The 72,089-nt window shown below is 26.7% G+C and overlaps 1 protein-coding gene and 4 long non-coding RNA genes across 5 annotated transcripts; 3 read left to right on the top strand and 2 right to left on the bottom strand.

Moving 5' to 3' along the window:
- Positions 1 to 15,753: 15,753 nt before the first annotated feature.
- On the top strand, positions 15,754 to 46,340 carry LOC135923839 (NADH-ubiquinone oxidoreductase subunit 9-like). Its single transcript, XM_065458812.1, has 6 exons — positions 15,754 to 15,803; positions 15,846 to 16,034; positions 16,075 to 16,214; positions 25,475 to 25,600; positions 26,923 to 27,042; positions 46,051 to 46,340. Exons 1-6 carry the CDS (start codon positions 15,779 to 15,781, stop codon positions 46,222 to 46,224), a joined length of 774 nt encoding a protein of 257 aa, XP_065314884.1. The 5' UTR covers positions 15,754 to 15,778; the 3' UTR covers positions 46,225 to 46,340.
- Positions 46,341 to 58,844: 12,504 nt separating this feature from the next.
- On the top strand, positions 58,845 to 59,403 carry LOC135924845 (uncharacterized). Its single transcript, XR_010571425.1, has 3 exons — positions 58,845 to 58,991; positions 59,044 to 59,093; positions 59,137 to 59,403. It is a non-coding gene; the product is annotated as an uncharacterized LOC135924845 (long non-coding RNA).
- Positions 59,404 to 63,225: 3,822 nt separating this feature from the next.
- On the top strand, positions 63,226 to 63,622 carry LOC135925136 (uncharacterized). The gene is made up of 4 exons (XR_010571550.1): positions 63,226 to 63,275; positions 63,317 to 63,360; positions 63,402 to 63,474; positions 63,552 to 63,622. It is a non-coding gene; the product is annotated as an uncharacterized LOC135925136 (long non-coding RNA).
- A 267-nt stretch (positions 63,623 to 63,889) lies between these two features.
- On the bottom strand, positions 63,890 to 64,465 carry LOC135924873 (uncharacterized). Its single transcript, XR_010571430.1, has 3 exons — positions 64,269 to 64,465; positions 64,171 to 64,223; positions 63,890 to 64,098 (listed from the first exon to the last, which is right to left on the bottom strand). It is a non-coding gene; the product is annotated as an uncharacterized LOC135924873 (long non-coding RNA).
- Positions 64,466 to 66,695: 2,230 nt separating this feature from the next.
- Positions 66,696 to 69,414, bottom strand: LOC135923581 (uncharacterized). The gene is made up of 4 exons (XR_010571248.1): positions 69,295 to 69,414; positions 67,135 to 67,172; positions 67,014 to 67,068; positions 66,696 to 66,957 (listed from the first exon to the last, which is right to left on the bottom strand). It is a non-coding gene; the product is annotated as an uncharacterized LOC135923581 (long non-coding RNA).
- Between the last annotated feature and the right edge of the window lie 2,675 nt (positions 69,415 to 72,089).

Here is a 72,089-nt window from a genome sequence, read left to right as displayed (position 1 = left end):
TTTTCAACCTCCATTACATTTTTTTTTTATCTCTTTATATTTTTTTTAAACAATAATAAAAAAAATAACTAATACAAATTAATGTATAAATAAAAATGTAAATATAAAATTTTCACCGATTAAATGTAAATATAAATTGATATAATATAAAATAAATCAATTGCCAAAATAAATAATAAAATAACATCGATCAACATATTCAACATTCCACCCTCCAAAGAAATTCGGCTTATGATTTCCTTGGATAAGTTGAGTGGTAACGTCATTAACATTCATGATCACCACGCAATACGCCAACCATGTTCATGGTGCAGTCTTCTTTTCAAACCGAAAGATGGGTAAAGTAAAGACAACCCCTAGCTAATTTCCAAACTGGATCGCTTGTGCATGGCATCGGACATAGATTCCTTTCGAGCAAGGTTTATTTTGTCGTGCTTCAGCCAGCAATCCAATTTCTGAGTCGTTGCATCGATCTTGACACACGGAATTCTCCTTGAAAGTATGATCTTAGGCACAGTATCGGGCTTCAAGTGAACTTTCTCTTGTCTGGCCATTTTGGGTTTGTAGGAGTAAGTTGATTCGAGGTCTTTTTGTGTTGTCAAGATTATCTTCTCGAGATCATTCTCTACATTACCCACTAAGAACGTTTTTAAAATGTTGAAGGTGTGGAGCCACATACGTCCTAGCAGGGGGATCTTATTACAATCCACTACAATGGCCTCCATTGTATGTGAGTTTCCTTCATATTTAACATTCACATTGGCAAAACCTAATATCTTGATAGCGCTGCCGTCATAACCAGTGAGTCTCATGTCTGTCTTACGTATCGCGGTTATGCCTACAGTCTTAGCTGTCAGCTTCGGAAGTATACTGTACTTGGTACCGGTGTCAACTTGCATCAAAGTGGGTATGTCGTTGATGCTCACTGTCACGTTGTACGCGTCATATGTGGTATCCTTGACCCCCACATTGTACACTTCCAAATTCTGCAGATTATATTCTTTAAGGTCTGTGTTTGAGTCGTCGTCATCATCTATTACTTCGATGTTCCTAGCATGGTTCGTATTCAATTGCACGATCTTTGTAATCAGAAGATCTATTGTAAGTATTATTGTCATTTTTGTACTATTTGGGCCTCGACGAATATTTCGAAAAACCATTAATATTTTGAAGGTTGTGTCTGTGCTGACCACGACGGGGATAGTTGGTTCGGTTATCATCTCTATAGCAGTCATCCCGTCGATCAGGGCTTTGATGATGGTCACAATGATAGTCGTGGCGATAGCTATGGACGTTGTACCCGCTATTGTTGTATCGATCGTCGTAGTAGTTATCGTTGCGATTATCGAAACGGTTGCGGTTATAGTGACAATTATCGTAGCTTTGATCAAAACGTTTGTCTTGGAAGGTGCCGTCCGTTGAATCGTTTGTCGCGGTCGTTGTCTTAGCGTATATCGTTACGTTCATCAAATCGTTTGTCATGGCAATAGTCGTAGCGTAAATCGTAACGTTCATCGAAATGCTGTGCGGGGCGATTGTCATGATGAACTGGGGTTGCTTGATAAGAGATTTACCATGTGCGTGAGAGTTCTGAATGGGTTTTGTTGTTACGTAACTATTTTTGAGTCTGCCCAAACCTCTTGTACACCAGGTGATTCATTCAAATGTAACAATTTCATCTCGCCCTTGATGCCACTTCGGTCCGCGGTGTCTTCCTCTAGACCTAGATTGTAAATGTCTTCTATGATCATATAGCTCTTAACCGCTTTCCTGACATCTTTGGAATACGAAGATACTCTCACTTTCTCAATAATTCTCTGAATGCCATTGAAATTACATTCTTTATTGAGTCGTGCTACGTGCGTGACCCAAGCCGAGAATGTCTCATCCTTGCCTTGAGTTGCAGCATAAAATAATGATAGTTTAGCGTTCTCGGTCTTAGATGGATGTTGTAACTTGAATTTGCCAAGCAGGGCGATTGGGTCCTGGATTTCTGCCTCAGTGCAAATTGCCCCAATATTATTAAATTTGTTATCAGGAACTTTGGAGAAATAAATCGGCCTTTTCTCCGTTGGAGATCTTGCTGGTATTGAAGAAATTCTGCAATTTCCCTATGTAGGCGATGTCATCGCTACTAAATTTTGGGAAATCCAGCTTGACAAATTCAGTCATATATGTGGAATTGTTCAAAGCATCCATCGTAAGAGAATTTTAATGGATAAGGGCGTGAAATAGAATAAATATACATTGTAAAATCAAGTTCAAATTTTGAGATAATACTTACGCATAGTTCGGACGTAGATTGGCCTCCATGTTAGAATTGTATCAATATCCACATTTATTATTATCATTTTATTTTTAAATCATAATTTAAATTTCATTATATGTTATAATACATTTTTATTTTTCAACCTCCATTACATTTTTTTTCTTCTCTTTATATATCTTTTTTTTAAACAATAATAAAAAAATAACTAATACAAATTGATGTATAAATAAAAATGTTAATATAAAATTTTCACCGATTAAATTTAAATATAAATTGATATAATATAAAATAAATCAATTGCCAAAATAAATAATAAAATAACATCGATCAACATATTCAACAGGATAGAATTAGTTTATTGAATATATGATATTACTGTAAAGTATTTATTGTATTTTGGCCATGGTAAGTTAATTCATCTGATTCTAGTTTTCAGAATCAAATGATTAAATAACAACATAAAAATATAACGTATTCACCTTCAAAGTTAGTAAAAAGTAAAAGGAAATCCGTTCATAATTTTTTTCAAAAAAAAGGAACTTCTTTCACAAATGTTCAAAACCATTATTTAAAATAAAACATGCCTTGTTATTGGGAAAAAAATATAATCGGAAAATATTTTACAATACATTCAAAACCGTTTAATTTCATATTGCTAGTGCAATCAAACACTTTCAAATGCGAAAAAACCCGAAATTTTGATAAAAATCATGGCATGATATTAAATAAACTTTTCAGGTCCCAATTTTAATCGGATAAATGAAAAAATAAATAATTTTATCGAAAAAATTATTCGTTATTTTTTTTACATCAACTGCACCTTTAGCTTTTTTAAATACAAAAATGGTAATTTTATTATATATTATAATCATATTAAAATTATTCCTAAAATAAAACATCATTCCAAGCTTTAACCCTCAAGCAAAGAGGGGGGGATCATTGAAAATTGAGCACTACTTTAAAAATACAATTAATGATGTAATGTTTAATAAAGCAAGTATATGCCCACAATTTTTAAGGAATAAACCCCCTGCAACTAAAAAAGTTAGAATGAGTTGTAACTAGACAGAAGCAGCTTTATTGGTTTAAGTTTATCAAAATGCGAAGAAAAATTGCAGTCTAAATGGGCCAGTGCTGTTAGAAAATAATTTTTTAGCCAAACATTCAATAAAGGTAAATTTACGTTTTAATAACATGTATAATTATAAATTATAGAGATTTCTACTAGCAGCTGGTTGCAGAGATTATGGGAAAAACATATTATAAATTTTCATAATGTTTGCAATGAAATAGGGAGTGCAGATTATAGATCTGCAAAAGCAGGTGGGCCTATTATTTAAGAAAAAAATTGGGTTCAGGCTGGGTCGGGCCTTGATTTTTTTTTAAATTATATCTAAATTTATCAAATTTATGTTGAATTTTTTATGTAAAGTAAGAATATTTGATTTTATTTATAGAAACTATACGCCATATAATATAACTTTTATTTTGAATAATTATAAAAAATTAATTTCTATATTTAAACAAATTCGGGTTGGGCCGTAAATTTTTTTAGAAAAAGTTCGGGCCGGTCTGGTAAAACTTTTCAAAAAAATTTCTGCCCGGGCTTAAAAAATAGCCCCGATGAAGATTACTAGTGTATATGTCGTAATTTTTAAAGGGATCAGAACTATCTGGGGTCATCACGGGTTTTAAAAGGATCCCTTTAAGAATTCAATTTTTTAAAGGATAAAGAACTATACGGTATTATTACGTTTGAACCATGATATAGAAGAATCTTAATTTAAAACGCGTTTTACGCGCGTTTTGCTTAAAATTAATTGTTATTTATTTATTTCAATGTTGTATTTTTGGCCTTATGAAATAAGATATGTCTATTATAGGGCATCAATCGATAGCTAATCAAAAGATCTATTCAACTAGAGGTCAATCTCTCCCCCTTAATGGGCGAGTCTAGGTCTAGAGGGTCAGGAATATTTTTATCAAAATAAAATATCGATATGGGTATCAAATAATAGCTAATTTTAATATCTTTTGACTGAAAGTCTTCATTCTTGGTCTTGATGGGTATGACTTGGTCTGGGGGGTGGATGGAGGGGGGGGGGTGTAAAGAATAATTTTTTTTGATATGGGTATCAAATAAAAGGTAATTAAAAAATATTTTTTTATTGTTATAATAATTACTCATAGAGGGCGGGTCTAGGTCTTGGAGAGGGGGGGGTCAGGAATATTTTTATCAACACAAAATATCGATATGGGTATAAAATAAAAGTTAATTTAAATATATTTAGATTGGAAGTATTCATTTTTTGTCTTGATGGGAATGGCTTGGTTTGGGTAGTGGATGGAGGGGGGGGGGTTGTAAAAAATAATTTTTTTTGATATGGGTATCAAATAAAATATAATTAAAATATTTTTTTATTTTAATAATAATTATTCATAGAGGGCAGGCGGGTGTATGTCTTGAGGGGGTCAGGAATATTTTTTTCAACACAAAATATCGATATGGGTATCAAATAAAACTAATTTAAATATCTTTAGATTGAAAGTGTTTATTTTTTGTCTTGATGGGTATGACTTGGTCTGGAGGGTGGATAAAGGGGGGGATGGGTGTAAAAAATAATTTTTTTGATATGGATATCAAATAAAAGGTATTAAAGTATTTATTTTTATTGTAATAATAATAATACCTCATACCGGGCGGGTTTAGGTCTTGGGCGGGAATATTTTTATCAACACAAAATATTGATAAGGGTATCAACTAAAAGCTAGTTTAAATATCTCTTGATTGTAATAATTACTCTATAAGTAGGCGAGAGATCTTAGGTGGTCAGGAATATTTATATAAACACAAAATATTGATATAGGAATCAAATAAAAGGCATTTAAATATCTTTTGCAGGGTAAATAAAATTTTTTATAATATGGGCATCAAATAATAGGTAACTAAAATATTTTTTATTGTAATAGTAATTAAACTCTAAATGGGCTCTAGGTCTTGGAAGGCCAGGAAATTTGTATTTAACTTTTATTTAATACCCATGTTTATGTTTTGCGTTAATAATAATATTTATTGCATCTTAAGATGCCCGCTTAGCCTGATATAATTAATATAATCAAAAGATTTTTTTAGTAACTATTTATTTGATACCCATATAAATTTTTATTTTTACCCTCCCTCCCCCTACCCCATTACCAGATAAAGTTCAACCCTTTAAGATAACCTTCATCACTTAACATCTCACCCCACAACCTCCACCCACCCTCCAGATAAAGTCATACCCATCAAGACAAAAAAATGAATACTTTCAATCTAAAGATATTTTAAATAGCTTTTATTTGCCATATCTATATTTTGTGTTGATAAAAATATTCCTGACCCCCCAAGACCTAAACCCGCTCTCTATGAGTGATTATTATTATTACAATAAAAAATATTTTAATTACCTTTTATTTGATACCAATATAAAAAAAATTATTTTTTACACCCCCCCCCCCCCCCCCCATTCACCTTCCAGACCAAGTCATACCCATCAAGAAAAAAAATGAATACCTTCAATCTAAAGATATTTAAATTAGCATATTAAGGGGGAGAGATTGACCTCCAGTTGAATAGATCTTTATCTTTTGATTAGCTATCGATTGATACCCTATATTAGACATATCTTATTTCATAAGGCCAAAAAAAACAACATTGAAAATTAATAAATAACAATAAAATTAAAAAGAAATAAAACGAAATGAAACGCGCGTAAAACGCTTTTTAAAATAAGATTCCTCTTTTTCACGATTAAAAAGTGATAAAACCTTATTATCATTCCTTAACAACCATAAGTTTTTAGTTATCCCTTTAAAACCCGTGATGATCCTAGATAATTCTGATCCTTAAAAAATTACGACATATATATTATTAATGCAAATGAATGGAGCAAAAAAAACACTCCCAAGCCTGATTAAAGATTATCAAGAGTAATATTTACAATTGTGATGAAACTGATGAAACAGAACTATACTATTGAGCATTACCAAAGGGTACAACTGAATTTAAAGGAAAAGTTTTAGTTCTATTTATCATAAATAGGGAGATCTTATATAAAGTTATATGTTGTAAGGAAATTTAAAAACATTAAAAATAAAAAATTACCAGTGAAAGACTATTCTAATAAATGCAGTTGGGTGACAACTTCAACTTTTCAATATATCCTAAGAGAAAGGGATTCCTCTATAATAAGGAAAATTTTATTGTTTTGTGACTATGCATCTTGTCCCAAACAAAATTAATATTTAATAATATAAAATTGCCATTTCCAGACAGAACGTATTTTCAAAGCGGTTTTTGGGTAATGTTACCTGCAATTTTTTTATTATTCCAAATAAAAATGATAAATTCTAGAATTAATTTTTTTTATATAATATATTATTTTAAAAAAAACAATCCACATTTCAAAACTCCATTTAATCGTTATTAAAATCAAACCAGTTTGTTTTCTATTTACGATTGAAAAAATGGTGATCTAGATTGTTTTAAAAAAATTAGTGTTGATTAAAATTCGGTTCACCCGACTCTGACTCAGAGTCTGAGTCTTTAGTCGAATTAGTCAACTCACTGAAGTCGTGAATTCGAGTCGAGAACTCAAGTCGACTCGAGTCGTGAACTCCAGTTAACTCGAGTCATAAACTCAAGTCGACTTGAGTCGAGAACATGAGTTTTCCACTTGAGTCGTGGACTTAAGGCGACTAGAGGACGAATATTTCAAATAGGTATTGTATAATATTATTTTTGTTACAATTAATTTGTGGTTTTCATGCAAAAATTTTAAGCAAAATTTGAATTGATAAGAATTTAAAATCTTCTTTTAAATTAATTTTTTTGTGAATTATTAATCTTTAAGTTGAAATCTTTTATGGGTTTATTTTTATCATTTTTGTAAAATTATCTATTTTTTTTAGTATATTAAAAGAACTAGTTTAAATAATTTATAAATAGTTATATTAAATTTTTATGTTATTTTACATGATTGCCTTATAATATTTTAATGTGACAATTGTCATGATATTTTTAACATTTTTGAAATTTTTGGTACAAAAGGGTAAAAATATAATTTATATTATAAATATGTTAAATTTTAAATTCAATGATGATGTTCCTTTGTAAAAATGACAAATATATTACAATCCACATTCTGAGTTATTATCTTATTCTACTTTTTCATTAGACTCCTCACCTGCTCATACGATATCATCGTCCGTTACATTTAATTCTGCTATTAAACCTTTGAATTCACAGGCAAATGAACACAATTCGTTACGTTATTTAACATCCAATATATTTGTTGTGTCACTTTTTCCAAGGCCTTTTCAGAAATACCTTTACTATTATTTTTATCAAAATGCCTAGGATAATATTGTACATTCAAAATAAACTCTCTTTTTGCAGAAAACCGTTCTGATGTTTATAATTTGATCAATTATAGGACGAAATACTTCGACCCTATAATTTCAAATCAAATCCAACAAGTTTTTTTTATCTCATTAATTTTTCCGACGATAACATCCACAACAGTTATCGATAATCTGGTATTTAAAAAAAAGTTATGAAGAATATATTTTTTAATGTTTACCTAATAAATTTTAAATAACAAATAAAAGTTGTTTATTAGCCTGCCCATTGTTAAAATTTTTCAAAGGTCCGTTTGCACTTTTTAAATTATTTAGCCAGTCAGCCCAATTTGATAGAAGGGCGTGGGCTAAAAACCAGATCATTTGGGGAAAAAAATTCAAAAATATTTTAAATAACGATTAACTGAAATTTTAATTTAACATGTTTACAATATATATTTACAATATATATTTACAAGTTTGCTTTAAAAATTTTCAAAAAGGTTCACAAATAATGATTATGACAATTGACACTTTTTTATGGTCATCTTCATTGAAATTTTAATATAACATGTTTATAATATATATTTTTTCTTATTTTCTTTGAAAAAGTTCAAAAAAGTTCCAAATAACGATTATGACAATTGTCACCTTCTATGGTACATCTTCACTGAAATTTTAATTTAACATATTTACAATATATATTTTTACCTATTTACTTTAAAAAAATTCAAAAAAGTTCAAAAATAACGATTATGACAATTGTCAATTTTCTATGGTACATCTTCACTGAATTTTAATTTAACATGTTTACAATATATATTTTTACCCATTTGCTTCAAAAAAGTTCAAAAATATCGATATGACAAAAATTTTAATTTAACATGTTTATAATATATATTTTTACCCATTTGCTTCAAAAAAATTCAAAAATGTTAAAAAATAACGTCCTTAAAAAAAAATTCGGGCCCAGTCGGGCCTTATATTTTAAAAAAAATCGGGCCGGGTCGGGTAGGACCTTGGATATTTTTTTAAATATATCTAAATTTATTAATTTTATAATGAATTTTTTATGTAAAAAAAAAATATTTGATTTTATTTATTGAAACTAAAGTACATATAACATATGTCTTTTATTTTGAGTACTTATAAAGATTAATTTCTATATTTAAATAAATTCGGGCCGGGCTGGGCTGAGTCGGCGGGTTCGGGCCAAGCCGGCAAAACTTTTTTAAAAAATTTCAAATTCGGGCCGGGCTGGCAAAACTTTTCTAAAAAAAATTTCGGGCCGAGTCGGGCTTGAAAAATTAGGCCCGATGCAGATCACTTATTGTCACTCTTCAATGGTACATCTTCACTGAATTTATTTTAACATCTTTACAATATATATTTTTACCTATTTACTTTAAAAAAATTCAAAAAAGTTAAAAAATAACGATTATGACAATTGTCACATATCTATTGCGTCAAAAAATTTCAAAAAACTTTAGAAATAACGATTATGACAATTGTCACTTATCTATGATACATCTTCATCGAATTTTTAATTAAACGTATTTACAATCTATATTTTTACCTATGTGCGTCAAAAAAATTTCAAAAAACTGTAGAAATAACGATTTTGACAATTGTCACTTATCTATCACTGAAATTTTAATTTAACATATTTACAATCTATATTTTTACCTATTTACGTCAAAAAAATTGAAAAAACTTTGGTAATAACGATTATGACAATTGTCACTTATCTAGAGTACATCTTCACTGAAATTTTAATTTAACATATTTACACTATATATTTTTACCTATTTCCGTCAAAAAAATTCAAAAAACTTTAAAAATAACGATTATGACAATTGTCACATATCTATGGTACAACTTCACTGAATTTTTACTTAAACGTATTTACAATCTATATTTTTACCTATATGAGTCAAAAAATTTCAAAATTAGAAATAACGATTATGACAATTGTCACTTATCTAGGGTACATCTTCACGAAATTTTAAATTAACATATTTACAATTTATGTTTTTACCCATTAGCGTCAAAAATAAACTAATATGTTTAAAAATACAGATTATGATAATTGTCATTTTTAGAAAGTAACATCACCATTGAATTTATAATTTAACATCTTTATAATATAAATTATATTTTTATCCTTTTCTGTCAAAGATTTCATAAATGTTAAAAAATAACATGACAATTATCATAAAGGCGATCATGTAAAATAACTTATAAAAGTTTAATATAAATATTTAAAAATAAATTATTTAAACTAGTTCTTATATAATAAAAAAATAGATAATTTTACAAAAATGATAAAAATAAACCTATAATTAAAAGATTTCAACTAAAAAATTGTTTATTTAAATAAAATTTACAAAAGAATTAATAAAAAAAGTTTAACAAAAAAGAAAAAATCATTTAAAATTCAAATCAAATCAAATTTTGCTTAAAATTTGGGCGTGAAAATCACTAATTAATTGTAACAAAAATGATATTACTTAACTTACATTGCAGTTTATCATTTTTTTATTAAAAGATATCAAATAAATATTCATTTTTCATAATATATTATAAAATAAAAAATATTAAATTATATCATTTCTTTAAAATATAATAAATATTTAAATACAATAAATTATTTTACTAAAAATAAATAAATAATAATTAATGCTTGTAATTTCTATTTACGACTTACTGAAGTTGGAAGTCTAAATTAAAAAAAAATAATTGTATTGTTAATTAATAATAAAAACTAATTTGAGTTCACGACTTGAGTCGACTTGAGTTCACGACTCGAGTTCATAACTCAAGTCAGTTTAGGTCGATTTTTTTGACCCAAAACTTAGACTCAGTTTTCGACTAAGTCAACTTGACTCAGTTTTCGACTAAGTCGACTCGACTCAGTTTTCGACTAAGTCGACTCGACTCAGTCGTTTAACAACACTAGGCCTTCTTATTGTGTGCCCATACCACCTAAGTCTGTTTACCATTAACTTAGTCTTAATGGGCACTATCTTTAAACTACTTAGTATTCATGTACTGATCACTTTATCCTTTCTTGTTACCCCAGCAATCATTCTCAGCATTCTCATTTCCATAGTTTGTAGACTTCTCTCGTATGATTCCTTGGTTGGCCATGTTTCCGAACTATATAGAATAGTTGGTTGTACTATGGAACTGTAAATTTTTCCCTTTAATTTGTGTGGGATTCTTTTGTCAAATAGCACTCCAGATAAAGATCTCCACTTTAACCACCCTTGATTAATTTTACTCTTTATCTCTTTTTCTATTGTGCCGTTTGTTTGTATAGTGGAGCCCAAATATTTGCAGCTTTCAATTGCCGATATCTGCCATTTATTTATAACACTACTCTCAGTTTCATTTCCTATCACCATATATTCCGTCTTTTTTCTATTTACTTTTAGTCCGTGCTTTTCTAGGATTAATCCAACTCACTATTCTTTGTTTCATTTCATCCTTGGAGTCGGCAAGTATCACAATATCATCTGTGCAATATATTTTTATTTAAATTATATGCTCATATACATATGAGATAAAATTTTCACTTAAAATTTTTATTTTTTAGATAAAAAAGCATTAAATAAAAGTATATAAAAAGGTATTTATAAATAGATAACATACCTCTAAAATAGTGTATAGATATAGATGCCATATTTTTTATACAACTCTGATAATCTTATTATATAAAAGAAGAAATTTTTTATTTAAAAAAATAAATAAAAAAAAGTATAATACTAAATTTTATTTTCTCTTTTATTTATTAAAAAAATAAGCATCTTTTTATTTGCTTCCCTAATGCTTATTTTTCAAACTAAAACAATATATTCGCATAATTTTTTCTTTATTTATTAAAAATAAGCAATATTAAATTTGCTTCCCTCAAATTTTTTAAAAATTATATTAAATATTTAAAAATTATATTAAATTTTTTAAAAATTATATTAAATTTTTTTAACAAGTCAGATCAGTTTTTTTTAAAATATATTATAAACATTATATTAAATTTATTTAAAAATTTTATAGGAAAATTTTCAAAGGAAGCAAAGCTTCCATTGCTTCTATGGAAGCTTCGTAACTGATAGGCACTGATTATTGATATAAATATGATAATGCTTCCATATCCTTAGATGACTTTACGTTTAAGGCGTGATTTCGCATTTTGAATTAGGTTCGTGATTCTGTTACATTTTTTTGTGGATCGCGACATTGATTAAAGAATTGATAAGTAATAAATATTAAAGAAAACTTGATTATTATAACCTATATTCTCCGTTCTGTCATGATGATAATTATGACAATCTTTTATTTTTACCAATTATTCTAACCCTTTATTAATTAGAATAAAGCAATAAAATGTTTTAATAAAGCACTACTCAATGGTTTGTTTCAGATATTTCTAAAAACTTGACTGACTTCACGCTTAAAGCATGACATCATAATTTTCATTTTGTTTATAATAACATTTTGGAGTATATTCTAAGGATAAAAGTAGTAATCAAGCAATAAAAATTAACATACACCAAATATATAGTTTTTTAATAATCTATTCTAACCAATGACATATATATCATTGATTCTAACATAGTACCAATTTTTCTAAAAATGGATTAAATTAATTTACAGTTGAGCACTAAACATTGATAAAATTTTCAGAATGATGCTTTCAATTGCTTTTCAATCGTAAAATTGCTTATAACTTTCTATAGCAAACTAAAATTTATGCCAAACATTACCAATGACATATAATAATACCTAGACTGACAATTGATCCATTAAAAGTGTACATCAATACAATTCAGCTAGAGACGCCATCTTGGTTACTGTAATAAATATTAAAATTTTAAACTAGAGCCTAATTTTATATTATATCTGATGCAAACTTTATTAAAGAATTGCCTGATCATCGAGATAATAAGAAAGTAAGTTATCAATTTAATATTAGTTTTTAACATGAAAATAATTATTATAAAGGTTACCAAAATGGCGGGTCCAGCTGATTTGCTTTTAACGACGCTTAAAAATGCATTTTAATGAATGAATCGTCAGTCTAGGTATTATTATATGTCATTGAACATTACATAGAAATGAAAGGCTTACTATTTGCAAAATATGTGAAAATATTATAATTATTATAAATTTGTGTCGTAATTATTATGGAAACGACGGATTTTTTTTAGGGAGCAGGCATATAGGTTGGAGGATTAAATAAATTATATGTCAAGTAGATACAGCCTAGAGCAATTCATGTTCAACTCATCCGGAAAAGAACATAGTATTATTCTATTCAAGGAACGTAAATAAATAGATCGCAATTTTATATGTATTGATGTATTTGCTGCTAGCAATGACATATAATGTCATTGGCTGCTAGCAATTCCCTTTCAAGCTTCTCTATCTTAGATTCAAATTTCATTAAACTTTTATTTATTCAATTTATTTTTTATTCCATTTATCACAGTCATTTTAGGGAATTTTGGACCTGCTGTTATAAATATTTTATAGATAGTAACATCTTATCACAATCACAACAGGAGATCCCAATAAAATATTTTATCTAACCAACAAATATCCATAAATATATAAAAATCAAATCTAACCTGATTATTACTACTTATGGTTCGATTGATATGATATAAGAGATTATTTTTGCTTTTATTCCTGAAGCCTTATTTAAATATTTACCTATGAAAATTTATATTTTTATATCTATGATGTATGCGTGTTACATTATAGGAATTAATAAATTAAAATATTGGTTATTGAATAGTAATATGTTTTAATTTATATAACGTACATTCATTATATTTATTTAAATAATATTTTTATTCTTTTTATGAATTCAAATTCAACTTATATTACTTTTTATTTTTCGTAACCTTACTTTTTGTTTTTTGTTTAATCATATATATTATAATTTTATATAGTATATATATATAGCATGTGTAAAAAGAGAAGAAGTTAGTTAATAATAATAAAATATATTTTTACTTTCTAGCACGTTTTACTTCCTTCGTTCTTTTCATGGTGCCCTGGCTCTGGGTGGTGGACTAGAATGAGGACTTCCTAACCTATCGAGATGACTACCTATTGAGATGACTACCTTATCTATTGATATGACTACCTAACCTATTGAGATGACTGCTTAACCTATTGAGATGACTACCTTATTTATTGATATGACTGCCTAATCTATTGAGATGACTACCTAATTTATTGACATGAGCAATGCCTAATCTATTGATGACTGCTTAACCTATTGAGATGACTACCTATTGATATGACTGCCTAATTTATTGAAATGACTACCTAATTTAATGATATGACCAATGCCTAAGCTACTGAGATAACTTCCTAATCTATTGATATGACCAAGAATCAAACCTTAGCACGTTCTTTCATGCAAAAAGCTTCTTTCTTCATGGTGTCCTGACTCTGGATGTTGGACTGGAATATGATAACCAGCACCTAACCTAATGTGGCAACCTAGAAAGAACCAATATGGAAGTTGGACGTTAGGTTATGAATTCTATATTGTGAGACCAATGATGATTACTTATTATTCGAATCCATGTAAGAAGAAAAGTTATTATAAATTAAGATTTTATGCCGGGATAAAGGCATGTTATAAATTTTTAAAATAACTAAAATGTAAAATCATAATGGATATATTTGAACACATAAAAAGCCTTATTTTTTACTTAATTTCTTAGTGAAATATTGATATTTTTTTGATTTCTTGAATGATGACCAATTGTTGTAAATTAACTAAACCTAAAGATGAATTCTTAGAAATAATTAAAAATAAACCATTAAAAATCCTAAACAAGAAGATAAAACTTTAATTTTAAATATATTAAAATGTAATTAAAACATGAATTAAAAGGTTTAAATCACATGATTGATTTAAATAATCCTTATAACTATAAGTAATATTTAATATGATAAAAATGTTTTTGAAATAAAGCTTTTGAAGACAAGTGGTTATGTTACATCTTCATTAGATTAATATTTAAATGATATAATGAGATCATTTTCTAAAAATTATCTTATGAAGAATTTTTATTAAAAATAACACTCTTTGAATTAAAACTAGGGTGTGAAATTTAAATTTTTTATTTAAAGAGAGGGAAATGTGAATATAATTTTATTTGCATATTTTAACCTCGGAGATTGAAAATAAATAAAAATAAATTAAATACTAAAACGCGAAAAAATAAAAGTCATTAAAACGCGAAAAATTAAAACGCTAAAAATATTATATAACAATCTTATTGATTTATCATTCTTCACTTATTTTTATATTTTGATGAACTATTATTTCTTATTATTCGTAACTTACTGATAATAACGATTTTGAAAAATGATAATAATAACAACTGAGCACTACAAGCAAGCTACATGAAGTCACGATTTGTAAAACATTCGATATGGATATCAAGCTCACGATTTAAACAAAAACGTGCAAAAACGAACAAACCAACGATTTGGACAAGCCAACGATTAATGACTTATGCAACATTGACAACCAAAACGATAAACCACTTGAACAACAAACTCTCTATGACTTCTTAGATGAAATTATGGGAAGGCTTGTAGAAGAGGGAGAATGTTACATTATGGGAATAAATAAATTAAAATATTGGTTATTGAATAGTAATATGTTTTAATTTATATAACGTACATTCATTATATTTATTCAAATAATATTTTTATTCTTGTCATGAATTCAAATTCAACTTATATTACTTTTTATTTTTCGTAACCTTACTTTTTGTTTTTGTTTAATCATATATATTATAATTTTATATAGTATATATATAGCATGTGTATAAAGAGAAAAAGAAGTTAGTTAATAATAATAAAATATATTTTTACTTGCTAGCACGTTTAGCATCCTTCGTTCTTTTCAATGCGAAAATTGTTTTTTAATATTTTTTAGCCTATATTCTAACAATTATTATAACTGTGGTTACCTTAAGGGTGAATACAAACTAATATATGATTTTATATCTGAAATTTTATTATCTATGATTGACGTATAATTATTGTGACATTTATACTAGCTTGGTATAGTCATTTTAACATGTGTTTTTCAAAATGGTTGTAAATTTATTTTTAAAAAGTATTCCAAACACTCATATATAATTATTATCGATTAATTTAGCAATACAATATAGCAAAAATAATCTATTCAACCCTACCTCAGGTCTTTTTAAACCTCGATATTACTGTGAAACAAAAAAAGCAATTATTAGAACAACATCTCCAATAGTGACTAAATCTTTGAATAAATTTGGTCAATACATCACAGATATATTACCAAAGTATGTGCAAAAAGTGAACATTGCGTTAGGTAATCTGAAACAATTGCTTTTGAAAAGTTTTTTTTATAGGGGATGAATTGGAAATTAAAATATGCCCAGAAGGAATTTGTCCTGTGATATCTTTTCTCAAAGATCATCACTCTTGTCAATTCACAAATTTAACAGATATTTGTGCTCTTGATGTGCCTTCTAGGAAATATCGTTTTGAGGTTATATATATTTTAATCAATCTTTTTCAGATATCTTGAAGATTTATTTTTGTTAATCTGGTCTAAGCTTTTTTATTTTGAAAATTTTGATGATTTAACACATGGATTTTTTAAATGTTATTTTAACCAGAGAAACATAAAATACTTGAGATAAGCTATATTTTTTAATAAAAGAAGTATTTACAAACTTATCTTTTCATGAAAGAGGTCTGAAAGGAATGACATCCAGTAATTTTATTTTCTAAAAAGACAATTATGTCATCTTGAAAACACTAAAATAAAATTTTTCATTCATTGATATAAAAGATATTAATAAAAAAATGTAAATCATATGTGCATAATTTGCTGAAACTTGGAAGGAACATATTTTATTGATAAATATTTACTTTTTAAATATTTACTTTTTTTATAAATATTTTTTTAAATGGATGAAAATAGAAATATATCTATTTTAACAATGATGTCCATTAATTATGAATACAAAGATAATAAAAAATTTCATATGTATTTTTAGCTATAAATTATATTCTAAGATTATTTCAATTATTTTTATGTGATATTTATTGATGCACAAAATTATTTTAACAAATAAATTTATTTAGAATAGTGTAAAAATTTTTTAATAAATTTGAAAGAATGATAATATATAATGTCATTTTTTAAAATTTTATAATGTTCAATTTGGAGAACAAAATATAAAGAAAATGTTTATGCATTTTATGAGGAGTTTTTATTCAAAAATAACAGTAAACCCTATAATTATGAATATTTTATTGTAATTTTTGGTATCACCTACTATATTAGATGAAATGAATTTATTTTTATTATAAATATTCATGAATATTATAAAATAAAAAACTTAATAAAAAAAATCACAATTCATTTCTAAACACATAATTTGAATATATAAGCAATATATTTTCTAATATAATTGGATTTATATTTGTTTGTTGTGATAATAACTCTAATTTTAATCACAACTTATAGCTACATTCAGAAAAAGGTTATTAGCAGTTATATTTCATAAGTAACTAGTAACTTTATAAATCATGTATATAAAACATCATATTTTTTATTTAATATAAAAAAATTACTATTTATTTATATAAAAATATAATTACACGGGAAAAAAACCGAAGTTTAGAATATATTAACACCAAAATAAAATATCAGAATATGATATATTTCCACTGATTATTTTTATGAAAATTTGGGCTTAGTAGATTTCTATTTTCCTTTAATAATATACTATTTAAAAAATTTCTGTCAATAGGATACACTTGTTTCTCTTAAAAATGAGCCTTCCTAGAGTGAGAAAACGTTCTATGCGAACACTTGGTGTAAGAATAACATTATTTAATAAGAATTAATAATTTAATATCTTTTAATTAGTTTGGATGACCCAGATTTATTTTATAAATTGGCATCTTATATTGCTACTAAGAATAATGTATGACAAGAACATCAACATTCCATGAGAAGGTAGTCAAAGCAATTGTAATTATTAAATTAACTTAATTTATTTGATAATTCTATAATATTTAGTTAAACAAAAATCTTGTTGCATATATATCAAACTAAAATTTAGTACAATTATCTAAGACATATTTTGTGGAAATAATCTTACAAAGTGTGTTCCCATAGCTTGGGTGTGGATGACTTAGATGCTAAAATATACCTTTTTTGGAAGGCATAGGAGCAGTATTATTAAATGGCATAGTTTTGGTTGGTTAAAAAAATGGCCCGATTAAGATTTTAGCTAAAATAATATTATATAAGCCTCGAGATTTAACAAATAGGAGTCCAAACCTTTCTGTTATCAATGAGCAAAATCTTCAGGCTATTATTTTGGCTAAAATCTTAATCGAGTATTTTTTAAAAATTGATCTAACAACCCTTTAATATTATATAGAAAACACTTAACGCTAATATTGTCTGTACAACCAGTCTTCTGTGAAATACAAAATACTTTTTGAAGCTTGACTAAAGTATTTTAACATCTAAGCCTTTTTGGTAATATTTTTTGAAAGAGGTAGTACAATTTTTATTTCATCATTCTGAATCATTTGAATGTCATTCTCATTAAATGACTAGTGGGAATTAGAATTTATATTAAATTCTATACTTAGACTTAGCCATGGAGAAAAAAGGGGAAATCCCCACTTTGGAAATTTGTTTGTTATTGTAAATATCATTTTAAACTAGTAAAAAATCCCCTCCTAAACACCATCACCCCCCCCCCCTCTCCAAAATATATTCAATATATCACACTATGCACAATAATTTGAAAGAAAAAAAAGATAAAGTTATAATTTTTAGAAATAACGACTATAATTTATAATTTAAAAAATAAAATGAAAACCCAATTATTTTTATAAAAATATAACCTAGCTAAAGGCCTACAAAGGTGGACTTACTAATAAAATTTATGGGGCAAATACCCACACAATAATGCTTTCCCCCTAGCAAAATTCAGACTACAGCTATGATTCTATATTTGATTCTTATCAATATTAATAAAAAAAGGCCTACATACAGAATCAGATATTTAATCAAAATAAATTAATAAGTTTAATTTGAAATTAATTTATTATAATAAAAATAAAATTAATTATTTGAATAGATTTATAATAATATATATTAATATTTTAAAAGATAACCTTACATTACATTCCAAAAAATATCCCATCCCACAGTTACTAGTTATCAGTAACTAGTTTTACAAGTAACCAGTTACTTTAACAACACTACCGAAAAGGCTCTCTCAATAGTAACGTATGTTACAGGACACACAAGTATTGAAAGTGCAGGTTTATACAATTCTGGGTATTTAAATAGATTATCAATATATAAAAAGTAGTGCTGTAAACATTTCTAAAAAAATCAAACGTGTTCAACGTTAACAAAAATCGTATGTATGTTCACCTTAAAAAAAAGGAGCGTGTTCACTTTGGTGAACGTATTCACTTTCGTTCGAAACTGAATAAATTTTTAGAAAAATTTAATTTAATATAAAAAAATGCCTTGTATTTTTTAACACAAGATATTAGCCATGTTTAAAATTAATGGTTATCTTGATACATATAGATACAAAATAATATAGTGAAATTTTTAATATATAAAATTAATTTTTTAACTAGCAAATACCACATCCCTAATTCAACTTTTGGACATAGGCGCAATTAGGTCCTTAAAATGTCATATAGAAAGGGTATCAATTCAATAAAAATAATATTTTATTTGATTTTTAAAATTTTACCTTAAGTAATTCATAAACAAATCTCTAAGAAATATTATGAATATTAAATATACAACTATAATATCTAATACTGATCTCTGGAATTTATGAAATGTCCTTCTACTAAACTCCTCGCCTTCAGAAAAATAGAATTGTTATGTCATATTCTAGCATTCAATATAACATAATAAGCAAAACTTTAAAATACAAAACTAAGAACAAAAATAAAAAATAATACTACCCCTTTATCGAATCTTGGTATGGCCATGTACTATACATCGTAAGCATAAATAAGAATAATAATATATTTCTTATTAAATATCTCACAAAATAATACGGGCGTGTCCTGGATCGACTTATTATTAAACAGCCCCCTATTAATATCAATTAAACAGACTTAAAAAAAAATTTTCCCCAAAAAAACGAAAACAAAATAAAATACGCTAAATAACAATGCTATCAAATACTTGAAACGATTGCTATAAACATTACTTAAAAACTCGTTACGTCTGAAAAAAGGAACGCACTACTGGCTATTCAAAAAAGTAACAGGTTACTCGTTACTTAAAAAATTATATATTATAAAAAAAAAATTTTTCTATATAGGGGAAATCGGTATAAAACGATTAGTATTTTGCATTTTACCATGATATTTTGAAATATATTTATATGTACTCAAATCCCTTTTCTAATAAAAAGGTGTAGCTCTCTACCTATAATACTTAAGGAGCTATGATGATCAATTAAGTGAAGTGTGTCATTTTCATTATTTTACCCCATACATGGCAAAATGGCTAAACATCAGTAAAATGGTTATAATAAAATTGAACATAATTATATAGTTTAATAAATCAAATATTGAAATTTTGACATATTCAAACGGAATTTAAAAATTTTATAAAAAACAGCACATTTTGAATGTTTAGGTTAATCGTACATTACAATTATTTTCCCCCTCAGCGACTATTTATAAAATTTTTATTACAAATAACAAACTATTAATGTTCCTTTTTGCACAAAAGTCTATTTATAGGGTATAGATGTTAATATTTAAAAAATATATTTTTTACAGCTTAAATCAGACGAAACATTTTAACCGTTTTACTCATAGCAACTTTACCCCAAGATGATATATATTGTGTAAACCGTTATTGCGTGACTCCTATTTGAGCTATAAACTTCCGATAAATTTTATTTTATAGCTATATCTTTAAGGAACATGTATGCAAATTTTGAAATTCTGAAACTTGATATATTTTGCTAAAGGAAAAAAAACTACAGGGTGATTTTTATAATTTTTTGGGATAAAAACTGGTTTTTGGCAAAATATGTCAAACCGGTAAAGTTTTTAAAAAGATGAACATAGGTAAGGAATTAGATATAATACATATTCACACCAAATTTAAAGTCTTTATGCTCAAGGGTTAAGAAGTCACTCGCGTTAACATTGTTCCGTCAATCGCTTTACCCCGGTTTCCCCTTTATAATATAAATAAAATTATGCAAAAAATAATATATAAGATAACTTTTTAAAATAATTTTATTCATATAATTTATAAATAAAATAGTACAAAATTAATATATCATAAGATAAGATATATAATTTTTTATTTATTTTTAACAACAATTTATTTTTAAGATTTTGATCAGATAAACAATAATGCTATGCTAAACACACTTCTCTTTGTGCTAAACACACGTTCAACTGGCGCAAAGAATGGGAGAGTTGTATTATATTGAATAAATAAAAATTTTAAATGGGAGGATTTATTTAAAGAAACAATTATCTTTATTCTGAAAAAAGCTTACCTCATCGTCAAATGAATCTTTATTAAATTCTCATCCAATTTTTTAAAATCTTTATTAAAAAATAATCTATACATGTGTTGTTTTTTAAAGTAATCAAGTCTGCCTTTTCTTTGTCAAGATCTACAGGAAATAAGTTCAATCTTCCTTCCTTCGCTAATATCTAGTTTTACGAGGGCCAATCTGATTTAAATATCGGGTATATTATTGCTGATAATATATATTCAATTGAAATAAAATATTATCAAAAAATAAATTCTGAACAATGCTGCTGTACAATTTTTATATTTATCTTGCAGTATTTCATTAAAAAGTGACTTATAAAATGAAATTATTTAACCCATTTTTTTAATATTATAAATTATCTTTGGGATTTCCCAAATGCATTTTTTCTTCTCTCTCTAAAATCGATAGGAACAAACTCAACCTATAAAATCATATATATATAGCCATACAATATTCATCTATGAACGACTTGTCATTATCTGAAAATCTCTGTAATTTAGATTTATCACAAAATTCGTCAAATTTGTGACCATTTTCCAGAATGAATGACTATATTAATTTCACGGAGTTATAGAAAGAGTTCCAAATTCTTATAACCTGTATAATTAGATATCCATTTTTTTCCTTAAAAATGGCTGCACAGTTTGGAGTATGATTATTTTTATTCAACAATTAAGGTTAAAATATATGAGTTGGGACCAATTTACACTTATAAAATGTCTTATCTTTTTTCATTGGTGTAAAAAAATGTTTCATATTAAATCCAAGGCAGGCTTTACTCATCTTCATCTGAAGAAAATATACATTTGATATAATTTTTATAAAATAAATAATAATATTAATAAGAATATAAATTTACATACATTGATTGAATTAATATTAACTAGATAAGCAATCTTGACTGAAAATTTAAAAACGAAAATTTAAAATAAAAATGAAGGACGTGAATTAGATAATCGTTATCACTAGAAGAAGGTGACGAATGGCTTTCCTTTTCTTCAAAATGGTAACGCTGTTAGTAACGACGTTACTTTACAGCACTACTTAAGACAAACCAAAATATAATCTTTTAGTTTAAAAGTTGATAAGTCTAGGCTAAAAAAGCAATTAAGTATATTTTGAAATGATTATGAACTTCAATTTTTCAAATTTTATATTATTCATTTACTATTTTTCTAATAATTTCTTCAATAATTAGCACGGCTGGGTAATTTTAAAAAGATATCTGAAAAAATGTATTAAAAACGAATGGATGGCCTTATATATGAACATTTCAATGCATTTAAAGCTTTTCTTATTGTTTTAAATCATTTCACGGCATTTAAAATTGAATATCTAGACCTATGCGCCGATGCCTCAATTGACGTGGCTGATTTTTTTTATCGGCGTTCAGTGGCGTGCCGATTTTGCCACCGCCTAATAAATTAGCGGGGGACCCGTCGTGCTATTTATTTAAAAAAATTTTAAATGGATTTAATTTATAATTTCAAAATACATTTTTTTATAATTTATTTTGCAACTAACATTGTTAATATAGTTTGATACTTTTCTTAAATTATATTCTGCTCACTCTTATTTAAATTTATGCATTTTCTCATTCTCAGAAGTAGACTAAGGAATTTCATTTTTACACAGATAAGAGTCACATAACACATTTTAGAAATTTTTTATTGATTTTTATTAAAACAAATTAAAATATAAATTTGGAAAGCAAGCAAAATATAAAGTAAGAAATATAATAAATTAATAATCAGATTTAGTAAAATATAATTGTCATGAATTAATAGTATTATCAAGATTCATGTAACATGAAGAAGTCCTTTTTATATTAAGTATTAATCCAGTAATAGAAAAAATTATTCACCTGGGTGTACTGGTTGCATGTATACAAAAAACCTTCTTAGCTAAATTAGCATACATTGGCAATCGCTTTTTTCCAAAAAGTTAGTGTACCCTCTTCTGGTATACTGTATTGACTAAGAAAAATATGGCATTTAATTAAAAATTGCAATGATGTCATAGAGTTCGAATTTATATATTCTGAACCAATTTTAAGTTTTTGAAATCTTGGATCAATTAGTATCGCTAATATCTAATATTTAAAATATAATTTTATTATTATAAAATAAATTACTTGAAGTGTAATAATTGGAAACCGATGGTCAAGCTTTTTTTACATATTTTCTTTTAGGCAGTTGATATCTGAGCCATCAGTTTTATTGATTTATATATATGTTTCTATTTCACAGTGAAATAATAATCCTAAATTTATTGTTGACTCCTTTTGAGAGAGGGGAGAAATTCCACCGACTCTCTGAATGGATTTAATAATGTGTAAATTTCATTAATTACAGGTTACCCATTCAAAAAAGGAAAAGTCCCAATCAAAAAAGGAAAGGTTTCAAACAAAAAAGGATAAGGTTAAAGGATAAGCCCCAATCAAAAAAGGAAAAAGTCCAATCAAAAAAGAAAAATTCCCAAAAGGAAAGGAAAGTGTCTATTAAAAAAAGAAAATTCTCATTCAAAAAAAGAAAATCATAATCAAAAAAGGAAAACGTAATATTAAATGGGAATTTTCGTTTTTTTATTGGACCTTTTTCTTTTTTGTTTGACATTTTTCCTTTTTTGATTAAACCTTTTTATTTTTTGTTTGACACTTTTCCTTTTTTGGATGGGAAACCCAGTATATCCATTCATTATTAAAAAGTTTTAAGATTTTTTTTCTATTTTATTTAGAATATTATTTATAGGCATCTTAAGCACTACGATACTTTCTAGCATAACTAATATGCTGTGCCAGTGAGTAGCAGAGGTCTACAAAGTAATTTTTTGCTACCCAAGCCCGAATTATAAAAATTTTTGTCCAAGCTCGACTCGAACCCAAATTCAAATTTTTTTTAACCCGATTCTTGCCCGACTAAATTTTTTAAAATTTGAGTGTGATATTATAATATCAAAAAACAATTAAAAATTATGTGTTTTACCTTAAATAAAAGTTTATTTGACTGGCATAATATAATCAATATTTATATTAATTTGCATTTTATTTAAATTGGAAACATATATTTTATTAAGTTTAAATATTAAAAAATGCTGAAGTACAATCGAATATCTGTGATATAATGATAAAGATATATCAATGACATTTTAATAGTATCAATCACATAGTGAATAATTCTGATATATAAATAATGAGTCGAGTTTGTTAGCAAAGGCTCTAACAGTTGCTGAAAGCGCTCTTTCACTGCAAGCCGAGAAACCAGGGATATCCAGGATTTTAAGAGCTAAAACACTTAAATTGGGAAAGTCGTTTTGTTATGTCTTCCACCAATATAAGATTTGGTAACGATTTTAAATATTGAAAATTCGAGGCTATTTAATTAAATAGAATTAGTGAGGTATATTTTATTTAACTTGATAAAATATGATGTGTAAATAAATATGTAATAATCAAACAAAAATATAATAACAAAATAGATGCTATGAAAAATGATTGGTCCGTTTCAAAATATAAAATAAAAATTACATATTAATTTATTGAAAAATCAACACTATAATACGCCGTGATGACGACTGTTTTAGTAAAAATCTATTAAATTATTAACTTTTTAATATTATTTATGTACATGTTAGTTTCGATGTGTTATTTTTTTTCAAATTTGAATCGTTTTTTGAGCGCGTTTTTTTAAATTTTGATTTTACCGGAAATGTATGTAGCATATTTAGAATACCAATCTTATGAATAGTAGATAATTTTACCCATAACTTTTATGTCATTTATAATTTATATGAAAAATCGATGGAAAAACGAATATAAATTATATTAAATTCAAAAGTTCATGACAAATTTTAAAATAAAAAAAAACGCACTTAAAAAATGATTTAAAGTTGAAAAATAACACATTGATGCTAACATATATTTAAATTTTATTATTGAAATAGATGTAGCATATATAGTACCATAAAATAATGATTGGGAATTTGTAGTTTTTGGATCGGATAATATTACACATACATTTTATTTTTCATATCAAATTTAATGATCAAAATATTATAATAATGGTTAAAAAATGTAAAAAATATATGCCGCACGTTATCGACAACGCTCAACCATGATTTAAATTACAATGGCGACGCTTTTGTTTTGCTAGCCATACTCATATTAATGACACGAATGAAAACTATTTATTTTTTGCATTTGCCACTACAGATCATATATCACTTTTTATCCCTCAAATATAATTCTCGTATCCGAATTCAAACTTACACCGACGAATTAACGCCAATCGATTCTATATGCTCTATATTTGAAGGGGCAAATTGGTTTGAAAGGGAGGTAAATTTTTTTATCTTATATTTGTACACATAGTCAACTAATTATTAGAATAATTTATATGCAAATTTTTTGAAGAATACAAAACCTAAAAGCTAATATTGAGAGTTGAGATAGTCTTTTTTTGCTTATCACAAGATTTAATGATTTCTTCCGCATATAACTTATTGAGCGGTAAATTCTATGAGGGGCACTAAATGGTGGCGGTATAAATTTTTTTGCATGTTTATATAGAAATCGGACATTTCGATCGGATTCGACCGAAAATTTCATATTTCAGCATTTTTATGGTGAATAAGGGGGTTAGATAATAAATAAAAATATGCTAATCGAAATATATTATTTAATAAATAATAATTAATGTATTATTATTTATTAAGTATAATGTAATATTAATAGTAATTTATATTATATTATATAATATTAAGATTAATTTGTGTTTATTTTATTAAAATTACCTCTAAGTATATGAAAATAAAAAGCACAATATCTGCAATAATTTGTTAAAGGGCCCAAAAATTTAGTGAGAAGGATGGCCCTCAAATGCCTTTACCCCTAATAGTTACGGCCCTGCTAAAAAGATATTTTGAATGCAATTGTATTTAAAATAAATATTATTTTTAAAAATGGTGTTTTTGAATCCTGAGAAGTTATTTAGTTTTGTGTATTATATTAATGAGATATATATACTGTATTATAATTAGATATGAATGACGGTAAATATTAAGAAAAATTAAAATTGTATATTTGAAAACAGTAGAAAAATAAACGATTAAATGCAAAATTTGTTTATATTTTAATTTGATGAAAAAGAGTATGAATTTTTTTAAAATAAAATAAGTCTCTGTCCGAAAATTTAAAATGGAGTCTTACTTCGGGTAGGTAAAGTTTAAATATAAACTTATGGTATTTCATTACTAATTATTTCGAACATTGAGCTAGTTTAATTAATTAAATGACTATATGGATATGCCACTATTCCTTATATATTAGTGGTGACAGACACCCTTACTAATTTAATAATTGTTGCACCAATGAATAGAATAGTATATATCCGTAATAACGATAGAAAATATGACCTAGCAATAATCCTAAATATTCTAAAAATTTCAGATTTTAACATCCTTTTTTTAAACATTTATTTAGATTTGATCAAATAGTAAACTAATGGTAAATTTAGACATACTGCATACTAAGCAACTAATGACGCCTTTAAATTAATATAAAATAATCCAATATAAATATATTTTTACAAATTATTTATTAATCAATAAGAAAATGTTTTTTTTAAAATTAAGTTACATATTTCCTTATTTAAACTTAAGATATACGATCTATTCGGAGTGTTTTTCACTAATCATCCCGATCTTCGTCGCATTTTGACCGATTATGGCTTTCAAGGACATCCATTAAGAAAAGATTTTCCTTTAAGTGGTTTTAATGAGGTAAAAAATTGTCCATGAATATATATTTTATTATGTTTTTTATAATTGATTTTGTGGAGGTCTTAGGGTTGGGCACAATTATTTTTTAAAAAGAATTGATTAATTTACTAATTATTTCTCTGAAATTACTAATTGAATTAAGAATTATAAGTAATCATACTATTTGAGGTAATAGGCATTACCAATTTCAAATGCTTTTTATAATGTTGATATATGTAAAAAATATATAATACAAAATGCGATTAAATAAATTATTATTAAAAGGTTAAACCAGAGTTTGGAACTCGAACTTAAACCAGAACCCCGCTCTCATAAATTGAAGAACTGGAAGTAGAACCCATTTTAAAATCTTGAAGGATTCAATTTTAAAATGTATATGAACCAGAACCATTTAATATAATATTTAAAACAGAAAACCTTTTTTAGTCCAGGTTCCAGCTGGTTAAAATATGTTAACTAAAGTATTCAAATTTTTTTGATGATACTTGTACACATTCTTCTATTTTTTGATACGGAAATTTATTAAATAATAACCTTTTAAAGTGGAATAAAATCAGGGTTGGCAAGTCGGTCAATTGACTGGACAATTGACCGGAGGAGTATTTGACCCGTCAAATACGGTCAAAAACACTAAAAAATTTAAAGGAAAAATAAATTAAAAATATGTTTAAAAAAGGGAAAAACGGTGTAAATACATGTGATCACAATGTTTGCTTATTTTTTTGTGTCCACAATATCAAGAGGAGAACTCGTGTGATATAATTCAAGAATTGTCTATTTTACAAGGTAGTGATGACCAAATTATTTTAAGTGATATAATTAATTTCAGAAGCAAAAACAGTATGTTTAATATAGCAAATTATGTGGAAAGTAGTAATTTCCAGAAACAATCTATTCCGACCTCAAGTTAATAGATTAAACTTTGTCCACCCTGCCCATTAAGAAACTAACAATTCCTAGTTCTACTTTTTCTTTAGAAAGAAATAGGTCGATTGGGTTTATTCTTATGAAAATAGAAATCGATTTAAGATCTAAGACATCAGGAAAATTGATTAAAAAATATTAAAGAAAATGATAATATTGAATATGAATCAGAACAAAACTCTGCTACAGATAGCTACACGTTAGTTATTAAATGACAATGAATTTAAAAAATTAATATTATAGATTCATTTTACTATTATATTCAAAATAAAGTTAATATTAACTTAAAAAAACATATATTTGAATTTGACCACATTTGACCATATTTGACCGGTCAAATGCACAACCCTGAATAAAATACATTTTAATATTTAAACTTTTTCATAATTTTAATATTATTAATTTTTGAAAGTTTTATTTATTTAAATCATGACAAAGCTAAAAAGTCCTTCCACTAGTGCTGACTAAGCTAACAGGGTATTATATTTCAAAAATCTTTCATGGTGGTGAAATATTGGGCATCTCACTATTCTTCTTATCCGTAAAATGAATTGACGAATGATTGAACGAGCAAAAAATTGACTTTTTAAAAATATTATATACTATTTACATTATTTAAAAATTCTAATCCTATTACAAATTACTATTTTAATTGTAGGTAATCATTTACTGCCCAGTTTTATTTTAATTACTATTTGAACAGTTATTTATTGAGATGAATATTTTGGAGATTAAAAAAGTATAGGGGAATAAGGAATTTTTACAAAAATAAAACTTATTTAATATTAGAGGTCAGCAGCATCTACATGACAAGATATTCACTGGATGCAAACCCACCTCAAATAGATACCTACCCCTCTAAAAAAGCGCGAGATTTCCACATTATTACTTACAACTTTTTAATTATAATGGTACTCCCTTCATAAATTTTAAAAATAACTTAATTTATTAATGCTCCACTACCGTCAAAATATTATGAATGTAAAAGTTATTTTTTAGAACATGAATTCAATTAAACCCCCCTCTCCCCATTTACAATGAATGCAGTAACCCCTACACTTTCTGAGCAAAGGAAGTATCCTGAAAAATACCACCCCCTCCGAAAAAACAGCTTATTATTTTTTAACTACCAACCTCAATTATAAATTACAAAATTAAATTTAATTGCATCAATTTTTAATACACAATACAAATATATAGAAAATATATTTAAAAATATTATCTTTAAATCAATAATTTAGACAAATAATGGGAAGAAAAAGCGAAAGAATTTATAATTTCATCAATATTTAATTGTTTGAATTAATTTTGTTCTTAGATGAAGCAGAAAAATTTTAAAATAAACTATAAGGTTATAAAAACGAATAGTTTTCCCAGTTTGAATCATCATCAGAAGAAGAAGCTAAATAATGTATTTATATAAATATTTTAATAAAATGTATTTAAAATTCTCAGAGTCGGACAAATCTTTAGATTCTTAACTTCCACGTTATGTGTAATAATTACATCCCTCGTTTTAGCCATAATATAAATATTTCGAAACTTAGACATTTCTTCAAAAACTTGATTTGTATTTTAAATGGTAAAATTAACAGACAGCCTCGATATCATCATCCTTATCGAATGTCTTTTCCGCCATTCCCTTTGGTGTAAAAAATGATGTTTAATTTAAAAATTTTATCGATTCATCATTGACTCTTTCATTAAACTGTATGATGATCAAATCAAGTGCCATATAAACTGGTTTTATAGCTAAAATAAAATATTATATTTAATAATGAAAATATATATACTCTCCTTTTTGTATTGTAATGTTTGAAGTCTAGAACTTTCAAAATCAAAAAGGTAGATTTCTCCCCTTCAATCTTGTGCTTTTGAAAAAAACATTCAAAATATCAGTGTTATTATCTATTAGGATTAAAAAATTCTACAAGACAATAATTTAAATTATATTTCTTAAATTAATCAGGCAATTTTTTGCCAAGCCAATTTATTTATTGCAACCCCTCATCCTTCGAAATAGTTTGCAATTGTTTACAAACCAAGCTACACAAAGTGATTTAATAAAATCTAATTTTTCTATAAAAGCAATAGAAGCCATAGAAGTGGCAGAATCTTCAGAATCATTTAAATTTGTTAAAGCTGCCCTTAAGGCATCATAACGTATTAAAAATTTACAACAGATTTATATGATGATAGCCAGTTTCTATATATATAAAATAAAAATCGTTGCTATTTTGCCAGTACATCACTCTGACATGCTTTGAGCACTGCATATCTTTTAACACCATTGTAACACGTGAATCTTGTCTAAGATCCCTAAAACATTTTTTAGTTCTTTATACGATTGGCATAATTAACCAATAATTAAATTTAATCATGAAAATAGCACCAAATAAAAGTGCCTTTGAGGCCTCACTAATTAAACATGAACTCTTATGGTCTTTTTACTCATGTTTGAAGCACCATCATAGCTTCGCCCAACTAAGAAATCGAGGGGTAGATTAATGGAACTAAGTTTGCATAATATATTTTTTTAATATCAAAACCAGTCATGTTACCATTTTTAATATATCTTACTAACAAAACTATTGCTTTATTTCGAAACATCATGTGTACTATCAACTATAATAATACCTGTAAATTCAATTTCTTTTTGAATTTTTTCATAACTTTTCATGGTTTCAATGAGAATATTTATACGGCATTAAATTAGAATATAATTTGGATTATATTCCCTTTTGCTTTCTCTTCCTTCTTTTTTCTTCATTTTTTTTAATATACAATTTATATACAGGTTCCGAATCTGCATTTAGTTTAATAATGTCTTTAAAAGCTACTATTTCATAGTTTTTCTTTATATCATTAAAATTTATCCAACAATGTTTTTTTCTAATATGGTCTGTCCATTTATCATCTCTAATATTAGAAGAGAAAACAAAAGGGATTATAATCCATATTATATTTTTATCTATTGTCGTAATAAATATTATCATTGAAATCATGAAAAATATTGTTATAAAAAAATTAAAAATTAAATTGAATATAATCGGCGTTTTTCAAGTTACATATGATGTTTCGAAATAAGAAGCAATAGCTTTGTTAGTAAACGACTGGTCTTGATATTAAAAAATATATAATATGCAAACTTAAGTTCCATGAATCTACCTCTCAAATTCTTAGTTGGGCAAAGCTATGATGGTGCTTCAAACATGAATGGAAGGATCATAGGCAGGCTTTAATTAGAGCTGAGACCTCAAGGGTAGCTTTTATTTGGTGCTACTATCATGAATAAATCAAATCATTGTTCAATTATACCAAACGATAAAAGAACTAAGAAATGTTTTAGGAATCTTAGACGAACATTACAATCCAAAAAGGAGAGGTATATATATACTTTCATTATTAAACATAATATTTTAGCTATGAAACCAGTTTATACGGCACTTGATTTGATCATTATGCAGTTTAATGAAAAAGTCAATGATGAATCGATAAAATTTTTAAATTAAAAACCATTTTTTACACCAAAGGGAGCGGCGGAAAAACATATGTTAAGGATGATAATATTGAGGATATCTGTTAATTTTACCATTTAAAATTTAAGGTAAATTTTGAAGAAATGCCTAAGTTTCGAAATATTTATATGGCTAAAACGAGGGATATAATTATTACATATAACCTGGAAGTTAAACTTATTTTATTAAAATATTTATATTAATACATTCTTCTTCTGATTTTTAAAACTTATGATTTGGACTAGAAAAACTTGTTTAAACTTATCGTTTACTTAAAAATTTTTTTGATTACCTTAATTTATCAATTTATATAAATATTTATTAACCATTCTTACTATCTCATGTACTGCCGAAATGGTCATGAATAATATTAAATTAATAAAACAAGACTTCGTAGTACGAAACTCTTTTTCTTAATAATTTTTCATTTTATCAATGGAACAAAATTAATTTAAACAATTAAATATTGTTGAAATTATAAATTCTTTCCCTTTTTCTTCCCCTAATTTGTCTAAATTATTAATTAAAAAATAAAATTTTTAAAGTATGTATTTTTTACAAGGTTGGTAATCAAAAATAATTAACTGTTATTTTCGGTGGGGGAGGGGTGGTACTTTTCAGGAGGGTATTTTGCTACTATCACTCAGAAAGTGTAGGGGCCACTGTGTTTGACAATATCATTGTGTTATAATAGGTTTATAATAAAGTATTAATTTTTTCGGCAATACATTTTGCCCTAGCCTATTCCCCCCTCAAAAAATTGGGTGCAAACTGTTGCTACCCTCCCCTCTTCGCTTATGTTTGTGAAGATTTATATTAAAACTATATTTGTGACGATTTATATTAAAACTATTTCGCATGTTGAAATCACAAAATTACAATCAAAAGAAAAATGTGTATCTGTATATAAAAAAATGACAAGTATATATAGTTTTAAAGTAATTGAAAACATTTGCATAATAACATTAAAATAAGAAAATAAACATGAAAATTAAATTTAATCGCCTGTAACTATTTACACATCTTAACATCTCTCTCTGAGTAATTCTTTGCTATTCCAGTTTCTATCCTATTCATCATCATCATCTCAACGTCTCATCATACGTCTTTTTGTTCATCTATTTGTTCGTTTTTTTGTTCGTTATCATTATCATATAATGAATTATAGTAGAATAATTATAATAAGAATCAAATCGAATGGTCCATAATGATAGAATGATAATTGATTTTTTATTTTTTAATGTGAATTTTTATTATTATTATTTTTTAGCGTTTTTTTTTATTTCTATTTTTTAATGTTTATTAAATCGCGTGTTGTCTATAATTTGTTTTTCCAAATAATTTTTGTATTCCTTGACATTCATTACATAGTCTGTGAAATGACTCGGTAAACGTTTTGCTCTTACAGGTCTTTCATCTCTTTCCCTTCCAAAATTTCTTATCGGTTCGTTCACCGTTACTGTCTCGCATGATCTTTTTTTTTATTTGGTCCATATGTCTTCTTATTATTTTGCAACCAGTGTCTATTGTGTAAAATAATTCACTCTCTTTTTCAATGACAATGCCTTTGTCCTATTTGTTTTCGATAAATGTTTTATACCATACGTTGTCTCCTACCATTATTATCCTCTTCGTTGTTTTTATCTTTGTCATCATCAATAGATCCCATTTTATCATTGTATCATGTGAAAATAATAGTTTACTCGGTGCTATGCCTGTTGAGCTGTCTCGGAGTATTACGATAATTAAATAAAAACCTTTCTAGAGCTATATCTAAATTGATGTTCTCTCTTTCCATATTTCTCTTTATAATCATTTTGAAGGTACCCACCATCCTTTCCACCTGACCGTTGGACTGCTGATGGTAAGCAGCGGTTAGGGTGTGTTTGATTCCATGATCTTTGCAAAATTTATCGAACTAGTGACTCGTGAAGTTTGTACCGTTATCATTACTATTTCTTCCGGTATTCCAAAAATATTGATTGTTTTCGTAAGTTCTTTTAAAGTGATGTCTGTTGTGATAGATTTGACTGGAGTTATTATTGGAAATTTGCTGTATGCATCTATTATTATTAACCAAAATTTTTGATAAAAAGGGCTCGTATAGTCTATGTGTATTCTTTCAAAGGGTTTAGAAGTAGTAACCCATGGATGTTGAATTGAATTGGGATTCGATGCCCAAATATTACATGATTTTCACAATTTTTTACTTCAAGATCGATACTCGTGTTCATACCTGGCCAATACATATAATCCTTGGCTAATGCTTTGGTCTTTCCAGCACCTAAGTGTCCGATGTGTAATTCCTTCAACATAGTTTTTCTCATGCCTGCAGGAATCACAATTTCTTTTTCTTCGAACAAACAATTATTTATAATAGTTAATTCATTTTCCATGTTTTTGTATGATTTGTTTTTTATACCATCACCTTTCCTTATGTCGTTAATATTATCCAATATTTCTTTGTCTTTATATGTTTCCTCTAATACATTAAAATTAATCGGAATAGCCCATAAGTCGTTTTTTTTGTGTTGTCCGTACTTATATTATCAATAGTTTCCTTATCTACACTGAGTGGTAATCTTGATAGACAGTCAGGAACTGTATTATATTTGCCTGCTTTATGAATTATTTTAAAATCATAAGCTCCCATTGCTATGTTCCATTTTTGTAAACGCATAGACATGGAAATATTTTCTTTTAATCCTTTGGAAAAGATGTAAATCAAGGGTTTATGGTCGGTGATGATAATAAACTTCGTACCTATTAGGTATTCTTGAAATCTTTTGATTGCAAATATTATGGCAAGAGCCTCTCTCTCAATATTTGTGTAGTTTATCTCTGCCTTTAATAATGTTCTTGATGCAAAGGCTATAGGTTTTTCCTTTCCGTTGCTCTCTATATGAAAATGTACTGCTCCAAGTCCACGTTTGGATGCGTCAGCAGCTATACCTATAGGTAAGTTTGGATTAAAATAATTCAATGTAGGAGGTTGACTGATTAATGTTTTTATTTCATTGAAACTTTTGGCATGTTCAGCTTTCCATTTCCATTTTTTTTTTGACTATTTTGTATAGTGGGTAAGGCAAAATTATTCAAAAATTTTCTGTAGTAACTTGCCATTCCTCAAAATGTAGAAAGTTCATCATAAGATTTTGGCTCTGGCATGTTGATTATAGCTCTAATTTTATCTCGATTAGATTGTATACCTTCTGCATCTATATCATGACCTAAAAATCTGACGTTGGTTTTCATAAATACGCTTTTTGTAAAGTTTGGTGTGAGACCATATTTTAATATTCTTTCAAAAACTTTCTTTATATTTTCTATATGTATTTCGTCATTTTCACCCGTTATTAAAAGATCGTCAATATAAAATATCACATCTTTCATGTCTCCGAATATTTTATCCATGGTCTGCTGAAATAAAGCAGACGCATTTTTGAGACCAAAGGGTAGTCTGGTAAATCTGAAGTATCCTTTGTGTGTAGAAATGGTCAATATGTCCCTAGAGCTCTTATCTATGGGAATTCGCAAAAATGCGCTCTTGTCGATTTTGGTGAATTTGTTTCCTTTTGATAGTTTTGCTATTATATCGTCTATTCTTGGCATGGGATATTTGAAATCTTCCAGCGCAGGTTGACTGTATCTTTAAAGTCAGCACATAACCTGAAACTTCCATCATCCTTGAAGACTGGAGTTAATGGACTAGCCCAATGTACATCTTTTACTGGCTCTATTATTTTGTCTTGTATCCATCTGTTTAATTCTTTACCTACTATATCTATTCTGGAGTATGGTATTCTTCTCGGCGATAATATCTTTGGTACAGCATTTTGCTTTAAGCGAAGTTTAATATTGGTTTTGCAGATGGGTTTATCGACCATTTTTAGTTTGCAATTAAGTATGAGTTTGGTAAGTTTATTATTATAATAATCATCATCTATATTTCCTACAAATTTTTTTTAAATATTCTTGAAGGCACTTAGCCAAGTTCTGCCAAGTAATGGACTCTTATTGCTATTAACAACGAGCGCTTGTAAATTTTTAGTTACTCCTTCGTAATTTACGCTGATTTGCGTTGTCCCTAATATTTTGATTTGATAGCCGTCATAGCCTGTTAATTTTAAATTAGATTTCTTCATTTCAGTGACGCCTGCTTTCTTAGCTATCGAACTAGGTATTATTGTGAATCTGGAACCTGTGTCAACCTGCATGACTGTTGTAAGGTTGTTCAATTTCAAAGTTACTTTATACGCGTTGTTGTCATTATCATTAAAATCTTCGGTCATGTTATTTACGCTTATGTTTAATAAGTCAAAATCTTTGTTTTCTACTTTATCACTTTTAAATTCATCAACTTCTTCGATGTTTACTGTGTTAATCTTGTTGCCATATTCTATCTGATTTCTAGTATCGTTATTTTTGCTGTTATTGTAATGTGATCTATTATCATATGGTTGATTTGTATTTTGTCTGTAATCTCTATTGTTTTGACTTTGCTGTGAATTATTATAATATCTATATTGTTTGTTATTATTGAACCTTTGATTGTACCTGTCAAAATTTCTTGCATTATTTCCATCATTAAACCTCTCGTTGTATTGCCTGTAATTGTTAAATTTTTTGTTGTCACTGTGTTGATTGAATCTGTAGTTGTTATATTCATGTCTTAGGTAATTTTTTAAAAATTATTGGAATATTGTCTGTAGTAAGTATCGGATCTGTTTTGATTGTTGTATCTTATATAATTCTGATGACGAGGTATATAGTAGTATTTTTGGCTCTAATATCTTTGACTGTCAAAATATGGTCGTGGAGCCCATTGTTGAACATAATTATTATCATAGTGTACCAATTGTTTATTATCGTATTTGCTAATTTGTTTCGCGTCTGACGTCTTGGTTTCTATAATACGTTTTATCTCTAACTCAGCTTTTGGTTCATCATCCAAGCCTAAAGTGTCTAGTTTAGTAATAGCTTTTTGAAAAATAATATTTGTGTCAATATCCTCTACCTCACTGCCTGTTTTTATTATCTCATCTATTTTGTCTAGATCTTTTATCTTAAGTTTAATATCTTTTGACAAAGTACATATTTTGATTTTTTCTATAGCTCTATCCTCTGTAAAATTGCATGCCTTACTTAGCTGGCAAATTTTAGTCGCCCATTCTATAAATTTCTTATCCTTAGATTGACTCGCATTATAGAACTCTAAAATTTTACTATTGACATTCTTTTGAGGATACAATATTTTAAGTTTTTTTATAAAAGAATCGTAGTTGTTAAATTCTGCATCACTACTTATCGCTTGAAATTTTGTATAGATATTATCGGGAAGATTTTGTGTTAGAATATAAGCTTTATCTGTAATTTTGTTTTTACTTAAATATCTATTAATTCAATCAATATAGATGTTTATATTTCCTACAAATTTCGGAAGTACAACTCCATCATCTTTTATTTTGGACATTGAAACTAATTATTTTATTTTTTTTTGATTTTATCTTTTATAAAAAATTTTTTTTTGTTAATATATATATTTGTACAAGTGAGTTTTTTCCCCTTATTGTGTAAAAATTTTTTTTTTAGTTCCCCGTTCAAAAATTGCTGTTGTTTTTTTATTTATAGGTATATAGTATAAAATCGACTTCAAGAGCGCATTTTTGCAAATTCCCATAGATAAGAGCTCTAGGGACATATTGACCATTTCTACACACAAAGGATACTTCAGATTTACCAGACTACCCTTTGGTCTCAAAAATGCGTCTGCTTTATTTCGGCAGACCATGGATAAAATATTCGGAGACATGAAAGATGTGATATTTTATATTGACGATCTTTTAATAACGGGTGAAAATGACGAAATACATATAGAAAATATAAAGAAAGTTTTTGAAAGAATATTAAAATATGGTCTCACACCAAACTTTACAAAAAGCGTATTTATGAAAACCAACGTCAGATTTTTAGGTCATGATATAGATGCAGAAGGTATACAATCTAATCGAGATAAAATTAGAGCTATAATCAACATGCCAGAGCCAAAATCTTATGATGAACTTTCTACATTTTGAGGAATGGCAAGTTACTACAGAAAATTTTTGAATAATTTTGCCGACCTAGCATACCCACTATACAAAATAGTCAAAAAAAAAAATGGAAATGGAAAGCTGAACATGCCAAAAGTTTCAATGAAATAAAAACATTAATCAGTCAACCTCCTACATTGAATTATTTTAATCCAAACTTACCTATAGGTATAGCTGCTGACGCATCCAAACGTGGACTTGGAGCAGTACATTTTCATATAGAGAGCAACGGAAAGGAAAAACCTATAGCCTTTGCATCAAGAACATTATTAAAGGCAGAGATAAACTACACAAATATTGAGAGAGAGGCTCTTGCCATAATATTTGCAATCAAAAGATTTCAAGAATACCTAATAGGTACGAAGTTTATTATCATCACCGACCATAAACCCTTGATTTACATCTTTTCCAAAGGATTAAAAGAAAATATTTCCATGTCTATGCGTTTACAAAAATGGAACATAGCAATGGGAGCTTATGATTTTAAAATAATTCATAAAGCAGGCAAATATAATACAGTTCCTGACTGTCTATCAAGATTACCACTCAGTGTAGATAAGGAAACTATTGATAATATAAGTACGCACAACACAAAAAGACGACTTATGGGATATTCCGATTAATTTTAATAAAGTATTAGAGGAAACATATAAAGACAAAGAAATATTGGATATTATTAACGACATAAGGAAAGGTGATGGTATAAAAAACAAATCATACAAAAACATGGAAAATGAATTAACTATTATAAATAATTGTTTGTTCGAAGAAAAAGAAATTGTGATTCCTGCAGGCATGAGAAAAACTATGTTGAAGGAATTACACATCGGACACTTAGGTGCTGGAAAGACCAAAGCATTAGCCAAGGATTATATGTATTGGCCAGGTATGAACACGAGTATCGATCTTGAAGTAAAAAATTGTAAAAATCATGTAATATTTGGGCATCGAATCCCAATTCAATTCAACATCCATGGGTTACTACTTCTAAACCCTTTGAAAGAATACACATAGATTATACGAGCCCTTTTTATCAAAAATTTTGGTTAATAATAATAGATGCATACAGCAAATTTCCAATAATAACTCCAGTCAAATCTATCACAACAGACATCACTTTAAAAGAACTTACGAAAACAATCAGTATTTTTGGAATACCGGAAGAAATAGTAATGATAACGGTACAAACTTCACGAGTCACTAGTTCGATAAATTTTGCAAAGATCATGGAATCAAACACACCCTAACCGCTGCTTACCATTAGCAGTCCAACGGTCAGGTGGAAAGGATGGTGGGTACCTTCAAAATGATTATAAAGAGAAATATGGAAAGAGAGAACATCAATTTAGATATAGCTCTAGAAAGGTTTTTATTTAATTATCGTAATACTCCGAACAGCTCAACAGGCATAGCACCGAGTAAACTATTATTTTCACATGATACAATGATAAAATGGGATCTATTGATGATGACGAAGATAAAAACAACGAAGAGGATAATAATGGTAGGAGACAACGTATGGTATAAAACATTTATCGAAAACAAATAGGACAATGGCATTGTCATTGAAAAAGAGAGTGAATTATTATACACAATAGACACTGGTTGCAAAATAATAAGAAGACATATGGACCAAATAAAAAAAAAGATCATGCGAGACAGTAACGGTGAACGAACCGATAAGAAATTTTGGAAGGGAAAGAGATGAAAGACCTGTAAGAGCAAAACGTTTACCGAGTCATTTCACAGACTATGTAATGAATGTCAAGGAATACAAAAATTATTTGGAAAAACAAATTATAAACTTTTGAAAATATAATAAATAAATAAATAAAAGCCCTTTACTCTCAAAAATATAACTTAACAATCCAAACAATCCTTTCTTAATAATTAAATAAATAACAGTAAACATTACCAAAGGACAAACACATTGTTTAATTTCATGTTATACCATATTTTATTTATGTTCACATCCAAATATTTATAAAGGTTTCATATTCATAAAAATAGTTAAATCTCCTCCATTCTTTGTTCTTCCCAGCTGGAATCTTCTCATCTCCCATTCCCCTTTCTTCCCCCAAGGGAAATTAATTCTTTCTCTCATAAAATGACTGACATTCAGTTTATTATATTAAATTTATTTCTTCTTTTTTTCAGCGGCTACAACACGCCCACCCTTCATAAGCCCAGCGTCCCTTTCTCTGTGGTGGTGTTGTATCGAATCGTCCCTTTGAATTGTATCGGTACACCTTGAAGACGTTCAGGGAATTTATCGAATCGTCTCCCTTTATGATGATTTATAATATAATATCTCCGATACATTTCAATATATAATCGCGAAAACACATATCAATAATGACATGTACATTGGGGTATCTGCATTTATAATCTATGGAACATTAATATGGACAATGTAATATCAGCAAAACATAATAATTCATTCATTTTAAGACATTTGGAAAATAGGAGCTATAATATACATTATTTGGGTATGATTAATGGTAATTAGGAAATAATGATTTTACATATAATACTGTAATGTGAACACATGGTCTATGTGTGAAATGCAATTTCAACACATGTAATTGTCCTTCTGTCATGTAAACAAAATCAAAGCTACATTTTTATAAATATCTCCTAAATTAGATATAAAAATCCATCTTTAGGTATTAAAAATAACTGTGAAAATTTGCCTAACAAAGATTTTAAATAAAATTACAAGACATATGTATAGAAATAAATTTAATATTTTATAGAGAGGAAAAATATATAATATGTAGAAAATACAATATTTTCCATCTAGGAATTACTCAGTATCCTAAGAAAAATATACCATTTCTATCTAACTCTGCCATCACAATTAGCACAAATTCACAAAAATGTAGAATGCAAAGTAACAAAAATTGAGAATATAATGGGCTATATGGTATATATGTAAAGAATTTTTAATATACCTTCACAATATAACATAATTTGAGTCTTTTCTTTAAAAAAAAATGTTCATAAAATAAATAGTAAAATGTGATGTGCTATAAAATTATTACAAAGATAAAAAAAAATGTAATATGCAGCATAAATTTCCAAAAAAATTTTACACAAAAAAAACTTTCTCCAGTTTGCAAACTAAACAATATTCCCACCTCAAGGCATACCCATCAACATGGGCTGACCTTATCTGTAAAAATATTTTCCCTTCACATCATTGCATACCATAAAAATAATATAATAATTGCAAATAAAACCTTTTATAAAATTTTATAATTTAAAAAAAAATATATGTATATTAAATATAGAGATTTCATAATTTAAAAAAAAAATATTACACATCATCTAATATATCATATAAATCCATACCCAATTTATATATATATCAAATGCAGGCACTAAATCAAAATAACTATCCACCTATAACATTATAGATATTATTCTGACTTCATCATACTTCAATTCCTTTAAATTATTATTCATAATTAAATATATCATATGTGTAATTCACATTACATCCTATTTCATAAAAATTGTTAATTACTTCAAAATAAACAACATTAACTCACCCTCAATAGATCCCTTAATAACATATCAACCTTAATTGAAACTATTACATATACAATATATTAGTGATCTGCACGGGCCTAATTTTTTAGGCCCGACCCGGCCCGAAATTTTTTTTAAAAAATTTTTCCCGGCCCGGCCCGAACACGAATTTTTTTTAGAAACTTTTGCCGGCCCGGCCCGAACCCGAATTTTTTTTAATTCATCCTAAAGTAATAATTATATTTTTTTTAGCTTTTAGTTTATTTTTTATATTTAAGATTTTGTTTTTGCAAAAAATATCTTAGTAAACAGAATATTTATTTAGTATTTAATTATTTATTTAAAACACTATCAAAAATACCTATAAACCAAAAATAATTATAATGTTAAATTACACAACTATATATTAGATTCATATTTATAATTATCATTTAAAAATATCAAAGCATCAACATTTTCTGGTGACAGTCTATTTCTTCTTTCGTCTAATAACCTTCCAGTCTTTGAAAAAGTTCTCTCTGAAGTTGTGGACGTTGCAGGAATTGCTAGAATTTTTCTAGCCAATTTTGTCATCTTTGGTAATCTAATTTCATTTTTATTCCACCATTTTAATATATCTTTTTCTGGATCTATATTTTCATTATTCTCTTTTATGTTTAAATTCTTATAAATTTCAAGCTCATCTGTTTCTTTTTTTTCATATTCTTCGTCATTGTCCTCCCATCTTTCATATTCATTGCCTGATATATAAAAATAATATAAATAGAACAATTTTAAATGTACCTTTAGATCTTTTAGGCGATTCCACAATTTGAGAAACGCCTTGAATATCCAAATCTATAATATCAATTGAAGGACAATATTCTTCAGAATTAATTATATTTTTGACTGAATTCTCTACTTCTAATATTTCCATTGATGATAACATTCTTAATTTTCTATATTTGGGGCATAAAAATGTCGCTATTTTATGCAAAATATTGATTTTAAATTTAGATAATAAAAAATTTTTTAAATTGGTTTTTATTTCTTTTATTTCATTGTTTTGATAAAATGAATCATTTAAATCCTCGTGAAGAATATTATTAAAGCATAGCAGTACTTTATGTAAAGTAGGATTAATATCTCCTTCTAGTTCTTTAGTAGCTTTATCAAAAGGATATAAAATATCAATCAAATTTTTCAAAATAGATTTCTCCAAGTTTTCCATTTTATTAATATCTCCCTTGGATGATAAAAAATTGACGATGTCATCATATTGGTTATAAATAGATTTCAACATATTTAATTTTGAATTCCATCTAGTTTCGATATCTTGTTGTAATGTTTTGTCTAAATATTGATTCATGCCGGTTTGTTTAAAATACATGGTTAATTTTTTAGCAGAAATAAGGGTTTGATATATATTAGGAGCGATAATTTTCAAAGATTGTTCCTTAAAGGTATTTCGAAGAACAGTATTTAATAGATGTGCGCTGCAATTTAATCTGGTGTATTTTTCTAGGGCTTTAATTATATTAGCTCCTTGATCAGATATAAATATTATATTTTTCACTTGATCGGGAATTATTCCAATTGCAGCAAAATTTTGTAGCATTTCCTTATGTATGTTCGCGGCGGTTTTTTTCTCTTCTTTAAACTTATTCGTAAATAAAACATGTTTATATAAGGTTTCACCTTCGATATAATGAATTGAAACAGTTAAATAGGAAAACTTTTTAAAAGAATCTGTCCACATGTCTGTTGTAGCAGAGCATTTTTTATCAAATAATTGAACATTTATTTTATTAACCAAATTTGTTCTAATTTGATCCGTCATAACTATAGCATTTCTCGATAAAGTAGTTGGATGGGGAATAATTTCGCTACAGTCAATATTACCGTAAATGGAGCCAATTTGAATAAAATTTTGAGCCATTTTTATAAAGCCATCTCCAGTTATCGAATCAAAGGCACGCATGTCCTTGGCGCAATAATAGATCAAGGTATCACATAGTTTCTTTTTAATAGTTAAGGAAGAATTTAGATCTATTTTCTTTTGAATATACCTAGTTATTTTAGGAATAGAGGAATCGTCATTCTTAACGCACTTGTGACGTCTTAAATGAGAATTTCCAGATGTGCTTTTATATTGTAATATACTATTACATTTTTTACACTGGACGTAATCAAGTTTTTTGTTTTTATCATCAAATATGTCTTCAAAATTTTCCCATATATTGCTTTTACCTAAATGGGGCAAACAAATATATGTTCCATTTTGTATTTGTTTTTTTAAAAAAAATAAATTCATTTTAAAATTATATTTAAAATTTAAGTTTTATAAAAAAACATTTAAATTATTTTACCCATAATAAAATATATATGACATATGGCGTCTACTTTCTAAATAAATAAAATTAAATATTTATATTTTACAAATAAAAAATGTTGCCGCCTTGTTTCTTAAAAAAAAGTTTAATTATATATTTATACCAAGAATAAAAGATACATGCCATCATATGGCGTCTAGCTTCTTCAAATAAAATTAAATATTTTTATTTTACAAAAAATATTAGTGCCAATATTAAAAATATTTTAAGGCCCGGCCCGACCCGGCCCGAATTTTTTTAAAAAATATTAGGCCCGACCCAACCCGAACCCTAATTTTTTTTTAAAGTAGGCCCAAACCCGGCCCGAAGCCCGTTCGGGCCGGGCCGGGTTCGGGCCGGGTACGGGCCGGGCCTACTTTTGCAGATCTCTACAATATATTAACATTAATTAATAATAAATTATCCCACATGTCCATCCCTTTAAAAACCCAAAATGCATAATTATATAACACATACTTTATTACAACCATTTCTATATATATTTTCATAAATTTCAAATATTTAAATATTTAGCAATCCTTTCTGTCCTGCTGATCTTGAGGTTTTATCTTCCTATGACGGAATACCTATAACACCATTCAATGAGTCTTAAAGCGTACCAAATAATAAGACAATACTTATTGTCAAACATTGGATGTAAAATATACATTTAGACATATAATACCACAAATATTATTGTCTTAAATGGCCAAAATGAAGACATCTAATACCACGAATATTATTGTCTTAAATGGGCCAAAATGAATTAAATATCATTAACCAATAATTATTCATTTTATTTTAATTTTCAATCCTAATACACATTACATACTTTCTATCTTAAACCTTGTAAGCTAAATATCATATAAAATTATAGAAACCCTTAAACTCACCTCTTAATCTCACTTACCCCTGCATAGTTTTTAGTACTTGCGTTGTGTACCTAAATCCATATGTTGTCGATCCTGGTCACGGCACCACTTTTGAAAATATAATAAATAAATAAATAAAAGCCCTTTACTCTCAACCCTTTACTTTCAAAAATATAACTTAACAATCCTTTCTTAATAATTAAATAAATACCCACAGTAAACATTACCAAAGGACAAACACATTGTTTAATTTCATGTTATACCATATTTTATTTATGTTCACATCCAAATATTTATAAAGGTTTCATATTCATAAAAATAGTTGAATCTCCTCCATTCTTTGTTCTTCCCAGCTGGCATCTTCTCATCTCCCATTCTCCTTTCTCCCCCCAAGGAAAATTAATTCTTTCTGTCATAAAATGACCGACATTCAGTATATTATATTAAATTTATTTCTTCTTTTTTTTCAGCGGCTACAACATAAACAACACGCGATTTAATAAACATTAAAAAATAGAAATAAAAAAAAACGCTATAAAAATAATAATAATAAAAATTCACATTAAAAAATCAATTATCATTCTATCATTATGGACCATTTGATTTGATTCTTATTATAATTATTCTACTATAATTCATTAAATGATAATGATAACGAACAAAGAGATGAACAAAAAGACGTATGATGAGACGTTGAGATGATGATGATGAATAAGACAGAAACAAGAGAAACTGGAATAGCAAAGAATTACTCAGAGAGAGAGATGTTAAGATGTGTAAATAGTTACAGGCGATTAAATTTAATTTTCATGTTTAAATTTTTCTTATTTTAATGTTATTATTCAAATGTTTTCAATTACTTTAAAACTATATATACTTGTCTTTTTTTTATATACAGATACACATTTTTATTTTGATTGTAACTACCACCATTATGTATTTGTGAAGATTTATGTTAAAACTATATTTGTGACGATTTATATTAAAACTTTATTTCACATGTTGAAATCACAAATTACAATCAAAATAAAAATGTGTATCTGTATATAAAAAAAGACAAGTATATATAGTTTTAAAGTAATTGAAAACATTTGCATAATAACATTAAAAACATGAAAATTAAATTTAATCGCCTGTTACTATTTACACATCTTAACACCGGGCCTCTGAATTTCTTTGTATAATTCCAGACTGGCCCATAATAGTTTTTTAGTGAAAATATGAATTTATTATCCTAATTCTAAATTTCGAATCCCGAAATTCCTTAAAATTATTTTGCATAATTTCGCCGACTTTTTGTTTATATGTTATCAAATCAGGAGACAATAATTTTATTTAATAAATATTACTTTTCACTTGAAATAAAATTAACATTTGGAGTCTAATAATTATCTATCCGATAATAAAGAAAATATCAATAATTTACTAAAAAATGGTTTAATTATATTAATCTTTGTTTTTAATAAATAGCTTATAAATATCGCTGATTCTATCATTTTTATTATTACATATTAAAATAATTAGAATATTCCAGGGAAAATTTGGGAAATTCCAGCCATATCAAATTATTTATTATAAATATTCTTCAGGAATAAGTTATCAGATCAATTTTTTGTTCATTTAATATTATACCTTGAATTTGAATAGGGTATCTATTTTACTTATAAATAATTTATTACAAGTATGGTTCTAAATTTAAATTTAACTGATTGTAAAGGTAAGATACGACGATGAGTTCAATATGGTCATTACAGAACCTTTAGAGTTGACTCAGGAATACAGAAAATTTGATTTGAATACACCCTGGGAAGTATTTCCTACTTACAAGCAAGACCAAGAAAAGCAAGAAATAAAACGGCAATCTTCTGAGACTGACAAAGATCCTAAATGATTCCCATATCCAATTTTTTAAATATTTTTTTTGTATATTGTATGTAATTATTATATTATTAGAAGTAATTACTGCTTGTATATAATGGATTGTTATATTTCGCATTTATATTTATTTAAAATAAAATATAACACAACACATTGGACTAATTTTTTATGGATTGATTTAATTAGGGTATCTTAATCTTCTCTAACAAGTTGTTAAGTAATCCTAGTTTTTAATTGATAAATATATGTTAAGAGTTTAAAAATACGAATTAATTATACTAATGTTATAGGACCCCTTCCCCCACTAGAGTTGATAAAGTAGCGCGCTACTATAACATACTATTTTTTTAGTAGTGATAGCTAATAGTGCGCTATTTTTTCAAAGTATAATGAATATAACTATAAACACGAAAATTAAAATTTAATTTTATGATTCTAATTTTATTATTTAATTTGAAATTGAAATTTGTGTTATAAACTACCATCTCTAAATTATTTAAAATGGATTGAAATCGATGTAAGTGCGTCAGATATATTAACGAAAGGTGCACTGGAAGAAAATGAAATTCATGCTAAAAATAATATGGAATTTTCCTTTTCCAAAATTTGAAAAATATTTTTAAATTAATGGAAAAACAAACGAAGGCTAGTAATCTATCTGTTTAAAATTTAGGAAAAATTATCCTCAAATTAGGCAGGTATTTATTAACTCTTAACAATCCTAGATGGAATTCTATTTATAAAAGAGTATACAGATGTAATTCTAATGAATAATAATTAATTTTTAAATTATGCAATATGTGGCTGTTTCCCTTGAAATTTTGGAAGGTGAGGATAATATGAAGATGAGGTATTATGTTTCCACTTTGAGTATCATACATAATTAAAGAAATTAAATAATCTAAACTTGTGCCAGTCCCTATATAAAAGGCATTGAGAAAAGGTAGTTTTCTATATTCTGGAAATTTTATTTTTATGGCCATGCAATTTTAATTGATTCCGACTGAATAATTTATTCTAACTTTAAAGCTAAATGATTTATTGATTAAATGTTTTAATATTCTAATTTTTTTAACTAATTAGATTCCTCAACTTATATAACGATGATACTGTGTTAGCTACCATGATCCAAATTTTAAACTAAACTGGCCATATATCAATCATTGGGATCTAAATATCAGCATGATAGGTTTATGATAAAGCTAAATAATCTTATACTAAACAAAGATGCTACAACAGCCAAAATGACTTCTTCAGATAAATATTTTGAGATACTAATCTAATAGGAAATCCCTTAGATGTCTTTTTAAAGTCACAAAATACTGAGATACTATAGGAAATCCCTTAGATGTCTTTTTAAAGTCACAAAATACTCCAAAGATTTTTGATGATTACACTTAAATAATTATTTATAATATTAATACTCCATTACTCAAGTGCTAGTGTTGACCTATTATTTATTATACCTAATGATCGCCGGTCTAAATTTGGGGCTCATAATAAGAAATGATTTTAATTAATAAAAATTCGATCCATCTTGGTAGAGGAAGAGGATTTTGAATAATTGTGCTGGTTTCACTTTTATTTATTTTGTTACATTATTTTATTATTTATGCTCAATATTGTCTTTTTGTTATTTTGATTATTTTTTCTAATTCGTAATCGTTTACTAACGATTTAATTCATTATTATAATTATATTATTACTCTTTATTAAATATTTAATAACTAGAAAAACTTTTAATAAAGCTTGAAAAATTATTTTTTATTACATTAATTTTAGTCTTTTTATATAATTATTAATAACTAATTATATTTAAATATTTATAAATGTTAATTTTTATATATACAATTACATTATAACTAAAAAATAAAACAGATTTATGTATTCTTTTTTATTAAGTAACTTTTGAAAAATAGTAGTTAATTGCGTGCTATTTTGTTTTGATGGGCAGCGGTAGCGCGCTACTTTTAAGAGTAGGGTAGAACAACTCTTCCCCCGACTCCATATTTTTTAAATTCAAATTATTGTTTTTCATGGATATACATCAAAACATTATTTATATAAAATTACTAGAATTGTTAAACGCTACGATTTTGCCTTTTTTAAACTAAGATTTTGGCCAAAATAATATTACGCGAACCTCAAACGTTAATAGATGCCCAAACTTCTCTGCCATCTATGAGCAAAATCTCAAGGCTTGCGTAATATTTTTTGGCTATAATATTAGATTTGCCATTTTTAAAAATTAGCCATTGCAAGAAATACTAGACAATCAATGTATCTATCATCCACAGTGCTCTGAAAACCGCTCAACTACCTTAAACGCTAGAACCTCCTGGTCTCTTCAGATGAGATGGTAAATGTTTCCACAGGATTGCTCAAATACCATGGAAGAGGGAGAATATATAGGACTATTCTTATATAGATCTAATGGACCCCTCCTTCAAGCCCTAAACATGGACAAAAAGAAACAAAAAATCACTAAATATTCAGAAATTTCCGATTATCATATTTTCATACCAAATTGAACCTTTTTATTTAGTAATATAATTATGTTTTTCTTAATTTTTTATTATAATTATTATTATTTTGATTTATAAATGTTTTTAATATAACTTTTTTAGAAATACTAATTACCATAAAAAAAATAAATTTAAAAAAATCAAATCATGTCTACAACACTTACCACTTTTGGTAAACTCGCCCTATCATTCTTCAAAAATCTAGGCTTTATAATTTGGAAACTTACCGAAGAACCACAGGTTCCCGATAAGGCTCTCCATTGCAATTCAAAAAGCCAATTATAATATAATAACTACCAAAAGTTCCTATTAATTTTTTTCCCCTTTTTAGATAGTTATTTTTTTTTAAATGTATTATTTCTAGATTTTATAATATTATTTTTTAAAATACCTATTAGATATATATTTTTTGATTATATAAATAAATTTGATATAATATTGTGTAAATTTATGAAAAATAATAAAGGTGAATATTAATTATTTGGTTTGTAAGAAAAATATTTGGCGCCGTTTTCAAGTTAGAGTATTTATTTTAACTATTAAATTTTTATATATAGCTCGGCTTTTATTGTCTTCTCTACTTATTGAATTACAAGGTTAATTCTCGAAAAATGATCTGCCAAGGCTGTAGAAACAAGTTAAGTTAAAATATAAGGCATGCTGTGCTATAAAATAGAAACTCCCGAATAATCAATTATGATAGACTTAGCTACTAACGTCGTGCATATCACTTCTAGACTTCAACCATACCTTTTATGACCCCATTTTACACTATAAATTTAAATGAGTTCCTGGCAACACCATTGACACGCCGCCATATATCTGTCTCTTCAAATTTTCTCTTATTTCCAATCAGAGAAATTTTTATTTCATTTATCCTCACCTCTTGTCTTTCATGCCTGTTTTCCATTTCAGTATATATATATGTCGTTGGGATATGGAATTATGTGGGATTTGGAATCCCAACTTGGGGATTCGAGATCTTGAATTCCCACGTTTTATTTGGAATCTTTTTTTAAAAAATTATATTTTTTTAAATATTTAAAACTAATGGGGATTCGGAATATATTTATTTAAAACAATTAAATAATATTTTTTTCTTCCTTTTTTGCCGCCTGGCTGGCACCAGAAAATTTTATTTTTTAGAGATATTTTGTTATAATAAATAAATTATATAAATTATCAAAAAGGATTAGAGAATGTTTAAAAAAGTATAATATAAAATTAAGGCATATAATGAATGAAAAGGAATAAGGTTAAAAGACATTTTTTTATAAATTTATATAAAATCATAAATATTTCACATGAATATATATTTTTTTAAAAATCCGAATTAAAAAAAAAATTATTTATTGCAACAATATTCAATGCAATATGACATTTCGTTGAACATTTGATGTTGTTCTTGAAACACTCCACCTTTTATTCATGCCACCCATTTTGCAATTGCATAACGAGGTTTTCCCATATTTTGTGACATTCGGGGAAGCTCCTAAATATTTTTAGCAGTTTAGATATAAAATTAATATATTTTATGTACATGAATTAATTTGAGGAGTATGTGTGGTTACTATAAAAATAACTTAATTACCTATGATTGATATATCTTTGTTGGGAATTTCAACATCATTTAATTTTATAGTTTTATATAGACTAGAGGCAATAAATGGTGCTGAAATTCATCCAGCACACTCTACCCATATTTTATTTTGTCCAATTTTTAATACTTTCCCTTATAAATTTTTAGGACAGATATTTGTTTTATCTGTCCTATGGATGAGTAATGATGACCTAAAATAAAGTTATTTTGTATTGGATAATAAATTATGTTTTGACGCCCACGATCATTTAAATATGAAATAAAAGAAGGGGCCCTTTATAAAACAAGTACTAATTCCAATATTATTGGTAACACAACTATTTTTCCATATAATTTTAGGGCCAACATTTTTTGAACAAGGACTATTAGTAATATTATGGACAATTCGAAAGCGCGAATCTTTGATTGAAACCTTTGCTATTTTAGTAGCAATGTATATAGCTTTCACATAATTTTCCTTATTTGTAAACAATAAAAAAAGTGACGGAATCGTTAAAAATATTGTCTACATTTATTTCTGTATATTTTGAATAGATTTGTACTTGGGTGTTTTTAATATGGTTTTATAAAAATTATATTCTGTAACTGTTTTGGGTAAAAAATTTGAGGCATTAAAAAAAATTTATAACTAATATTAGAAATAAAATAATAGTATATAAATTTTCAAAATGTAATAATTTAGATATTCCATGGAAAAAATCCCACCCAATAAGATTCTTAAATCATATTAAAAATAAATTTTCATTTCAAAATGTAAAAATTTAGAAATTCTAAGAAAAAAAATATCGCCCAATACAATTACTAATTTATATTAAAATTAAATTTATTGATAATTCATATCAGTAATTTCAGAGACCTGCAGGTCCGGCATTAAACCCGGTCCGGGTATACACGGGTCATGTCGTATTTTAATTTTTTTAATATAAATACCCTGGCTGGGCCGTATATTTTAAAACCAAATATTTTTAAACGCCATTAAAAATATAATATTTTTAAACGCCATTAAAAATATAATATTTTTTTTAAAAATTCCGGGCCGGGCCGTGCAAATTGTACCTCTGCAACTGAGTTATTTTATTCCTAAAAATTTAAAAGGGAAAGTATTAAAAATTGAACAAAATATGGGTAGGACCGTGTGCTGGAAGAATTTCAGCACCATTCATTGCCTCTATTCTATATAAATGAAAATTAAATGATTTTGAAGTTCCCAACAAAGATATATCAATCATAGGTAATTTAGCTATTTTTATAGTAACCACATATACTCCTCAAATTAATTCATGTACATAAAATATATTAATTATTTATTTAAACTGCTAAAAATATTTAGGAGTTTCCGGAATGTCACAAAATATGGGAAAACATCGTTATGCAATTGAATGGGTTACATGAATAAAAGGTGATAGTGTTTCAAGAACAACCTTAAATTTCAATCGTTATGCAATTGAATGGGTTACATGAATAAAAGGTGATAGTGTTTCAAGAACAACCTTAAATTTCAACGAAATGTCATATAGCATTGAAGAATTGTTGCAGTAAATAATTTGATTTTTTTAAAATATATATTCATGTAAAAATATTTAATATTTCATATAAATTTACAAAAATAAAAATGTTTAACCTTATTTTTCATTCATTTATATGCTTAAATTTTATTTATCACTTATTTTGGCCTTTTAATTATATGGTGCTAGCCAGACGGCAAAAATGGGAAGAAAAGGTGATTATATTATATATATTTTTTTTTCATGTGGATTCGGAATATTTTTTAAAAAAAAAATTAAAAAAAAAAGATTCTTGAATCCCCACGTTGGGATTCCGAATCCACATGATTCCATATTCCATATCCCATATGACATATATACTTGTCTATTTTTACAATCATTAAGAGTTATGTATGAGTTCTCGTGACTGTCTTATAATCTCACTGGTCACTTGTTAACATTAATAGTGTGCCATATCCTCATTTCAAAATCTGGCATGGTTATATAAATCAAAATGTAAGGAAGGAAGTAAAATTAATTGAATCTGACCAAACCCATGCAAGTGAGGGAGCGGATGGACAGAGGCTATGGGCAGCTAAAATTAGATATGTTAGGGTCCAAATTTTGTTTCTTATGCATTTAAAAGTGAAAAGTGGCAAAATTACTCCCAAATCCTTATAAAAATTCTCTCAAAATAAAAAAAAGGCAATCCCATAATTGATCGAAAAAAAATCCTCATAATTTTTATTTTATTGTATAAATTAAAGAATTTTAATGTAAAGAAGAACCCTTGCAAAAATTTTCAATCAGTAAAATAAATTAAATGATTTCCTACAATATACAAAGTAGAGACCAGCATTATTTTGATCTGATCCAGCCCGCAGCCCTGACATTATTTTAGACCTAGGAGGGTGTCCCGCAGCCTGAATTTTCTAAAATCAAAATCTAATACCTAGAATATTTATTTTTTCCTCCTTGTTATGTATTTAATTTAAATATTCAGCAATATTTTTAATTAATAATTTATTTTATTTTACTTATTATATATGATATGAATTTTAATATTAATATGAAATATTCCCTAGCTCCTGATTTTTTAGAACACTTTTCTTATTTATCATATTTTATAATTGTGATATTCATTCAAAGGGAGTAATATAAAGGAAATATAACATTAATATTGATCACAAGCCTAATTGATTTTAATGGGTGGGCCCTGTTGTTAAATGGCTCGATGTGAGCTGATTTTCATAAAGGGATAACTCAATATTTTATATTTTAGCCAGAAAGTTATTACCAAAGTCACGAGATTTCACTAATATGTATAAACAAACCTTTGGTAAAATCTTCAGGCTTGCGTAATATTTTTCTGGCTAAAATATTGAGTTAACCGTTTTTGAAAATCGATTCAAATCGAGCCGTTTAACAACACTAGTGGGCCGGCCCTGCTGGATTCTAATGCATCAGATATCTTATATTAGAGTAGTGATCTACAATGTCCGGCTTGTGGGCCCGGACAGAAAATTTAATTTTTAAATAATTTTAATGGGAAGAGGCAAAGCAAAAAATATAATAGGCCAGCCAATTCGTGCTTAAAAATTTTCGGGCCAAGCAAGGCCGAAATATTAATAAAATATCAGATAGGGCCTCGCAGATCTCTGATTTTTTGTAAAATTTTTATAGGCAGCCCGGGAATTAAAATTTTGATATATCCTTTTGAATTTCAACTAATATTTTGATTTATAACATTTAAAAATAAATTACAATGTGCTTATTTCTTATAGGAATTGTCTAACTAAAATACTAAATCTATAAAATTAACAATTTATTTATGATGTGATACAATTTTAAATGCATAATACAGTAAGATACAAACACCAGGTCCACATTTCAAATTAGCCTGTTCTCGTATATATCATTGCTAATAATAATTTTCTCTACCCCCTCTCGCCAAAAAATGTATACAATATAAACTATAAGGTAATGACAATAATTAAAAATTTTTGGGGAAAAAAGCATTTTAATAAAAAACGTGAAAACTCAAAATTATTTTTATAAAAATCAAATCCAACACTTTTTCTCATACATCCTAAGGCCTATAATAAGTGGACCTAAAGATATCCAATAAAATTTATGGGCTTATAGTGCCCTCCCCCCCTCCCCTTAACAAAATCATGGGCACCCCTATGACAAACACAATTGATTTATAAAACGGTTGTTGTAGATCAATATTGGTATAATTTATTTAAGATTAGGATTTTTTTTTTCTAGGTTTACTAAGATTGATATATTTAGTGCCTTATTTGAAATTAGTAAAAAACTAAATATAGATAGATAGATATTAATGATATGATGGCCGGAAAAATTCATACAAAAAATTTAACGGGCCAGGGGGACTCTTCATAAAACTTTAAAGGGCCGGGCCTGACTTTCGTACATGCAAATGTTAAAAAAGATATAAACGGGACGGGGCGAGCAAATATTTAAAAAAAGTATAATAGCCGGCCATGGGAAAAAAATTTCGGACGGGCCCAAAAATTTGTGTGAAAATTATTAACGGACCGGGCTTTGCAGACCTCTGCATTAGAAAGCTATTATCGTGATAACTATAATTTTCTTAGCTATATGAAGAGTTCTTTTTAAATTACAAATACCTCAAGACCCCCTTTCCCCCAGCCTTTCCATACTAAGACACTGAGGTTTAGCTGATTACCAAAATATAAAATAATACAATTATAAAATGGGTACAGACATTATGTTGATTACATGTATTTTTTCCCAAAAATTCACATAGGACTTAACAACAATGTTAAATAAAAAGCCCCATCTACCCCCCTCCGGATTATAATCATATAATTTATTCTTACCGCCCCCCCCCCAGTGTATTAGCTGGTCTTGCTTGCAGATATGAGTTTCAGACCTGGCATAAATAAGATAATATTTTTTGACCTGGCCATAGAGATAATTTACCTGGGTCATAATTTTAACTGAACCTCGTTTCAAAAATTTAATTATAAGGTCTAGGCCTCTCCAGCATCCGGGCCGGTCCTGCAAATCTCTCTATATGATTTTCTAATTGGGTCTAAAAAATAAAAATTTAAACGGGCCTGTAAGTCCAATTTAAAAAAAATGTGATTATATTATATTAGGGCAGATGGATGATCATTAAAATTTACATAGTAATAAAACAACATGTCTGGATATCTTGTAAATAGGGTATAAAAAATTGTAGTAGTTTTTTGCCCGGGGCAGGGGTGCTTATGGAATTTTCCCGAGGGTGGGCAATGGAATTGGTAAAATGTAGAGCCATTTTCTGTTAAAAAAAATAGTTCCCCATTTATTAAATTTTTATTTTTATATTTTGTGTAACTTTCTCTCATTTTGCGTGGTTTAGTAATATTTTTAGATTTTGCGCAGTTTATAATTTTGCTTGAATTTTTGCATATTTTGCCTGTTTTTCGGTTTAGTAATGCCAATTTAAATAAATAGTAACTTGTATCTAAAATAAAGTAAGAATAAATCAACAAAATTAAGAATTATTGTCATCTTAAAAATAAAAGACAATAGTTATAGGCGAAAATATGAAAAATTTAGATTTACATTAAATGTTAGTAAACCTAAACTCTCTATGTGAAAATATATAAATAATCTCCTAACAATTTATTTATTTTTATCTTATTCATATGCGATAGAGATGGATTTTCAACATACACAATTAAGCTAACTTAACACATTGTATACCAAAATAAACTTGTCTTTATACCTGCAGGCAGTCATAAGGCAATTAAGGGGGACATTTTAAAAATATATGGTAGCTTCTAGAAACTTAAAATATTAATTTTATTAAAATTAGAAGATAGGGTTTATTTCTTTTTATCTCTTTCTACATTTCAACCAAATATCAAGTATTCCCTTCTTCTTGGATATTTATTAGAAAATATCAGATAATTTACTAAGATTTTACATACCATAATACAAATCTCAATTTTCATCTTTAATATTTGATAGAGCTGTAGTTTAAATATCCAAATAGTTTATTATATTTTTTTGCAGAATCGTAATTTTAGTGATTCAATTATGCTATAACTAAAACTCTCAAAAATAATATAGAAAATCTAAAAATACATATATTATTATATTTAAATTTTCAGAAAGTGTCAAACTAGGGACCGTTAAAACTCTTGGTAGCTATGGCGATAATAAATTTGACGGTCCTTAAGAACCCCCAATTTCCATATAAAAAAATCATGAAAAACGAACTAGGTATTAGTCACTTTGCTAATAAGAGTTTAGAATATGTATTAAATAATATTATAGCTTTTTTAGTCACAAGATGTCTTTTTTTCAAACAAATATTGCGAACTTCGGAAAAGTTTGTTTATTAAATCCTACCATTATTAAAAAAAATTTAATATAATTTTGATTTAAAAACGTATAATGCTTAAACAATAGAATAAATGTAGTTTGAGATTCACATCTAGTAGTGTGTTAAATAGCCAATAAATAAATTTTTATTGTTAACAAAATTAAATCTACACGCAATTATAGAAGACGATTTGTGGCCATGCCTTTGTTTGTGATAGATAAAAGATTTAAAGCATTACAATTAAATTATAATATAAAAAAAGATTAATATCAAAACTATATCATTTCTCTTATGGGTTTTTCATCTAGATCATTAAGTGAAGAACATTCTTTTGACCAAAACCATGATGGCCATTTATTCGGTGTTGACTGGCATTGGCTTTTGGCCCCCCCCCCAAAGCCAAAAAATGCAGACGCCGGATATATTTCTCAAAAATATTATTGTTTATATTAATTTATATTTGTTATTTATTCGTATCTCATATTAAATATATATTTAATTACATTTATTATCACATTTATCTACTAAGTTATTTTATCAATTAATTTCGATTTCAAGTTTTCCGGCGTAATATTTACTTATTATTTTCATATTTTTAGTGGCGTAATATTTATCTACCATTTTCAAATTTCTATAGTCAAATAATAATTATTTCTGAAACTTCTTGTCCAACAGGGAAAAAGAAATTGCAACTTTGTCCAACGCGATAGAGTCTCTGCCATCAAGCAGTAACAGATTTTAAGGAGTTAGAAGAGCCAATTATTTGCTATTACTGAAATATCACAATGGCCTGAAAGAAATATTTCCTCAGAAGCAAGAAAATTATTGGATTCAATGCTTATTCCAAATTTTATTTCTCATTAGAATGTATTATTTTATTATACAACTATTTTAAGTATTACTTTTGAAAAACATGACATTAACTCGATTAAGAAGATGAGAATAGCGGAGAGCATTTTATCAGAACTCAAGGAAATTAGGGCTAATGTTGATAGAGAATTTCATATTTTATATTTTATTGTTGTCAAAAGCAGACTATAAGTGTTTAATATTTGTCTCCCTCGACTTGTAGCAAGGCAAGCTCATCGTTAAAACATTAATATAGGATCAGTAGAAGAGTATATCTTAAATACAGATACATTTATAACCCAAATAAATAAATTTTTAATTCATCCTTACTAATCTGCAAATATTACTTCCACAAAATCCTCCCCAACCCTTTTCAGATAATGCTAGAAAAAAAAATATTTGTTAGATTTTTATTATGAAGATGTTAAAGTATCTTATGATGCCTTACTAGCTGAATAACTATATTTATAAGATAGACTATGGTTGATATAGTCCCAAAAAATGCTATGGATGCTCTGCATTATTTCAAACACATTTTTGATTGAATTCCCAATGTATTAAAAGAGTTTATAAACTCTTCCCATTAATAAACTAATGAGAGAACATTCTCTTTTTTAAGAAGAATAACAGAGGCCTGCAGAAAGAAGTACCATTTCCAGGGCACGGCCTAGATTTTTTTTAAAGATTTTATACGGCCCAGCCCGGCTTTTTTTTAAAAAATGTTTAGGCCCGACTCGGCTTTTTTTAAAAAATTTTTAGGCCCGGCCCGGATTTTTAAAAAATAAATTATATTTATTTTTGATTTTTATAGCTAATAATAACGATTTCAAATATAGGCTGTTTTAAAAAATATAGCCAGGATTGGGTGTTTTTTTAAATTAATTCAGGCCCGGCTTGGGTATTTTTTTAAAAAAATTTCGGGCCCGGCCCGGGTGTATTTAAAAAAATTAAAATACTGTCCGGCCCGGGGGCCGGGCCTGCAGGTCTCTGAAAAACATACCAAGAAGTACAACATCTGAAAGTAGATTGAAAGGTTTGGATCTTTTGAATATTCATAGGTATTTGACGACAAGCAACGATGAGATAATTGAAAAATTAGCTCAATCACAACGAAGATTGAATTTTACATTGTAAATATATAACATGCAAAATGCAATTATTCCTAAGAAACATTTGGTGTAAAGGCTCAAAAAATTCCAAATTTCTTTTTTGGGTCATTTAAGTGATTCTTTACATATAATTTTTTTATAATTCACATTAATTTAAAATTGTGTATTAGAAATAGTTGTTAGTCCTAATAAATTTATGCTTGATATTTTTAAAAAACAATAATATTTCTTAAAAAATTTTATTATCCCCCCCCCCCCCCCCACCAGACCAAATTCCTGTGTACGCGCCTGTTGACTGGTCATACCATTTTATTACAATTTATTTAATCATGAAGTAATAGAATATATAATTCAATGACTAACCAATCTCAACTGTTTTTTTATCTAAACCTAATGCTATCATTTATAGCATTTTTAAAAGATGATGAAATAGTTTATTTTTATTATATCTTATTACAAAATGATTACATTTCAAAAAAAACGTAGGGTAAGAATTTTTTTTATTTATAATATTTAAAACCATTTAATTTGCCAATTTTTTTCAACCTTATCTATTCTATATTATATTTAATTTAGTTTATAAATCTTCGTAAAAAAAATTGACAAAAACTTTTTACCTAATTAGGAAAAATGAATGTTTATTTAGTTTTTTGGATCGATACGAAATAAATTATAAATAAATAAAATAATGATATTAACTTATTTATTTTAACCTTGCCCAAAACCTTGATATAAAACGCATCAAAATTTTTGTTTTCAATTCACAAAAAATTTTTATTTGAAATTATATAAAATTATTTGAGTTAATTCTAGTCAACTAAATCTAACACTATGCCTAACAAAAACGGTAATAATTTATATGATTTTGTAATGAATTTAATTTATTGTTATTATTCTAGAATCTGGTGGTGCAGCTGGTATGGGACAAGCCGGAAAAAACGCAGCTAAAGTAAATATTTTTATTCTAACCAAAAAATTCATATTTTAAATAGGCCGGAGGTGCAGGCGCTCAATCTGGAGCCCAAGCCGGGAAAAATCAAGCCAGCGCTGGAGCCGGAGCAGGAAGTGCCGGAAAACACGCCTCCAAAAACTAAATTAGTTCTTATTGTGGAGTTTCATCAACATATTAGAACACCTAAAATATACACATCGTTTTAATTAGATTAATTATATAATTGTAAAATTTTATATTTATCCTTAAAGGCGGAATATTCGATTCTTGCATATTGTTAAACCGTGTAGTAAATAGTAAATAAAATATTTAAAAAATAATGCTTGATTTAATTATTCATTTTTTATATTTTATGGCTAGCATATCTACAGCACGATTTGTTAATTTACTAATAAAATAGAAACAGGATAAGTAATAGGGAAGATAAATATAAATAACCTTCTAAATGGCAGTTTTAGAAATTTGTAATTATAATTTTTTAAGTAACAGACAAATTAAAATATTTACTATGATGCAAATTAAAAGTTTGCCAAAAATTTAATAATATTAAACATCAATTTAATTTATTAAATTTAGAATAAATGAATAAGCTAGCTAAGCTGAGAGCTTTATATGATCTTAATGTTTTTTTACGTCTTACATGCATTTCTGGTTGGTTAAAAAATCTTAACATCTATTATTTGTGTTGCTATGTAATTTAAGATTATTACTACAACGGCTGAGAGCATTTGATTGCATATTTTCAGCGTCTACATGACAGTATACACACTGGATGCAAACCCCCCTCAAAAATATATATCTACCCCCCTAAAAATACCAAAATGTTATCCATAGATAATTTAAAAATGTAATGGAAAATTTTCTAGATTATTATAGCCAATATAGTATATGCTCAAAAAAAAACGCAGGATTACGTACATAATTTATTTTCTCTAATTAGAATGTGATATTAATTTAAAACAATTTTTCGCACATTTTGCCAACTTTTTTATTTGGTACTGTTTTGAGGCAATTTAAGCCTAATTTAGATGATCACGTCACATATGATTGGATAAAAAAGATTTGAAATACGTGGTATTTTAATTTTTACAGAGGAAAATGTGTTATTTATTGCAAGGTAACAAAATATAATTGCAAACTTTATCGCTTTTACATAGAAAACTTTTTTATTTGGTACTGTTTTGAGGCAATTTAAGCCTAATTTAGATGATCACGTCACATATGATTGGATAAAAAAGATTTGAAATCGTGGTATTTTAATTTTAACAGAGGAAAATGTGTTATTTATTGCAAGGTATCAAAATATAATTGCAAACTTTGTCGCTTTTACATAGAAAAGCTTTTAAAATCTTATAAATAAATTTAATATTATAAATCAAAATGTAAATACTTTTAAATGAAGTAATAAACTTTAAATAATTATATTCTAATTTAATTTTTTTTATAAAAATTCATAAAATTTCTTAAAATCCTCGATAAATAATAATTTTCAGAAGAATATTTGTTTGGTTTTTATAATTGAATTTAAAAAAAATTATCAAAAACCATGTCTAGTTAATTTAGTTAAAAAAAAGAAAACAAGTATCCTCAGCTAACAAGGTACAAATTTAAGCTCTAAACCTTTGTCTTCGCTAGCCACAGTGCCCCTACACCTTTTGAGCGATGGAAGCAGAATAACACCCTGAAAAGTAACCCCCCACCCTTCGAAAGATTTTTGCATGTTTAAATAAATCTTTTTCCATTGATAAATTGGTTAACTTATTAAGAAATGGATCTTTCAATGTACAAGTCTTGTTTTAATTAATTTAATTTTACTCATGACCCTTTCGGCAGTACATAGTAGGAATGGTTAATAAATATTTATATAGAATTGTTAAATTAGGGAAAGTTGAAGAATTTTAAAGTAAACGATAAGGTAAAATAAACGAATATTTTTTCCAATCTGAATCATAAGTCTCATAATTATTATCATCATCAGAATATGAAGCTAAATAATGTATTAGTATAAATATATTTTAATTAAATAAATTTATAATTATCACAATCTGATATATCTTTAGATTCTTTAAACCTCTAGGTCACTGTAATAAATATATCCTCCGTTTTAGCCATCTTATTATAAGATAAGTAAGCAATTAAATATTTAATAAAAAAAAATTACTTTGCTATTCGTTCATTTTTGGGCATATTTTGAAATTGGAAAATAATTTTATGACAAAAAATCTAGAAATACAACCTAATTTGCTAAACATCGGCCAAAATTATTGAAATGTAATAATAAGACCCCCCCCCCCTTTCCATCCACTTATTATTTAATTTAATATGTATTAACGGAAGAGGACGAGTCCGATATCAAAAACCTAAAATAATTTGGTTATGTGGGTGTAATAAAATAATAAAAGAAATTAAATTTTTTTTTACAAGAATCAGAAAGTATTAACAAAGTATCTAACTGCACAAGTATTTTATGTAATTTAATTAATTATATGTCATTGTTGAGTCAAAAGCGCAGCTCTATGAATCTAATTTATGTCTACATAGACTCGCAGCAAGGCAAGCGTTCCATTATTAAAATGAGTTCAATCGAAGAATATAGTTTTTAAAAATCTCTCTCCCTTTTGGATACTTTTATAACTCTAATGAATAAAAGGCTCTTAATTTATCAGGCAGCACTTACAAATCTGTAAATGTTATTACTGCGGAATCCGTCCAAATCTATTTTAAATCTTGATAGAGAAAAAAATTAGATATTTAATTTTTATTATGAGGATGTTAATTAAAATTAATATATTGTATATTTTGGCAACTCTACCCATTAGTACTTCTACTAATGAAAGAATATTTTCTTCTTTAAGAAAAATAAATTCATACCGGAGGTACCGTTTAATGAATTAGCCCTTCTTAATGCATAGGGAGTTGACACCAATTAAATCATTGAAAAATTATCACAAAGATTGAATTTCACATATAAATTTATCATATACTTTTTAATTATATATTTTCGTGCAATTCCATTTCTTAATGTACCATATTTTTTTCTCATAAATACTTTATAAGTTTATATACATGCAAATGTTTCTTAAGAATATTTTTGTGCATCTACAATAATTTAAATTTATATAATTTTAAATGCTTAATTTATATTTTTTGCAAAGTTCTTTTTTGAGATTTATTCTAAACTATACACCGTTTATATACATTTAATATTTTATTTTTTATTTATATTTGAATTTGTGTATTAAAAATTGTCACAATATTTTATAGTCACTAGTCCTATTCCTAGAATATATTACTTAAAAAAATATTATTCACTAATTTTTCCGCTCAAACCTGTAAATATGTATACATCAACTAACCATAGATGCAGGGCTAAAGAATAACTTTTAGTTTTATATTGTGTGCAATCATTATATAATGGTTTCAATTAAAAATATCTCATATTGTAGAAATAAATTTTCAAATATCTATTAACCGTAAGAAAAATATTTCATTCGAATCCCGGACATTCGAATCATGCATATAAATGTTCCGAACAAAAGTGCCAAGGACATAAGGACGCTGAATGAATAAACTCACGGATAAAAAGCATAAAAATACCCTAATTTGTAAAAAAAATATTAAATTATGTATAATTTAATTTTTTATTAGTGATTTTCTTTAAAATATTCCTTTTTAGATTGAGAATGAACCAAATTATTGGCTCCTATTTTAATGGCCATTTAAGAGTGAAGTGACACCCAGTCCCCTTTCACCTCTAAATTTAATAATATTATATTCTTGCCAGGTTCGCATACTATATTTTAAAATTACAAATATAAACTTAAATGATATTCCGGGTCTTGTTTATTTAATCCATTAATTTGTATGTAACATGCATATTGGGCATAGAGGAGCCAGAAAAGCAAAGTAGGGCGCACGTCTATAATGTTGCGTACATTTACTTAAAAAAAAATAATTGGATAATATCCTCCGTCATAATAATCAATATATTAAACATCCACCCCACCCACCTTCCTCCTTTAAAATTAATAAAAATAATAATAAAATAAAAATTATTTATTTAACCTTGCCCAAAAACCTTGACATATAAAACAAAATTTTTAAAATCACAAAAATCTTTTGTTTTAATTTTTGAGTAAATTCTAGTCAACAAATCAAGAAATATGCCAAACAAAGACGGTAAAAAATTATGCACCTATATAAATTCATATACTATATAGAATCACACGCTCATGGAATGGGACAAGCCGGAAAGAATCCTAAGGTAATTATTTTATATAAAATAAAAATTATAATATTTATTAGGCCGGAGCAGCTGGTGCTCAATCAGGAGCCGCTCACGCTGGGGCTCCCCAAGCCGGAAAAAATCAAGCTAGCTGTAATATATTTAAATTACGATAATATTTATACTGCATACCTAGATTATGAATCTATTTTTCCTTAATATAAATACAGGTGGAGCCGGAAACGCCGGAAAGCAATGCAACTAAATTTCGATTTAATTTGGGAGTTCATCAACATAATCGACCTTTAAATATAACTTATTTGTAAAATTTTAGGAATATTCAATTCCAAACATTTGATATTATTTATGTTTAGATAATTTTTGTTTATTCATTAGTCATAAATTAATAGCAAATAAAATGTGATTTACACTAATTCGAATGTATTATATGAAATTTCATTTGATAAATTACCTCTTACATTTTAATTAAAGAATATTACAAGTCTTAAAAAAATAGAAAATAAAATAAATTGTTGCTGAAATGATTTTCGCATTACTTCTATGGCACTTTCTACGAATAAGTATTTATTAAATTCAAGTTTTTATAATGCGTTCCACATAAATTAAAGAATTTAAATAATAAATTAGTATAACATTAATAATTTAACTAAGCAAAAATTTGTGAATTCTTCACCCAACGCTTCATTTCGGCTTTGCTTTGGCGGCCGCGGATCCTGCTGGCTTCTGCACATCTTTCGCGTTTTTGTTTTTGTCATCCTAGCATTTTTAATAAAATAAATTATTAAAATTAAGCAAAAACTTTTCCTATGACAAAATAAAATTTCTTACTATTTTTGCTGCGTCTTTTTTCGGCTGAGCTCCAAGTTCCTTTTTAGCGCCAACTGTATACCAATAATTAAACGGATAAGTATAAAAATTTTTTTTACCGTCTTTAGACATGTTGCGTATATATATTCCTAATTTTCACTTTCGAGAAAATAAGTTGAATTTGCGAATTAAGTTTGAAAAATATAAAATTATTTAATGGACAGTAACATAATAAACTTTGCCTTTATATATTAGGAAAGTTTTTTTAAAAAGGTGTGATTTAAAATTTTATTAAATTGAGTTAAACGATTATGAAAAAAAAATATCATCATTCAAATGAGGCATTTATTTAATGTTCACCTTATGGCTAAAAATTTTAACATATGATAATATATAATAAGTTAAGTTTAAAAATTTATTTTAAATAAAGGTTGATATTAATTTCAATCAATTTGACCATAGACGATTGTTATTGTAATTATTCATTAACAAATGTAAGATTTTTTTACCGAAACCTTCAGTAGTGTTTACTCAAGATCTTAATTATTAAACCTCGTAAGAATAATTAAATTAAGTGAGCTCACAATAAAAACCAACTAAACAAATTTTATCCACCTTATCGATTATATTCATTTAAATTCATATAAACTCTCAGAATTTAAATAATTTGGATATTTAAATTTATGATGAAAAATAATTAGAAAATTATTTATATAAAATAACCTTGACATAAAAATGAAAGGCATATAATATCGATTTTTCTAGCATCCAATAAATTTATACATACTATATTTTAAAAATTTTAAACCAAAATAAAATATAGTACACCTTTTAATATAGTATTTCAAAAACTCATATTTTAGTGAAAAATTCCATTGATTATTTAAAATATAATTTTAAAATATGCTAGTTTATATATAATAATTCCTTTTTTTAGGTCTGTTACAAGAACATTAAAACTTTATGTTTTCTTTCTCGAATTGTGACACGCTTTTCCCTAAGTCATTGATAGGATTCATTATACGGCTATTTTTAAAAAATTCCAGCATGTGGACAAGCATGACTGCACGCTTTTCTCTAAGATTATGAGTTGAATAACAAGCATACGAACTGTCTTCAAGATTTTTAAATACCCCCCCCCCCCCGCCTAATTTTTATAACGTATTATGAAGTTCTAAAATTAAAAAATAGGTTCTTCATGTCAGCTTTGATCCGTATTTGTTTCTGTCGATTTTAATTCATAAAATTTGCTCCTATTAAACAATCAACACGCATAACGAGATCGAAAGAATTGTTTTATAGGAGTTGAATAAAATAAGTTAAAATAACGAAAATAGAGGTTATGGTCAAGTTGAATAACTACACCATAAAATTATAAACAAAAATGTCTTGAACAACTACGCCATTTATTCACTCAAGAATGTAGACGACTAGAAATGCTCCTCCCTTATTAACACCCACCCTAAAAAGTAATATAAATAATTATAAACAAAAAAATTTGCAGTTTTAATCATTTAATTGCTAAGGGTAAGTGTTAAAATAGACTCAAAAAGGGTATATGGGTTTTGTTCTCACAAGTTTACCACCCTTAGAATTAGGCTACTATAAGATGTCTATAATGTAAGAATCTAAAATAAAAAATATTTATATATTTGTTCTGCTTTCAACTTAAAGGTTGTTTTCTGAAGGATAATAGAATCTTTTCGACAAATGTTTGAAATGATTATTAAATCGCATTATATAATTTTGGATCATTAATCATTATATTCGTCTAAAAATCAGGGACCCGGAGTGAACCGTAACCAACCGTCAAACCATTATAAACCGTTATAAATATCTGAATCATAACCTAACCGAACCGATATAGTTATTTTTTGAAGGAGTAAAAAGAACCTTTATAAAAAGGGTTAAACCGGTTTTAACCGGTTCAGTTTTTATATTTTAGAAATAGAAATAATTTGAATATACAGAATTATATAAACTTGCTCTTAAAGTGCTGGCGGTTCCAGCAACACAAGTTTCTGCAGAAAGGGTCTTTTTGGGGTAAAATTTGTGTTATCGTCACAGCGAACAAAAAGGAATCCATTTATATTAGAAAATATATTACTTATATGTTCAAATAATATATTTAAAAATGAGTTATTTTGAATCTTATATATTTTTTTTATATATAATTCATAGATGATAATAAAAATAAATTAGAAGATGGTGTTGCTTCAATAAAAAAAAAATTTCTAACCGTAATGAACTTTAGATGAACCTAACTTTTATAAATTTTTTCTTAAGAACCTTAACCAAAACGTAACCATTATAATTTTTTACATACTGAACCGTAACCAAACTGAACCGTTATAAATAACGGTTCGGGTCCCTGCTAAAAATTGGGATACTTAAATGAGATGGGTAAGTAATTTGATGATATCATTATTATATTTCTCGATATAATCAATAATTTTAGTGTGAGTTGAAATAAGTATTGATATTAAATTAGATCTAACTTCCTTTTTTTCTCAATGTTTATGACGACAAGCGATTAATCCATGAAGTTTTAAAATATGATATTTATGATTTATTTAAATTTAAGAAAAATTAAACAATTTGAGAATTTTGTTTATATAAATAAACGTACAAATTATACGAGTCTAATTCTAAGTTTATATTTTATTATTATAATAAAATAATGTGTAATTGGAGTAATGTTTTTGTTGTGTTTTTTTGCTAGTTATAAGTTTGAATTTGATATAGCGTTTCTATTTATATTTTTTCCGATTCATCTCTATTTATGGCATTTTTCAGCGCCATCTTTCTCTATATAATATTTTAAATTTTGAGAATTAAGAAATCATCATATTATGAATATAAACTTTGTAGGCCTTTGCAAGTGTCTTTACACTCAGTGGTCTGAGAATGCTGCTTTTCCTACAGTTTAAATTTATCAAAAATATTATAAAAGTAAAAAAGTAATAAATTTCTTTAAATACTAACTTTATCATCTTCTTTCTTGTGAATTGGTTCCTTTTTACCTAATTTAAAAAATTCAAAAATAAAAAACATAATAAATTATAAGGAAGCATAAGACTTAAGAAATTGAGAATGCTAATGTTTGCCTTGGAGAGGCCCTAAGCTAAGGTCGGTTTTTAACTTGAAGCATAGATCTTAATTAAACAAGAATCACTCTATTCTGATTTATTGCAAGTCTTTCAGCCAAAGTTTTAAAAAATAGATATTAAATATCATTACTGCAAGAAATAATTTTATCAAAGACTTATACTGGCAAATAAAAAAGGAGCAGGCGCGTACGCAGCGAGCCAAAAAATGCAGATGCCGGATTATATTTTTCAAAAATTTTATTGTTAATATTAATTTATATTTGTTAATATTTATTCTTATCTCATATATATATATATATATATTTTATTTATCACATTCATCTACTAAGTTATTTTATCAATCAATTTCGATTTCAAGTTTTCCTTGGCGTAATTTACCTATTATTTTCAAATTTTAGTGGCGTAATATTTATCTAAATTTCTAATAAAATAATAATTATCTCTGAAACTCCTTGTCCAACAGGGAGAAAAAAATTGCAAGCTTGTCCAACGAGATCGAGTCTCCGCCACAGTAACAGCTATTTTGGAGTTAGAAGAGCTGATTATTAATGCTATTACTGAAATATCACATGGCTTGAAAGAAATATTTCCTCAGAAGCAAGAAAATTATTGGATTCAATAAATTTTTTTTCTCATTAGAATGTATTATTTAATTATACAACTATTTTATGTAATACTTTTAAAAACATAACATTGACTTGATTAAGAAGATGAGAATAGCGGAGAGCATTTTATTAGAACTCAAGGAAATAGAGCTAGTGTTGTTGAAGAATTTCATATTTTATATGTTATTGTTGAGTCAAAAGCAGAGCTATACGTGTTAAATATTTGTCCCCCTCGACTTGCAGCAAGCAAGCTCATCATCAAAACATTAATATAGGATAGTAGAAGAGTATTATAAAACAAATGTCCCCTCTCCCAACCTTTTTCATATGGTGATAGAAAAAAAATATAAATATTTGTTATATTTTTATCATGAAGATGTTAAAATATCTTATGATGCCTTATTAGCTGAATAACTATGATTAAAAGATTAACTATGGTTGATACAGTCCCAAAAAATGCTATGGATGCTTTTTATTTCAAACACATTTTAGATTATACTCCCAATTATTAAAATGATATATATATTAGCAGCTCTTTAGTAAACTAATGAGAGAACATTCACTTTTTTAAGAAGAATAACAGAGCCTTGCAGAGGTACCATTTGCAGGACCAGGCCCAGATTTTATTTTAAAATTTTTTCCAGCCCGGGTTTTTTTTAAAAAAATTTTCAGGCCCGGCCCGGCTGGCTTAGCCCGAATTTTTTAAAATAAATTATATTTATTTTTGATATTTATAGCTAATAATGGCGATTTCAAATATTTGGTTTTAAAATATACAACTCGGCTCGGATATTTTTTCTTAAAAAATTTTCAGGCCCAGCCCGGGTGTTTTTAAAAAAAAAATTACGAGCCCGGCCCGGGTATATTTAAAAAAATTAAAATACGGTCCGGCTCAGGGTCCGGGCCTGCAAGTCTGTGAAAAACATACCTATGAAATACAACATCTGAAAGTAGATTGAATGATTTGGATCTTTTGAATATTCATAGACATTTAACGCCAAGCAAGGATTGATAATTGAAAAATTAGCTCAAAACATACAAAATACAATTATTCCTAAGAAACTTTTTGTGTATTAATTTATATTTACAACATTTAAATTTTTTATACTTTATATATTTTAAAAGCTCAAAAAATTCAAATTTCAATTTTGGGTCATTTAGGTGATTCATATCGTGGGTTATATTCACTTTATATTTTATGATTCACATTTAAATGCCGGTTTATATATATAATTTTTTTAATTCACAAGTTTAAAATTGTGTATTAGAAAAGTTATTAATCCTAATAAATTTATGCTTAGTATTTTTAATTAAAAATATTATTTCTTAAAAAAATTTATTATCCCCCCCCCCTCCCAGACCAAATTCCTGCGTACGCGCCTGAAAAGGAGTATATATATATAATATATATAATTTTAAAAATTTTAAACCTTCTTTACCAGACATTTTTAAAGAATTTTATAAAATTTTTATTTGTTGTGTATAAATAAAATTATGATTATGAAACGTTAAACTTTATAAATCTGATTTAAATACGAAAAAAATGGTCATTTTCAAGGTTCAATTTTTAAAAAAAACTAATTGTTATAATTGCATAGAATTTACAATAAAAGGCCTCAATATTTCATTTTGTTATTGTTAAATAAATTTTATCATCAAGTTCTTCATAACAGCCATATTCAAGGTCAATTTATTATATATTATAAATATAAATTATAAAATTATAAATTACCAAACAGAGTAAATAAAAAATAACGATAAAATAAAAAAAATTTAAAATAGTTATTATGAAGTTATACCTCCATTTTTATAGGTTTTACAGTTTTTAAAATAAAGTTCCTATCCTTGAGAAAAGAGATAACGTTAGATATAAAATAAAAACATAATTCCCAATAAGGAAGTAAATTTCCCGGGAAACTATAATTGAGGAAATTTGACCAATATTTTAAAATTTATTCACACTCATGTCGTGACCCATCGTATCACGCGTAATTTCAAGGCCCGCGCCCACCTTTAATCAAAACTAGACTGTCCAAATATTTGCTCGGGTTAGGTAATTTTTAGGATATTTTTATCTATAAGTAGTTGTTTTCCCTTAAATGTAAAAGAATGTTGAATTTACATTACATATTTAATACTAATTTGGGCTTTCGCTACTAAAATTTAAATTCTATTTTATTTGCTAGATTTTTTAAAAACAAATTAAGTCCATGTATGTAGACCCAATTTTATCGATAATTGGATATTTATTTCTCACAAGTGTCCAGGCATTCTTCATTCTTGCATATTTATTATAATGTAAATTTATGTGTTTCCTTCTTTCTACAATTATAGATAAATATATATATACTCCCGTATGCATATTGGTCATTGTTTTAATTAATTTATAGAAAATGGGACTTGGGTTTGCTATAATATAATCTATAATCATTCCACTCTTATAGTTCACCCATCATTAATAAGGATCAAATTTTATCTTTCGGTTACTATATTTTTAATCATTTCATATTGATTGTTTAACAAATTTTTACTGAATAGCATTTTAATGCTGTTTTTAAAGATTGAAATAATTTTTTTCATTATCTATATATTTAAATTTTCAGAAATTTATATTAATATTAGTTGAATTAAAATTAGGAAAGTAAGTTGGCCTACCTTATATTATATCTATATCACCTTTTCCTTTTCCTTATCTAAAATAACTCTAATTTTAATAAAATAACTCTAATTTTATTTGATTTAATAAATTAATTCTAACAATCTATTTATTAATACTAAAATAACTCTATATTTAATATTTCTTTATATATATTTATTTAATCTCTCCGATTTTATAATATATTTTTGCTATATATTCTTAATAGATTCTTGCTATATATTCTATCATAATTTTATTAATTTCAACAATCTTGTCATAATTTTAATAATATTTTTCATAACTTTCTTTATTCTTAATCATATATTTTTCATTTCACGATTTTATAATAATAATCATAATTATATCTCATAATCATATTCAATTTATTCGCGATTTAATATCAATTAATTTTACATCTCCATTTTATAAAAATCACCAACTGAATCAAAAATTAATCTCGTATAATATATTTTTCAAAAGTAAAAAAGTAAACAAAAAAAAATATTCTCGATAAAATAACTAATAAATAAAATATATTATTTTTGATTGATATTTTATAATATATATGTACAAATATATATCATAATAATACAAAACTACAACACGCCCACCCTTCAAAAACCCAGATACCATATAATTATCGTTCTTTAAGGACATTGATTATTTCCTCGTCATTTATCGAATCTTATCTTTGAACATCATCGACTTTTTCTATTGAATTGTCTTCTTTCGACATGCGGATTATTATAATTAATATATTTCGTTCATTTTTTAATACATATAAATTTGTATTCAACAATCCTTTACAATTATTTTCTTTTTCTTAATGTTCAATTATAAAACAAATAATTGACCACAAACAAAATAATATAATACGAATAGGGATAAAAAAATAATTTATAATTATCACTATTAAAACTACATATATATATTTTCGTTATGTCCATTATGAAAATAATATGAACCGCAAACAAAATATTAAGACATGTCATATAGCAAAAATACAAAACTACAATATATATATAATGCCACTACAATCATATTTTTTATGTTACAAAAAAAAATATGAAGATGTGCCGATAAATAAAAAAATTTTAATTTATAATTATAACTATTAAAACTATAAACAATATCATCAAATCACTTCTTTATTAATTTTTTACATAATTCTTCACTAAGTCCAAGTTTAAAATCTTTTATTGTCCACCGACTTTTATTTAAGAGTTTTTTCTTTATCACATAATATTAAAAATTTTTAATTGTTTCACAACAATCTCTTTAAATTTTAAAAAAAATACATTTTTTTTTTTAAAAATTAATCTACACAAAAGTTTGTATTTCATTGAACTTTCTAATACCATACCACATGGTATTATTCACATGAATTTATTAAAGTCAATGTTTTTTTTTTATTTTATTGATAACAATTTAATTCTTAAATTAAAATATTCTTCTCTACTGCTTAAGATAATTAATACTTTTCTTCTTTTATTACAATATATTTTTACTTTTAGTAATTATGCTTTACTCAATTTTATATTGACACGAAAACACGAACACTGATTACTTTCATTTTCAATCATTAAA

Source organism: Gordionus sp. m RMFG-2023, chromosome 2 (assembly GCF_954871325.1).
Source record: "Gordionus sp. m RMFG-2023 chromosome 2, tfGorSpeb1-WG-v2, whole genome shotgun sequence".
Taxonomy (NCBI): domain Eukaryota; kingdom Metazoa; phylum Nematomorpha; class Gordioida; order Chordodea; family Parachordodidae; genus Gordionus; species Gordionus sp. m RMFG-2023.
This window is presented reverse-complemented; position numbering and strand designations above follow the sequence as displayed.

What these genes read in the sequence shown, in the direction of transcription:
- LOC135923839 (XM_065458812.1), top strand. Translation starts at nt 15,779, where the DNA reads ATGGTTGTAAATTTATTTTTAAAAA. An exon ending in AAAAGTGAACATTGCGTTAG is followed by an intron (nt 16,035 to 16,074) that starts GTAATCTGAAAC and finishes TTTTTTTTATAG; the next exon opens with GGGATGAATTGGAAATTAAA. An exon ending in CAAATTGGTTTGAAAGGGAG is followed by an intron (nt 25,601 to 26,922) that starts GTAAATTTTTTT and finishes TTTAAACTTAAG; the next exon opens with ATATACGATCTATTCGGAGT.